General features: G+C 43.8%; 2 protein-coding genes and 1 pseudogene across 4 annotated transcripts in view; 2 read left to right on the top strand and 1 right to left on the bottom strand.

The window, feature by feature from the left end:
- ANKRD6 (ankyrin repeat domain 6) overlaps positions 1–4,738 on the bottom strand; it is a 202,799-nt gene extending 198,061 nt beyond the window's left edge. For all 3 annotated transcript variants that reach the window (XM_025384541.1, XM_025384542.1, XM_025384543.1), the window contains exon 1: positions 4,540–4,738. The gene's annotated coding sequence lies outside the window, so the exon portion shown is untranslated. The remainder of the gene's footprint in view (positions 1–4,539) is intronic.
- Positions 4,739–8,642: 3,904 nt separating this feature from the next.
- On the top strand, positions 8,643–15,266 carry LOC112622625 (annotated as a pseudogene).
- A 9,885-nt stretch (positions 15,267–25,151) lies between these two features.
- On the top strand, positions 25,152–70,824 carry RRAGD (Ras related GTP binding D). The gene is made up of 7 exons (XM_025384126.1): positions 25,152–25,786; positions 46,307–46,602; positions 53,983–54,182; positions 54,992–55,106; positions 56,540–56,682; positions 62,976–63,124; positions 67,630–70,824. Exons 1-7 carry the CDS (start codon positions 25,639–25,641, stop codon positions 67,779–67,781), a joined length of 1,203 nt encoding a protein of 400 aa, XP_025239911.1. The 5' UTR covers positions 25,152–25,638; the 3' UTR covers positions 67,782–70,824.
- The last annotated feature ends 790 nt before the right edge of the window (positions 70,825–71,614 follow it).

The following is a 71,614-nucleotide window of genomic DNA, read 5'->3' as shown; positions in this document are numbered from 1 at the left end:
CCTCCCCCAAGGCAGAATGTACTGGACTTCAGTCATTCAGTACCATCTTCATGAGTTTTTCCAAAGCTGTGTACCTCATGTATTATCATTTACTTCATATTTTTCTGGACCCTAACGAGGGCAGAGAGAGATGTGGCAGTTGTGAGACTTCAGTTTCACATCTGCCCTATACAGAACTCCAAGATGTTCATTCTAGGCCTTCCTGTGGCTCTTGAGGAATTGGTCCTGGACTTTTCAGGATCCAGATGAATATCTGGGGGCTCTGAGGAAAAAGAACTGGTCAGGCTTATCTGAGGTCTGAGCAGAAAGAAAGCCTCTTGTAACTGGTGGGGGAAAGATATAAGAGAGAACTGAAACGGGATAAGACATCCAAATAAAGGGGCCTTTTATGGGGTGGGTGTGGGTAGGGCTCTGTAAATATTTCCTTATAGTGCTTACTAACCTTTTTTGACTTAGGAAACCATTTGAGAATCTGATGAAAGCTATGGAACTTCTTCCCCCTCAAACATACATAAGAGCATTCACTTAAATACTTATACATAATTTCGGGAGATCTTAGAGTATCCGTAGCCCACCACTGAACCCCAGGTTAAGAATTCTTGTTTTAGTGGGAAATTTAATAGCTGATCCTCAGGTTTATAAAGGAAACCACTAGTAAATAATGCAGACACTTCCCTATAAAAAAGAGAGAACATAGCTATTTCTTCCATCTCTTCCCCCTTGACGGGATGAGGAAGAGCTGGGAAACAGAGGTAATGTCACCCCTAAGTTTTTCTCTGCTGCTGTCCCTAACCTCAGTGCCTTGGTACAGTCCCACAGTGGGGCACTATCAACAGAACTTGTTTTTAAAAAACCTTTAAAAACTTTATTTTGAAATAATATTAATCTCACATAGAAGTTGCAAAAATAGTACATGAATTCCCTATTCTGTCCTCCCCCTAGCCCCTGGTAACCACCATGGAACTACTTTCTGTTTCCATGTGTATGACTACTCTAGGCACCCAATATAAGCGGAATCATATAATATTGTCCCTTCTGTGACTAACTTATTTCACCTAGCATAATGTTTTCAAAGTTTACTATTTTGGACCCCCTGACTGGGTGTTTTGCAACTATAGCAAATTCAAACGGGCAATGCAGAAAATTCTAAAATTTCCATGGAAAACAGTATACCGAACATGTCTGGACATTGCTGAACCTACTAACTGGAGGTAGTTTGCAGTTTCAACAGCAGATCATGTTACATTCCTATCCATGACAATACATCTTTGCAAAGCTGGGTTTTCTGTGGTTGCTGTGATAAAAGCCAAATGCAGCGGAAATATTAATGTGAAACAGGAAATGAGAGTGGCAGTGTCCAACACGATCCCAAGGTTTGAGAAGTAGTACAGGCATACACATCCGGTTAGTAATTGTGACTTTAAAAGACATAAAATATTTTTTTCTCTCAGTTTATATATGTTATTTTTTCAAACAACTTCTAAGTAAATACTCAGTTGTCTGAACCTAACTACTAACTACTGAAGCCTAAGGGAATTATGAAAAAATTACTAATTACTGAAGCCTAGGGGAATTGTGAAAAAATTACTCAGACACTAAGGGCTCCATGAAACCAAGTTTCGGAATCTTTGCCTTAACCAAGAAGTAATAGAATAGTGTAAGATTCACCAAGGAAAGCCATGTGACCTTGAAGAAATAACTTAAAGACCGTAACACAAACATACCAACCAGGAAAAGAGGAATTTGGGTTGTTAAAACCATTTTTAAAGGTCACTCTTAGCTTAATCCTTCAAATCCCACACAATGCCTTCTGGATAATTTGCATTTTAAAAAAACTTCTAAAACACATGCACCCAAATTACTGTTTTCCCACTTCTTAGGGACTCAAGCAAAGCTTTTAAAATTACAGCCTCCAAGCTATGTTGGAAGAGACTGGGTCTCCCCTACACAGACAGAACACACCTTCGGGATCCGTGCCAGGGAGACAGGAGAAACCTGGAAAAAGACAGAGACTCAAAGATCCCCCTACTTTAAGACTTTCGGCTTTTTTGTGGTTTCTATCTTACCCTCAATAGCCTGCTTTTAAGTTCAATAATAATGCTCGTTGAGAAAAAAGAAAAAAAAAAAGAACGATCCAGGTTATTGTGGAAATGCTTGTTGGGAAACTTCCTTTCCTCAGGGTTTTTCATATAAGCAAGGGAAAAAATTAACACAACATCCAGAATAGTGGTTCCCTGGGTGGGAGGTGAGAAGTGAGTGGATGGCCATGGAGAGGGGTACTCAGGGGCTCCAGGGGCCTGGGGATGTTCTAGTTCTTCAGCCGGGTGACACATACTTCAGTGTGATCTATTGTTATTCTTTACATTGCACTCTAAGGTTTATACTGTCTGAGTGTATGATGTATTTCACAGTGGCAGCACCAGTATCTCTATACAAGAAAGAGGCCTTGGGAGTTGGAAGTGTGCCTTGTCTGTAAGCTGAGTTGGATCGCAGGCAGTCTGCTTTTACACAGAGCATATGCTTATCTGGAAAGGCTTTGGGGAGACTGATGAGTTTAAGTGGGAGACTAAGATTAATTTTCGGTGCCACCATGAAAAAACAAGGAGTTAACAAATTCGCATTTAAAAAAATTACCATTGGTAGGCCCGGCGCGGTGGCTCAAGCCTGTAATCCCAGCACTTTGGGAGGCCGAGACGGGCGGATCACGAGGTCAGGAGATCGAGACCATCCTGGCTAACACAGTGAAACCCCGTCTCTACTAAAAATACAAAAACTTAGCCGGGCGAGGTGGCAGGCGCCTGTAGTCCCAGCTACTCGGGAGGCTGAGGCAGGAGAATGGCGTGAACCCGGGAGGCAGAGCTTGCAGTGAGCTGAGATCCAGCCACTGCACTCCAGCCTGGGTGACAGAGCGAGACTCCGTCTCAAAAAAAAAAAAAAATTACCATTGGTTTATACCTCCCAACACTGCGACTAGTTGTTTTCTGGTCTCTTTAATTCCTCTTCATCCCTCTTCTACCCTTCCCCCATCTCCAGTATGACCTAGAGGGCAGAAAATGCTCCCCAGCTTTAATTTGTATCCCTAATTTTTAAAAGATTTTTTGTTACCATATGCTAAACAAATACTAAAGATGACAAAGTGTAACACGCATCGGTATAGACACACCTATCACACTCAAGAACAAGGCTGCAGACCAGTATGGTGGCTCACACCTGTAATCCCAACACTTTGGGAGGCTGAGACAGGAGGAGTTCGAGACCAGCTTGGACAACACAGTGAGACTCTGTCTCTAGTAAAATAAAAAAATTCAAAATTAGCCAGGTGTGGTAGTCCCAGGCTGAGGTGGGAGGATCGCTTGAGCTAAGGAGTTCAAAGCTTACAGCCTGGGCAACAGAGGGAAACTGTCTCAAAACAACAACAAAAACCCTGCCAAGGTTGCTATTGGTGTTTTGCGGATGAGAAATCCCCAATCAGTACACCATGGATGGGACCACCTTGGACCCAGTTGTGTTTGTCTTCATTGCCCAAGTTCTTTCCACTTACACTGGCCTAACAGAACCTAAGCATGAATGAATTCAACATCCAACAGGTTTGCAAAACAAGGTGTCCAACACACAAGAGTACAATGCCAAGCACTTCATTCGCATCACTTCACTGCATGAACACAATACTACGAGGTTATGTACGATACCTGCAGTTTAGAGTTCTAAAAACTGAGGTTTAAAGTAGTGGGTTTTCCAAAGTCACACACCTAACAAGTGGTGGAATCAGAACTCCATCTCACGGGCCCAAAGTGGCTCTTTACTACCACGTGACCCATCTCATGCTACCTCGCGGGGGAAACATTCTTGACCAGCTTTGAGGCATTCGAGTCCCTCTCGGGTCACAAACAATGCTGCATTTCCCCTCCTGTCCCCGAGATCTACCGGAAGCAACACACTTAAATGCCCAAGATAAGCTCGGGTGAGCTGATGTCTGGACCCAAACCAGACAGCACGCCGGCTCCCTGGACCCCGGGAGATGCCACTTGCTGAGGCTTCGCCAATGGGGCTCCTAAGGAGTATCGGTCCCTCTCCTCCTGCGCCTGCACCCCAGTGCGGTCGTCCAGGGCGGGGAGGGACGGGGTCACTTGGAGGCGGCCGCAGGCCCGGGACCCACCCTCCTCCGCGCCGCAGACCGCGGGGTACTCGGACCCCCGCCCCCACCGCCCTCCCTTCAAACTGCAAGCGAGCAGGAGAACAGGGGACGAGCCCCAGAAGAAAGTTCTCCACCTCCCTCGCCCGAAGTTCCATATTCCAGTGAGGCAACTGAGGCCAGGAGAAGAAGGAGGCGCCCCGGGGGGTAACCCCTCGCGCTGGGCGTTTTTGGAGGCCGCAGACCAGGGGGCGAGACGCAGTGTCCGGGTCTCCCCCGCGGGCAGTCGGCGATCCTGGGGTGCCGAAGGAGCAGCGCCCCCTTCCCCCGACAGCGTCCTCCCCGACCTCAGTCGCCCACCCCGGTGTAAGCGGGGGTCCCAGAGAGCCGGCGAGGTCGCCTGGTACCTTTCTCTCCGGCGCCGGACGTCCGCGCCGCAGGGACCGAGGCCGGCGACAGGGTGGGGGCGAGGGGCGACGACGGGGACGGGCTCCCGCTGACTCCGGCGGCCCCAGGGCCTCGGCGCCGCCTAGCGCCGTGCCTCCAGCCGCCCGCGCGCCAGGCAGCGCTCTCGGCTCCTGCGGGTTACCTGTGGCCGAGCCCGCCGCGCCCGCCGCCGCAGGGCCCTCCACCCAGTCCCGCCGGCCCCGCCCCGCCCCGCCGGCGGCTCCTACGCCGGGGCCGCAGCGCCCCCCAGCGGCGAGTCGGGGCACGGCAGGGACCCTCGCGAGAGAGAGGGGGTACCCCGGAGGCCCTGGGGCTGGCCCTGGTCTGCAGCCCGCTCCTGGCTGGGGCCGCCGCCGTTTGAAGGGTGGGAGGAGGGGGGGCCTACAGTAGGGTAAGGTTTTCCGCTTGGGGGTTGCCAGGAAGTGTATTGGAAGGTGAGGAGAATTAGCAGGAGGAACCTCCCACCTTCACTCATTTCGTGGCCAAGTGGATATTTCAGTATAACCATAGCTCACTTAACTGGGGCTGCTCAGTGCAAACTGAACAACAATGATGAATGACCCAGATTTTTTGGGGTAGCTGGAGAGGGGAAAGGAAGCCTTTATTTCTAACAGCTTGACTATAAGTAGCTTGTTGGAATCATCCCATATGGAAACGGCAAAAGCATTGAGCGAGCCTGACCCCCATATTCATATCACACTTTACATACCATTATCTCAGTCTGGTTTTGTCTATTGTCATTCACAGTCACTTCTTCAGTACCTAGAAGAGCTCCCTGAACGCAGGAAGCATTCCATAAGCTACTGTTGAAAACATGTACAGATGGATGGGATCTCATTCCACTCTTTGAAGAAGCATGGACAGATATCTGCTCTCCAAAGGCGGAGAGATGGAAGAGGAGTCAGGCAGCACCCTAAAATGGACTATCGATCGTGCCTGAGGCTTTGGGACAAGCTTATCATGAATCTGACTTTTCTTTTTTTTTCTTTCTTTCTTTATTATAATTTTTTATTTTGAAACGAAATCTCGCTTTGTCACCCAGGCTGGAGTGCAGTGGCGCGATTTCGGCTCACTGCAACCTCCACCTCCCAAGTTCAAGCAATTCTCCTGCCTCAGCCTCCTGAATAGCTGGGATTACAGGTGCCCACCACCACCCCTGGCTAATTTTTGTATTTTTAATAGAGACGGGGTTTCACCATGTTGTTCAGGCTGGTCTCGAACTCCTGACCTCGTGATCCTCCCGCCTCGGCCTCCCAAAGTGCTGGGATTACAGATGTGAGCCACTGTGCCCAGCCCTTCTTCAGATTTGTGCCCCATTCCTGTTGCTCTCCACCTGGAGCTGATAGAAGAATACATTTCCTTTCTCTGCTGGCTTGTAGCTCCAGTTTCCTCTCCAGGCAGTTTACTAATGAGTTCCCAGATAACCCCCAAAGTCAAGGTTTGTACACATGACCTTTCTCTTTTTTTTTTTTTTTTTTTTTTTTTTTTTTGAGATAGAGTTTTGCTCTTATTGCCCAGGCTAGAGTGTAGTGGTGAAATCTCGGCTCACTGACACCTCCACCTTCTGGTTTCAAGCGATTCTCCTTCCTCAGCCTCCCAAGTAGCTGGGGTTACAGGCGCCCGCCACCATGCCCAGCTAATTTTTTTTTTGTATTTTTACAATACATCTGTATTTGTACAGATGGGGTTTCACCATGTTGGTCAGGCTGATCTAGAACTGCTGACCTCGTGGTCCACCTGCCCTCAGCATCCCAAAGTGCTGGGATTACAGGCATGAGCCACCGCACCTGTCCACATGACCTTTCAGTGTGATAATTTCTCTCTTGTACTTTTCCACATTGAGTTTTCCTAGCTAGTCCCTTGAATAAACTTCCAAAGATGCAAATGTTCAGTTTCCCTGAAAGACTTTTAAAACATCACCGTAAAGTCACACTGAGACGGGATTTTAAGTTATATTTGTGGGCAGTCACAGCAATGACCCTGAAAGAAACAGAAAGCCCAAGCCAGCCTGCAAGACATGTGAGTGCTCCTGGGAACTGACTGGTCTGCTTTTGTTCCCAGACTTTGATTAATGGGGATTCCTGGCAGGAGGCCTCATGAGAGCCAAAGCAGGCAGTGGCTGAGCTGCCTGTAGATCTTGCTTGCTCATCTCCAAGTAGGCAGACAGTTTTGGGCAACCAATGAAGAAGACTCCTAAATCTCCCTCTTTATGAGAAAGGCTTCCAGGTTGCAGCTCTGTTCTTGCCCCTACGTTCAGCTCAATCACAGCCAGCCTCTTATATCCACCCTAGCACACCCTCCTTCTGCCTTGTGAGAAAGAAGTTTGCTCTGCAAATGATCATTTTCACTGCTTTGTGATAACATAATCTGCTCCTATTTTCAACAACATCTCTTTAATGAGCTGACTTCATTAGCTATCTTTCCTGTTGTTAGCTTCAGTGCAGCCTGTGAACATTCTTAAATATTTCTCCTGATGCATGTGTGTAAGAATGTTTTTTAGGATATAAACCTAGAAGTGGAATCATCGGGTCTTAAGGTATGTGCATGTTCAAACTTACTAGGTAATGTTAAACTGTCTAAACTGGTCGTTTTCTAAAATTGTTTTCTAAAGTGGTCATATCAATTTTCATTTCCAACACCTGTATATGAAAGTCATCCATGTCCCACAATCTTTGCCAGCACTTCTTTTCATCTAAATGATATCTCATAATAGTTGTAGTTTGTATTTCCCCAATTACCAGTATAGCTGAGCATCTTTAATGTTTAATAGCTAGTCCTGTTTCCTCTTTTGTTAATTGATGGTGTCTTCTGCCCTGTTTCATGTGTTTTGAGAAGTCCTTTCTGACTCCAAAGATATAAAAATATTCTCCCATATTTTCTTTCAAGTGTTACAATTTTGCCTTTCATGTGTAAGTCCACATTCCATCTGAAATTCATTTCTCCTTTCATTTGCAATGCCAGACTCTCTTGCAATGGATTTTTATACACATATAGGTTTGTTTTCAGTCCTCTATTTTGTTCCATTTGCCAATCACTCTGCTAGCATCATACTGTCTGAAATCTGTGGTTTTCTTTCTTTCTTTCTTTCTTTCTTTCTTTCTTTCTTTCTTTCTTTCTTCCTTCCTTCCTTCCTTCCTTCCTTCCTTCCTTCCTTCTTTTCTTTTCTTTCTTTTCTTTCTCTTTCTTTCTTTATTTCTTTCTTTCTTTTTTCTTTCTTTCTTTCTTTCTTTCTTTCTTTCTTTCTTTCTTTCTTTCTTTCTTTCTTTCTTTTCTCTTTCTTTCTTTCTCTCTCTCTCTCTTTTGTTTTTGTTGACAGAGTCTCGCTCTGTTGCCCACACAGAGCGTATAGTGACACGATCTTGGCTCACTGCAACCTCTTCTGCGTTCAAGCAATTCTCCTGCCTCAGCCTCCTGAGTAGCTGGGATTACAGGTGCACACCACCATGCCCAGCTAATTTTTTTTGTTTTGTATTTTTTAATAGAGACAGGGTTTCACCATGTTGACCAGGCTGGTCTTGAACTCCTGACCTCAAGTGATCCACCCACCTTGGCCTCCCAAAGTGCTGGGATTACAGGTGTGAGCCACCACACCTGGCCTGTGATTTTATTTCAAGTGTTGATTTCCAAATATACAAGTCCTACCCTGACTTATTTCTCTTTTTTATTTATAAAGATCTCAAGTATTCTTAGCTCTTTGCTCCTCCATAGACATTTTCTAATTCATTTGTTATGATAAACTCGAGATTTTAATTTGAAATCTCAGTAAACATATGTGGTGGATTGCATTGTTTATTCACAATTATTCGTACCCTTCCCATCTTTGCCATGCTTTTTTATAGGTGGGGTAACCCAGTCTGCTCCATTAGTTTTGGGCTTGTGTTGACTTGCTTTGGCCTACACCACACTGGAACAGAAGCTTAAAATATGTTGTATGCTTTAGTGCTTCCCCTACCTCCCTTGAACTTCTGCCATTTGTCATGAGAATATCATGCCCCAAAGAGTGGCTGCACCTTCAGTGGGGATCCCAGAATGAAAAGACAAATGGAATTGTGCAGAGTCCAATATGGCCACAAAAAATCTGCAGCCTTCATGTAATGGGAGCAAGAATGTTTCCTACTACTGCTATTTGGAAAAAATTGGCATCTTTATGATATTGAGTCATTGGTACAATGTGTGTGTGTATGTGTGTGTCTGTGTGTAGCTCTGTGCAATTTTATCACATATGTAGTTTCATATTACCACCATTCTATCAAAATACAGAACTATGCCATCACCACAAAGAATCATCCTCATGCTACTTAATTATAGTCACACCCAACCCCCTCTCCGCCACCATCCCTAATCTCTGACAATCACTAATCTGTTCTCCATCTCTTTAATTTTGTCATTTTAAGAATGTTACGTAGGCCAGGCACAGTGGCTCATGCCTGTAATCCCAGCACTTTGGGAGGCCAAGGCGGCCGGATCACTTGAGGTCAGGAGTTCGAGACCAGCCTGGCCCAAACAGCAAAACTCCATCTCTACCAAAAGTAACAAAAATTAGCTGGGCATGGTGGTGTGCCTGTAGTCCCAGCTACTCAAGAGGCTGAGGCAGAAGAATTGCTTGAACCCAGGAGGCAGAGGTAGCAGTGAGCCGAGATCATACCACTGCACTCCAGCCTAGGCAACAGAGCAAGATTCCATCTCAAAAAAATCCAGAATATTATGTAAATGAAATAATACAGTATGTGACCTTTTGAGGCTGCCTTTTTCTTCACTCAGCATAATGCCCTTGAGATTCATCCAAGTTGTTGTGTGTGTCAACTGTTGATTCTTTCCATTGCCGAGTAGTATTCCTCAGTGTGGATATACCACAGTTTGTTTAGCCATTCACCCATTGAACAGCATCTGGGTTTGGGTTATTATGAATAAAGCTGCTATGAACATTTGTATACTTGTTTTTATGTGGACATAGTTTTCACTTTTCTGAGATAAGTAACCAGAAGGGCAATTGCTGGGTCATTTTGTAGTCGCATGTTTAGTGTATAAGAAACTGCCAAACTGTTTTCCAGGGTGGTTATACCATTTTACACTTCCCACCACCAATGTGTGAGATATCTGAGTTTTCTGTATCATTGTCAGCATTTGGTGTTGTCACTATTTTTAAATTTCAGTCATTTTGGTAGTTATGTGGTGGTATCTCACTGTGGTCTTAATAATCTGCATTTCTGGGCAGGGGGTGGTGGCTCATGCCTGTGATTCCAACACTTCAGGAGGCTGAGGAGGGATGATTGCTTGAGGTTAGGGGCTCAAGACCAACCTGAGCAACATAGTGAGACCCTGTCTCTACAAAAAAAAATTTTTTTTTTTTTGAGACAGAGTCTCACTCTGTCGCCCAGGCTGGAGTGCAGTGGCCAGATCTCGGCTCACTGCAAGCTCTGCCTCCCGGGTTTACGCCATTCTCCTGCCTCAGCCTCCCGAGTAGCTGGGACTACAGGCGCCCGCCACCTCACCCGGCTAGTTTTTTGTATTTTTTAGTAGAGGCGGGGTTTCACCGGGTTAGCCAGGATGGTCTCGATCTCCTGACCTCGTGATCCGCCCGTTTCGGCCTCCCAAAGTGCTGGGATTACAGGCTTGAGCCACCGCGCCCGGCCTCTACAAAAAAAAAAAAAAAAAAAAAAATTTAATAGCAGGGCATAGTGGCACAAGCCTGTAGTCCTAGCTAATCAGCAGGCTGAGACAGGAGGATTGCTTGAGCCCAGAAATTCAGGGCAGCAGTGAGCTATGACTATACTCTAGCCTGGGTGACAGAGTGAGACCCTTCTCTAATAATAATAATAATAATAATAATAATAATAATAATAACAGCAACAACAATAATTTGCATTCCTTAATGTAATGGTGTTGAATATCTTCTCGTGTCTCATTATTTGACATTACTATATCCTTGTCAGTGAAATATTTTTTCCTATTTTCTAATTGAATTTTTTTCCCCTAAGTTTTGAGAATTCGTTATACTTTTTAGATACGAGGCTTCTGTCAGATATTTGGTTAGCGAATATTCCACCCTAGTCCATAGCTTGTCTTTGCATCCTCTTAACAGAGTCTTTGCAGAAAAAAGTTTTTTAATCTTGACAAAGTCCAATTTATCAATTTTTTATCTTATGAATAAAATAAAATAAATGGCACAGTTCTAGTGTCACAATTCTTTTGTTTCATTTTCCAATCTTACGCAGTCAAGGACATTGTGGAATAGGAGTGGTGATAGTGGTCATCACTCTCTGTTCCTAACTTCAAGCTTCTGATTTTCTAATCTGTCTTCCTTCCTCATTTTCAGTTCCTAAGGTAAAGGGACTATAGTTATCAGTTACATTGTGTTTGGCTACAAGAGTGTGCTTGCCTAGAGTGGCTTCAACAACAAAAACATGTAGGCTGGGCAGGGTGGTTCACACCTGTAATCCCAGCACTTTGGGAAGCTAAGGTGGAAGGACTGCTTGAGCCCAGGAGTTTGAGACCAGCTTGGGCAACATAGGGAGACCCCATCACTACAAAAAATAAAAAAAATTAGTCAGGTGTGGTGGTGTGCACCTGTGGTCCCAGCCACTCAGGAGGCTGAGGTAGGAGGATCGCTTGAGCTCAGGAGGTCAAGAATGCAGTCAGCCATGATTGTGTCACTGCACTCCAGCCTGGGTGACAGAGTGAGACCCTGTCTCAAAAAAAAGTAGTAATTTATATGATAAACATATGTGGCCTTGGGCTCTTTCTGTCATTCTACTGTACCACCCTCAGTTTTGGCTTTTGTCTTTGATGACATCCAGGCAAGAAAGGTTGCAGGCTTTCCCACTGTATTCATTTCAGCTGGGGAACAACTTCTTATCAGATGCCCCCGAGACATATATCCTTTCACATGTCATTGGTTACCACTGGATGACAAAGATAGGGGAGTGGTTACCATAATTACCATAGACTAACCATGATTCAACTTCTGGGTCTAGGGTTCCTTCCCTGAATGTGCTGACACCCAACATTTAAAGTTACGAAACTAGGCAGGGCACAGTGGCTTACGCCTGTAATCCCACCACTTTGGGAGCCCAAGGCGGGTGGATCACCTGAGGTCAGGAGTTAGAGGCCAGCCTGGCCACTCTGGTGAAACCCCATCTCTACTAAAAACAGAAAAATTAGCTGGGCGTGGTGGCGGGTGCCTGTAATCCCAGCTATTCAGGAGGCTGAGGCAGGAGAATCACTTGAACCTGGGAGGTGGAGGTTGCAGTGAACCGAGATCATGCCATTGCACTCCAGCCTGGGTGACAGAGCAAGACTCCATCTCAAAAGTAAATAAATAAATAAATAAAGTTACCAAACTAAGGATGAAGGGGGTGAGAGGGAGGAACTGGTTATGCTGCCAACAATATCTACCCAACATCTATTTGATTTTGTGTTCCCTGTGCCTGACAACGGCAGATATATTTGGAGGTTTCTGTTCGGCTTACACCACTTTATTAGGAACCACCTCTCCATCCCTGAGGGTAGACCTCTGCAGCCACACAGCGGCATCTCCAGCCATAGTGGAGGGGAACATCAATTCAGTCATCAACACATATTTATTGGGACTTGACCACCATCAAGCTATTTATGTTTATATTTATATTATATGTTTATGCTGCACATAAAATACAATGTAAGTGGTATACACTAGAATTATATTTCATCCATATTATAGCTACTGTGCTATGCACTGAGAATAGAATGGTGGACAAAAGAAGATGGTCCCACAGTCTAGTGGTGAATACAGTCCTCATTAAAATCTTAAATTGCAATTGAGATAAATGCTCTAGAGGACTAGTACATAGTGATATATAGTGCACGATTAGGGGATTAGGCCAGGAGTGAAACACTGGCTCAAACTCAGACAATCAGATTTTCTTGCCTGGGAATTAAAGATAATAATAGCTAACACTTACATAGTGATTATTGTCTAATACGGTTTGGCTTTGTGTCCCCACCCAAATCTCATTTTGAATTGTACTCCCATAATTCCCAGGTGTTGTGGGAGGGGCCCAGTGGGAGATAATTGAATCATGGGGATGGTTTCCCCGTACTGTTCTCCTGGTAGTGAATAAGTCTCACAAGATCTGATAGTTTTATCAGGGGTTTCCGCTTTTGCGTCTTCCTCATTCTCTCTTTGCCTGCTGCCATCCGTGTAAGACAGGACTTGCTCCTCCCTGCCTTTCACCGTGATTGTGAGGCTTCCCCAGCCAAGTGGAACTGTAAGTCCAATTAAACCTCTTTCTTTTGTAAAATTGCCCAGTCTCAGGTATGTCTTTATCAGCAGCATGGAAACAGAGTAATACATGGTCCTAAATTATTTTATACAGTTTAATGGATTTAATTCCTTCCCACAACCCTACTGAGGTATATTACATTATCACTAGTTTAGAGATGAGTAAATTGAGGCACAGAGAGGTTAAGTAACTTGCTATAGGTCACACAGCTACTTAGGATGGAACTAGGATTTAAACCCAGGTAGCCTGGTTCCAGAGGATGGGCCCACTATCACTGGGACCAGGAAGGTGGGGTAGCTGTCTCCTGCCCTCTGGTGGGAAAAGCAGAGAAAGCCAGTTTTCATGCAGAGAGAAGAACAAAGGAAAAAGTGCAGAGAGAAGTAAAAGCAAGGTTCCCCCTCCAGTGTTTTTTGAGACAGGGTCTTACTCTCTGTCACCTAGGCTAGAATGCAGTGGTGCCATCGTAGCTTACTGCAGCCTCAAACTCCTGGGCTTACGTGGTTCTTCTGTCTCTGCCTCCCAAGTAGCTGGGACTACAGGCACATGCCACTATGTCTAGGTAATTTTATTCTTTATTTTTGGTAGAGATGGAGTCTTACTTTGTTGCTCAGGCTGAACTCCTGACTTCAAGTGATCCTCTTGCCTTGGCCTCACAAAGTGCTGGGATTATAGGGATGAGCCACTGCACCCAGCCATGGTCACTTTCTTGAGGAGTCTTAATTGTCTCCTGTAATATCCAGAGACACCTTTACCAGGATCCTCTGAATATGATGACTCCTGAATTTCATCACCAAGTGTATGATCAAGCTTCATCCATCCTTTCTTCCCTCCACTCATAAAGGATATCTATTGTGTCAGTTGCTGCAAAGTTTACAGCACCCCACCCACATGGCTTAAGCTGAACTTCCCAACTAGTTTGCCACCATCACTTGTGTGCCATAAATGGCTTATAGGTATGGTCAAGTTTTTGATCCCCTCAGCCTTTAGGGCAGCTAGCAAAGGCCTGAGGGTGACTAAAGTGTTTGGGCCAGTCACCTCTGGCTGTAAGTAGCCTGTCCATTTACACACCAGTGCACCATACAAATAGTATCTTTCTTTCTTCTTTTCTTGTAAGAGATGGGGTCTTATTCTGTTGCTCAGGCTGAAATGCAGTGGTGCGATCATAGCTCACTGTAGCCTCGAACTCCTGTGCTCAAGCGATCCTCCTGCCTAAGCCAATTTTTAAATTTCTTTGTAGAAATGGGAGTTTTGCTATATTGCCCAGGTTGGTCTTGAACTCCTGGCTTCAAGCAGTCCTCCCACCTCAGTCTTCCAAAGTGCTGGAATTATAGGAGTGAGCCACCGCTTAGGCCCAAGTAGTATCATTTTCTATGTGTGCCATTACCAGACAAGGTGGGGAAGCACTAGCTTAAGGAATAGACTTATAATTTTCTCCTGAAATAAGAAGTGTGGGCTCTTTCTGCTGCCATCTTTATATTCCCTGCACAGATCTGGCATTTAATCTGACAGTGAATCAGTGTCAGAACTCAAGGAACAGTGAATCTGACAGTGAATCAGTATCAGAACTCAAGGAACAAAATTCCACACAACAAGCCCAGGTGGCAGCAGCAGCCGCATTCGATGAAGAACCAGTCAAGAAAACAAAACACAGTTGGAGTGAAGGGTAGGTACATGGCCAGGCACGGTGGCTCACATCTGTAATCCCAGCACTTTGGGAGGCTGAGGCAGATGGATCACTTGAGGTCAGGAGTTCGAGACCAACCTGGGCAACATGGTGAAATCCCATCTCTAGTCTCTATTGAAAATACAAAAATTAGCTGAGTATGGTGGCGCATGCCTGTAATCCCAGCTACTCAGGAGGCTGAGGCAGGAGAATCACTTGAACCCAGGAGGCAGAGGTTGCAGTGAGCTGAGATTGCGCCACTGCACTCCAGCCTGGGAGACAGAGAGAAACTCCATCTCAAAAGACAGAAAGAAAGAAAAGAACAGAAGTCACAGAAGGCTATGGCTACATCCAAACTGGGTCTGTGAAAGGCTACAAGGGACTACGAGGGTTACTAGAGTCGCTATCCTGAAATCTAAGAATATCCTCTTTGTTATCACAAAACCAGATGTCTACAAGAGCCTAGCTTCAAACACCTACACAGTTGATGGGGGGAAACTAAGATCAAAGATTTATCTCAACAAGCACAGCTAAGAGCTGCTGAGAAGTTCAAAGTTCAAGGTGAAATTGTCTCAAACATTCAAGAAAACATACAGACTTAACTGTACAAGAGGAGAGGGAAGAGGAGGAGTTTGAGGAGACAGGTATGAAACTTAAGGATATAGGATTGGTCTTGTCACAAGCAAATGTGTGAGCAAAGGCAGTCCGAGTCCTGAAGCACAACAGTGCTGATATTGTAAATGCTATCATGGAATTAATGTAATCTGAAGATGAGGACTTTTTGTGTGTGTTTCAAAAGAGTAACTGCAGCTTGGTTTGAAATTTGTGCTGTTAGGCCGGGCGCGGTGGCTCAAGCCTGTAATCCCAGCACTTTGGGAGGCCGAGGCGGGTGGATCACGAGGTCAGAAGATCGAGACCATCCTGGCTAACACGGTGAAACCCCGTCTCTACTAAAAATACAAAAAACTAGCCGGGCGTGGTGGCGGGCGCCTGTAGTCCCAGCTACTCGGAGGCTGAGGCGGGAGAATGGCGTGAACCCGGGAGGCGGAGCTTGCAGTGAGCCGAGATCGCGCCACTGCACTCCAGCCTGGGCGACACGGCGAGACTCCGTCTCAAAAAAAAAAAAAAAAAAAAGAAATTTGTGCTGTTTGTATTATTAATAAAGTTATGGCTCTTCTCGTTGGGTGAAAAAAAAAAAGAAGTTTGCGGTAGGCATTCCCAGTTAGAGTGCACCTGCTCGGCAAGGTCATCTGGAGCTTTCCTCTCTTTACACTGCTATTCCCATCATGGACTTTTATCTTCAACCTCAGGGTTGCATGGTCATTTCATGGTTACAAAATGGCCTCCCCACCTCCAAGTACCATGTTCTTACAAATGGGGTTCAAATTGGGAAATGGTGGTATCAGGGGACTCTTCTGATTCGTCAGCCTCTTTTATCAGGAAGCAAACTCTTTCCTAGAAGTTCCCCAGCAGGATTCCTCCTTACAGCAGGAAGAACAGATGTGAAAGAGTCTTGGAAAGTATCTGATTTTCCCTTCTCCAATTTGGAAAGTGGGCTTGAAGAAGGTTTGGGAATGGCTTGGAGGTAGCTGACTGACAGTGCCTGCTATTTTTGTTAGGTAATGTAAAACAGTATGTGTAAGTGACAGTTCTGAGACTTCATTCTAGTGAATTTTTAATCAAGTTGTTTCTCTTGGAGTATCTGCTTACTTATATCATTGAATATATGTTGATGTAACTCTCCCATCCAAAGCAGGGGTTGCCAAGTCCAAACCAATCTACAGACATGTGGAGCATTTAATACCTCTGTACTGCTGACTCTGTTGTCAACAGACAGCTTTCTGCTCTCATGTGATAGCACTATTTATATCAGAAGCTTGTCCTTAAAAGTCCATATGAATAAAAAGTTAAATTTGTTTTTTAGAGACAGGATCTTGGTATGTTGCCCACGCTGGCCTTGCAGTCCTGAGCTTAAGTGATCCTTCGACCTCAGGCGCCTAAGTAGCTGGGACTTACAGAAACCTGCCACTGAACCCGGATGAAAGTTAATTTTTATTTATTTATTTATTTATTTATTTATTTATTTATTTATTTTGTTGTTGTTGTTGAGACAGAGTCTCACTCTGCTGCCCAGGCTGGAGTACAGTGGTACGATCTTGGCTTACTGCAACCTCCTTCCCCTGAGTTCAAGCGATTCTCTTGCCTCAGCCTCCCAAGTAACTGGGATTACAGGCACCTGCTACTGCGCCTGGCTAATTTTTTTGTATTTTTAGTAGAGATGGGGTTTCACCATCTTGGCCAGGCTGGTCTTAAAGTCTTGACCTCATGATCCACATGCCTCAGCCTCCCAAAGTGCTGTGATTACAGGTGTGAGCCACCATGCCCGGCCAATTTATTTTTATTTTATTTAATTATTTATTTAATTTTTGAGATGGAGTCTTGCTCTGTCACCCAGGCCTGAGTGCGATGGCACAATCTCGGCATACTGCAACTTCTGCCTCCCGGGTTCAAGTGATTCTCCTGCCTCAACCTCCTGAGTAGCTCGGATTACAGGCACGGCGCCACCATGCCCGGCTAATTTTTGTATTTTTAGTAGAGACTAGAGATGGGGTTTCACCATGTTGGCCAGGCTGGTCTTGAATTTCTGACCTCAAGTGATCCACCCTGCTTTGGCCTTCCAAAGTCCTTGGATTACAGGCGTGAGCCACTGCACCCTGCCTAAAAGTTAATTTTTAATAAAAGTTCCTATGTAGCAATTCCATCTCACTAGGTTGAGACATTTTTTTTGGATAATCACAAAAGTCATCTTTAGTTCATTCATGGCTTGTAGTCAGAAAACTTCATTTATTTACTTCAAAGACAACATGATAGATATCTAAGAAATGGCCAAAATTGCAGGATTAAGAGAGATTGCTCTGTAGCAATACACAGTACCTAGGATGTTAGAAATCTAGGACCCTGATTCACTTCTCACCTCCCAATTCTGTTCCTATCTGGGTCTTACTTATTTTGATAGACAGCATTACCTTACATCTGGTTGCTCAAACCAAATATTTGGGAGCAGTCCTTTCCCCGACCACCCACATTAAATCTGTCAATACATCTTATCTGTTCCACCTCCAAAATTTATCTCAAGTTTATTGACTTCTCTCCCTTTCCATTGTTCTCACTCATTTCTCTCTTACAACTCCAGTGGCCTACCTGTTATTTCTGCTTCCACCTGTAAGTCCCCTACAATCCATTTTTCCCATATCAGCCAGAATATGTTCATCAGTTCATCAGTTATCTACCACTGCAGAACAAATGACCTCAAATCTTCCTTTTTTTTTTTTTTTTTTTTTTTAGACAGAGTCTCTCTGTCGCTCAGGCTGGAGTGCAATGGTGTGATCTCGGCTCACTGTAACTTCTACCCCTCAGGCTCAAATGATTCTCGTGCCTCAGCCTCCCAAGTAGTTGGGACTACAGATGCGCGCCACCATGCCCAGGTAGTTTATCTGTATTTTTAGTAGAGATGGGATTTTACCATGGTGGCCAGGCTGATCTTGAACTCCTGGCAAGTGATCCGCCCACCTCGGCCTCACAAAGTGCTAGGATGTGAGCTACTCTGTCCAGCCCACCCCAAATCTTTTTTTTTTTTTTTTGAGATGGAGTTTCACTCTTGTCACCCAGGCTGTAATGCAGTGGCACGATTTCAGCTCACTGCAACCTCCACCTCCTGGGTTCAAGTGATTCTCCTGCCTCAGCCTCCTGAGTAGCTGGGACAAGAGGTGCCAGCCACCATGGCTGGCTAATTTTTGTACTTTTAGTAGAGACAGGGTTTCACCATTTGGCCAGGCTAGTCTTGAACTCCTGACCTCAGGTGATCTGCCCACCTCGGCCTCCCAAAGTGTTGGGATTACAGGCGTGAGCCACTGCGCCCGGCCACTTAATAATCAAAACAGAAAAACAAGAAACAGTCATTTTATTTGCTCACAATTATATGGGTTAGCTGAGCAGGGCAAGTTCAACTGGAATAGGAAGGCTGTGTTGCATGTAGTGTGGGTTGGACTTTCTCACATGACTGAAGTTTGGGCTGGAGAACCCAAGGTGGTGTCACTCACATGTCTAGCCCCTCAGCAGGGATGGCTGGAACGCTGGGGCCTCGTGCTCTGGCATCCTCCAGGACCTCACTATCCATGGGGACTCTCCAGCAGGCTGGTCCAGTATTCTTTCCATATGGCTCAAGGCTCCAAGAAAGCAGCAAGTCCTCTTACAGTCCATTCTCAGAAGTTGCACTATGTCCCTGTCACTTCTACCACATTCTGTTGGTTAAAGCAAGTCACAGGGCCTGCCCAGATTCAGGAGAAGTGGAAACAGAGGGAGAAATGGCAAAGGCCCATTTGCAAAAAGGCATGTGAGGTGAGATGGATGGTTGCGGCCACCTTGGAAACAATCTAACAGAGTGAGCTTGTATTTATTTATGTTTTTAATTTTATTTCTTATTTTTTGAAACAAGGTCTTGCCTTGTTGCCCATACTGGAATGCAGTGGCACTACTGTAGCTCACCGTAACCTCAAACTCCTGGGCTCACGTGATCTTCCCACCTTAGCCTCCTGAGTAGCTGGGACTACAGGCTTACACCACCATGCCCAGCTAATTTTTAATTTTTTTTTTTTTATGGTGGCAGGGTCTTGCTCTGCTGCCCAGGCTGGTCTTGACCTCCTGGCCTCAAGTGATCTTCCTGCCTCTGCTCCCCAAAGTGTTGGGGCTATAGGCATGAGCCACCATACCTGGCCCAGAGTGAGCTTTAAGAAAAGTATACAACACATTTCACCCACCTCCCTCCCTCCCTCCTTCCCTTTCTCTCCTTCCTTCCTTCCTTCCTTCCTTCCTTCCTTCCTTCCTTCCTTCCTTCCTTCCTTCCTTCCTTCCTTCCTTCTTTCTTTCCTTCCTTCCTTTTTTTTTGGGGGGGTCTTGCTCTGTCACCCAGGCTGGAGTGCTGTGGCACAATTTCAGCTCACTCTGGCCTCGACCTTTTGGCTCAAGTAATCCTCCCACCTCAGCCTCCTGAGTAGCTAGGATTACAGTTGCATGCCACCATGCCTGGCTAATTTTTTCTATTTTTTGGTAAAGACAAGGTGTCCTGTGTTGCCCAGATTGGTCAAGAACTCTTGGGCTCAAAAAGATTATGCTGTCTTGGTCCCCCTAAGTGCTAGTATTACAGATGTAAGCCACTGCGCCTAGCCACCTCCCTTCTTAAACTTCTTCAGTGCTTTCAGTGGCACTTAGAATACAATCCAAACTCCCTATCCTGGCTGAAAAAACTGCCTGTCCCTTGTGCCTGCCATCCTCCTGCTCTTTCATTACATTGGCCCTTTTTTTCCTCCAACACCAAACCCTGCCCCTTCTTGGTTTTTTCAGTTGCTGAAAACAGCAGTTCCTCGGAAACACTCTTCATCCTGACTTTCATTTTGCTCTCTCCTTCTCCTGGTCAGCTAAAATGTCACATTTTTAGAGAGGTCTTCTCTGGCTACTCCATCAAAATCAGCCTCCTTCCCTCACCCTCAGCTACTCTTTCACCTCCCTCTGTTTTTTTCCTTCAAACCACAGATCTGAAAATTCCTTCAAAGCACAGATCTGAAAATTCCATCTTCTTCATTTTCTTTCTTTAAAAGATGTTCATCAACTGTTAAAGTGACAAAGTTATAAAATATAATCTCTGTAATGGTTATGAGTATGTCTGCACATTTAAAGACCAAGTGTTTCCCTCTAGAGAGAACTGGGGGGCTGTAGGTCAAGAGAGAGAGAAACTAGCTTTTCGTTGGATATTCTTTTGTGTTGTTGGACGATTTTACCATGTGCATGTTTTTTAAATTGTAAAACATTTTAATAAGATCTCTTTCATGAGGGATTGCCTCTCAAAAATTATTCAATAATTTTTAATGATTTCATTAGATCATCAAACGTCTTAGGTGAACTGGAGGCTGTGAGCTGCCCACTTTAGAAATTTGTTTGGCTTCCCTGGGTTAGAATGAGTCCAGCAGGATTCTGTAGAAGGCTCTTTCCTTTGCTTGCTTCAAGAGAGGATGAATAGCTTTAAATACATATTTAAAAAGAAAGCGTGAAAAGCTTTCAACATGTGAATCCCAGGAACCAGGCACAATGCCATGAGATGCCTCAAAATACCCTAAGATGCAGGATGCAGGCTGTATTTAATTGCTTGCCCTATTCAGAACTGCAATTACTCTGCCTACATTGTACAGGTTTCTTTTAAATAGCTCTCATATTCCTTGTCATCACAAGACAGCTAACTGGTAACAGCAAAATAATTCGCTGAAATTAGGAAACAAACTTCTTGCCTTTAAAATTCAAATTTTCAAGCCAAAGTACACTTGGATTTTACACATTGGCTTAGCATACAGTATAGAAATAACATAAAACAGAAAGGGTACTAAATCACTTGCCATTTGTCTTCCTAGTAAAAGGAATGATGACAATCCACAATTGTATTATAACAAGAAGTTTTCGTTCTTTCGTTGGTTAGGAAGTTTTCCAGTTTTTTTTTTCCCCCCTTTCCTCTCAGTGTATCCTGCAAATTAAATCTGGCTGAGGCAACAGATCCATTTTTTGAGTGTCTATATGAGCTTTGCTTCTTAGGAGATTGGGAGCAGCTCATCACTTCCCTTCTACCCTTTTCAGTTCAATGGCTTTATGTAGAGTGTAGCCTTAGGCCATTAAATAGGACTAAGGCAGGGGTGTCCAATCTTTTGACTTCCCTGGGCCACATTGGAAGAAGAAGAAGAGTTCATTGTCTTGAGCCACATATAAAATATACTAACACTAATGACAGTTGATGAGCTAAAAAAAAATAGTAAAAACATCTCATAATGTTTTAAGAAAATTTATGGATTTGTGTTGGGCTGCTTTCAAAGCCATCGTGGGCCACGGGGTGTATAAGATTGGACTAAGGTTTCATGTCAGGCTGAGTTCCAAAGTAGTTCCTCCATCCATTCTGTGCAGTACCTTGGGTGACTTGTTTAACTTGTATTTTCTTATCTATAAAGTAGAGGGGATGATATCACATTCTTAAAGGGAATATTTTAAAGTTCATATTATCTTGGAACAGTGCCTCCTCATTTGTAGAAAATCTCAGTAAATGTTAGCTAGCTAAATTTTAATGGGTAATAGACAAAGCTCTTCTTTCATGATGCTAAAAATGCCTAAAAGTTAAGAGTTTTTTTTGTTTGTTTGTTTTTTTATTTTTAGAAGGAAAAGTTAGTTTAAATAAAATAAGCATTTAGTCATCGTGATATTGTAGTCTCTTCAGATCTCAGGCAGTCTTGGACAGATGAAGGCCTAAGACTTATGCTCTTTTTGCATGTCAGCTCATTCCTACTTGCTGTCTTATAGCTAACACTTCATATTTACCCACACTGTGGCATTTCTCAAGGTTTGGAGCAAGTAGAAAACTTGGCTGCTATTTCTTCCTGAAGTTTCTCTTAGAAATAGGCTAGATCTGTGTGAAGAACCATATACTATCTTCCTCTCTTCTTCCCACCCTTCTTTTCTTCTTCCCTTCCTCCCTCCCTTCCTTCCTTCTCTCCTTCTTTTCTTTCTCCCCTCTCTCTTTCTTTCCATAAGCATTTATTAAGCACCTGTCAAGTATAAGGCATGGTTACATGCTTGCCATGGTTACATACAACAGCAAGAACCATGGGTAGCCCAGAGACAAATCCTCACATTCTTCGGAGCACTCTCCCGGGGAGACATCCCTAGACATAGGCTGAGCTCCAGTCCAGAGCGGCCAAGGCAGCAGCCAATGCGCTGAGCAGATCCCACGCTGAGTGTCTTAAAGGCTTTCAGGGTTCTTGTAGTTTTTTTTCAGTTTTTATTTAAATTCAGAAAGATTCTACACACATGATTTTTTAAATTCAAGAACTTCTATTTCTAGGATATTTTCAACATATCTCTTCTTTGAAAGCTGACAGTACTGAAATGATGTCAGCAAAAGAAAAAAGCAATCAAAGCTTTTCCTGTTCTGTTCAACTATACATTTCTGAAATGGTAGTAAATTAGAATATCTTAAATCTGTATGTGACTCTTTTATCTAGCTTGGGGTAGAATATAATTGAGGATTTGACTTCTACTGATTTTTTTGTGGGATTTTATTCTATTCTTAAGAATGGTCCAGGCCGGGTGTGGTGGCTCATGCCTGTAATCCCAGCACTTTGGGAGGTCGAGGTGGGTGAATCACCTGAGGTCAGGAGTTCGAGACCAGCCTGGCTAACACGGTGAAACCCTGTCTCTACTAAAAATACAAAAATTAGTTGTGGTGGTGCATGCCTGTAGTCCCAGCTACTTGGGAGGCTGAGGCAGGAAAATCGCTTGAACCCGGGAGGCAGGGGTTGTAGTGAGCTGAGATCGTGCCACTGTACTCCATCCAGGGTGTTAGAGTGAGACTCTATGTTAAAAGAAAGAAAGAAAAAAAAAAAAGAATGGTCCAATTCTTAAGTATCTTGGAGTGTGCCACAATCTACTGTTTCCTTCTAAGATCTCTCTTCTTGGGGAAGTTAGAGGATCATCAGACATTTCTGTCCTTTCTGGTCCATAGGCACAGTGGGGCTGTTGGATTATGACCTGCCCTTTCCTGATCCCTTGGGTCCATGGGGCATACACACTTGGCAACCTGCCCAGGAATGCCCTATACATCTGAGTCTGGGTTGACCTTGGACAGTCTTCTAGGATCTCCTAAATTGTTATTTGCAGTTTGAATCAGGCCAGTTCAAAGGCCTCTTGAGGCTGGTGGGCTAGCTATAGGATAGCTGAAAGTCCTCAGCCACACTCTGGGAGGCCCTCCTCCCTGAGGTTTCCTTTGATGGAAGGGATGAAAATAGGCTAGGAAAATTACTCCTAGGAAATGAGCTTTGTAAGTACCTGAGATTTTTTTCCCCTCATTTAATCTTCCTAATAATCCTTACAGGGAGTGATATTCTATTGATAAACAATCAAGTTCAGAAGGGCTTAAGTAACTTGCCTCTGATGGGAGTAAGTAGTGCCTGCTTGTGTTGGTGATGCTCCTTGCACCTCACCCCACCCTGGGACCCACTCCCTGCCCTCCCTAACCAACCTCTGTCCTGGACTAGGTTCCAGTCTCCCTTGCCTTCTGGCTACCAGATGGGTTTGGCCAATGGGAGACACAGGAGAGTGGAGGGAGGATGGATGGAGAGAGAGAGAGAGGTCAGGGTATTTCTTTGCTCTCTGCTTGATGTGAGGCAATGCTGGCAGCAGCAGCTTCCTCATCAGTTACAGCTCCTGTTTTGCGGCCCCTCTCCAGGACTATAGCTCCCTTCCTTCACTCCTGTAAATTTAGGGGTGGCATTTTCTTCCCACTATTGCTAATACCCGCATTGATTCCCTGAACTCTGTCTACACCCCTGTAAATTGTTCCTTCACTTGAAGGCTTCAGTTTGCACGTACCATCTATTTAATCCTGGGAAGGACCTTAACTGATACAGTCATACCAAATTATAGTGGCTGCCTCCCTTGGAAAATCTCAGGACCTTTCCAATTAGAAGCAGCCACCTTCTGGAAAGTGTCTGCATCCACTTTCTACACTCAGAAATTTAAAAAATCCAGGACATGAGCCATGATTTGGTAGACTGCGAGCTCTTTCAGGGCAGGAACACGGCCCTGAGCATTCTTGGACCCCCTACTTAGCCCAGCCCCAGGCATATAGGAGGTGGTTAATAAATGTTTCGTATGGAGGTTAGCACCCTTGGGCCCCCGAAAGTCTCCTGCCCGAGCTTCTTCCCGCCGGTTCTGCACTGCTCCACCGGCTGAGCTGCTGGCACCTGTAGGAGCTGGATCATCATGCTGACCAGCCGGTTTTTTCTTATTGTACTCCACAGAAGGAAGTTCATCCACGTGATTTTTTGCAGTACCCAGAAAGGGTGGGTACAGTGTGTTCCGTGGTGAAAAGCTTGTGAAGGAGGAATGCAGGTTTTAGAGTCTCACTCCACGTTGCTGCTATTCCTATTTGAGAATTGCCCCCCCACCACCGCCACTCCCCTACTCCCACAAAAGCCTTGAAATATTTTATTTATGTGGGATTACAGTCTATGCAACAATGAGACATGAGGAGGTGGCCATGAATAGCCCCTGAGTGTGTTATACACTGAGACCTTTTCCAAAAGGCTGCAGAGGAATTATTTAGTCTAAGCAGCCAGGAGTCATGTGATTTCTTCAGAAACATTTACATCTGGGTAGGCCTGCTTTTTGAATATTCTTGGTGGGAAGCACTTTGAACCATAAAGGCACACTAAAAGACAATTGCTATGGAGACTGCGCCTCCACTATGCATTTATCTGAGTTCTCCGCCTGGGGCTCTTGAGCGTCCACAAGGTGTCCTGGGCACGCTGCTCTGGGGTGGGGGATCTGGGCGCGCCACAGTGTTGGGAGGCCACCCACTTGGGACCCTAGCTCGGGACTGTAAGCAGGAGGCATCCGCCCACGGTATGGGCTCTGCGGATGTGTGTGCGTGTGGGAGTGGGACGACGGGGGGACATTCAGGGTGTGCGGCGCCCCCTCCCCCGCCTGTGCGGGGACCACGTGAAGAAGCGGCGCGTGGGGGCCCCTGGCGCGCAGCCGCGGTGGGTGACGGCGCGGCGTCTCGGGGGCCCCGTGTACTGGGCGTGTGTCTGCGTGTGAGTGTCTGGGAGGGTGCAGGGGCCCCGCGCCTCCCTGCTCTCCTCGTGCGTGTGCGTGTGTGTCCTCGGCCCAGCGCCCCGCCGAGTGGTGCCCGCGGCCGGGCGGGCGCGCGCCCGTGCGGGGTGTGTATGTGAGTGTGTGACAGTGTGTGTCAGGTGACTCGGGTCACGCAGTCTCTCTCTCTCTCTCCTCGGGGAGGAACTGCCGCGCTCCGGCTGACTCCTCCGCCGGCAGGCGGGGCGGGGGAGGGGGCTTCGGGCGCGCTGGGAACCGCGGGACCCGGACCTGGGCGCCGCCCGCTGGGGGACGCGCGGCCCCCGCTTCCGCCGGCCCCCGCCGAGCTCTAGACAAACCTCCGCTTCAGAAATAGGCTGCGGACGGCCGGCTAGGAGGCTTGGCCCCCACCCCGGGACCCCCGCCGTCCCCGGGCCGGCCGGCCGGTGGGCGCGATGAGCCAGGTGCTGGGGAAGCCGCAGCCGCAGGACGAGGACGACGCGGAGGAGGAGGAGGAGGAGGATGAGCTGGTGGGGCTAGCGGACTACGGAGACGGGCCCGACTCCTCGGACGCGGATCCGGACAGCGGCACAGAGGAGGGAGGTGAGCGCCCGGCCCCCGCGTCCTCGGCTCGCGCCCCTTTCCTCCTCTTGGCATCTTCCCGCCCCCAGCCCGGCAGTGCGCTGGTCACCGACTTGGAGGGGGTCCAGGGGAGCGGAGTTGAGGGGTTGGGGTGGGGAGGGACGCCAGAAGCATGACCTCGAGCTGCCAAATAAGGGAGCGCGGTGCTGGTGGCGGAGGGGCAACCAGGATCGGTGGAAAAGGGGAAGGAGGGAGGAAGCGTCTGGGCCGGAGGAGCGCGCGCTTCTGCCCCTTTCAGAGTCGGTGCCTCCCGCGCCCCTCACCCCAAGTTCTCCGCAGCGTCTGGCGGTTGGGGAGGGGAGGGGACCACGGGCGCGTCCTGGGACCTCTCTCCCTTAACGGTGCTGTTGAAGCCAGGGTCAGATGTCGTGGCTAAAAAAAGGCAGCCGGCGGCAGCGTGACTGGCAGGGTCGTCGGCAGCTGCGGGTGTCAGTCTCGCCCCGCGTCGCCGCAGGAGGGGTCCACCCAGGTGTTGGCTGGGGAGACCCGCGGGGCGGCGGGGGGATGCTCGCCAAGCTGTTCTGGGAGTCGCCGAGTGGCCGCAGGTTTCCCGGGATCCACGCAAACACCGTTGTCAGGACACCTTATCTGCTCTCGGTATCACCACCTGGACATGGCAGTGCCTGCCCGGGAGGGAGCGCGCGGCGGGGGAATTCTTTGCCATTGAAGCAAACTCTTTTTCCTGTTCTAGAAGCGGGTTTTAGCAATCGTTCAGCTTGTGGGGGCTTCCTGCGTTTTCTTAAGGTCTAAGGAAGTTGAGAGCCTTTTGGTATTCCAGAAAGGTTAAACTTTTTTTAGTTTCCCTCAGAAGTGAGCAAAAGTTCCTTTATTGTAAGGTCACTTGGAAAGGTCAATAGAAAGCGGCTGTTAAACATGATGTTATTCTTAGTGAAACTTGTATGCATCCAAGAGAAGGAACTAACTTTAATGTTTCACACTGAAGAAATCGTGTGAGAGATACAAGTACCTTTGTGACTATTGATTTTTAAAGAACTTTTATTGAGAATTCACTGAATTTATTTTAAATTCTCTATACAAAGCTTTTCTCACGAGGGTAGTTTCAGTATTCTACATCTGGCAGGCACGACTTTCAATGAATCAGAAAGGAAATAAAGTTAACTATGCCTTGCACCTGGTAGATGAGAAAGCAGCCTTCCCACTATGAAAACACTTTTTCATAGTGTTTTCTCTCTTGGATGATTTGTGCTGATTCCTCATTTGCTTAAACTGATGTGTGCACCTTTGTGCTTTCTGTCTTGTGCACTCCCGGTAATTGGTCTTACCGTTGAGCACCAGGCCACATTTTTGTAGATAAAGCCTTTCAGCCCTTTTATTGGAGTCTCTAGAGCTACCTTCCGTAATTAAATTGTTCAGTCGCCTCATTATTATTCAAATTCCGTTGTTAGCTCCTCCCAGATTCTTAGAAGACTCCAGAGAGATGCAGAATAGGGATGTATTAGCAAGGTATTTGAAATGGTGGACACAGTAGGGTGTGTGTGGGATTCTCTTTTTTAAAAAAGAAAAACAGTGGGGGGTGGAGGGGCCATATCCAGGAGGGAAAGCCCTGTAATTTGATACTGTCCTGAGGCCTGGAGGGTCCAGAAAAAGTACTGGACCCCTCGTTTATTCTGCAGTTCTTTAAGTGGGCACTTTTAAAATTTGATTTGGGGACTTGAAATTGAAGTGAAATTAAAGCCCTGCTTGAGGGACGGGATTCCTGGAACAAAGGGCTTTCCCAGAGCCCAGACTTCCAGGCTCCTTAGCTGTTAACCTAAAGGCAAACTTGCCTGTAACTGATTTTTGGTGACTTGCATAATAAAATCCTTCTGAATGAGCTCTTGGGATCAGCTTGGGATCTTGCTATAAAAGGATTAAATGTATTTATATTGTGAGAAAAGCAACATGTTTGCTCGGCAAACTTTGCTTAAGCCTGGTTTCTGTCCACCTGGGCCTGCTGTGGATAGGTGGTCTGCTCAGATTTCCTCCATTATATTTTGACCTCTGTTCTTTCCAGATTTTCCTGGCTTTGACTTTCGGGTTTAGGCCTTGATTCAGAATCTCTGTCAGAACATTTGCTCTCTAGTGGCAGACAGGCTCCTCAGTCAGCAATTCCAGCGAGGACTGTTCCTGATGGCTGTCAGGGCAGCTGATATGGTCTGGGGAGTGAGGTTTGGGAGGGGGAGGTTGGGATTTGTGACTTCCCTTCCTGTGCGCTTCAAAAGGCTGATTCATGTGTTGCATTATAATCTTGTTTTATTTTTGGTAAAATTTACATTTACCGGTGAAACCCCATCTCTACAAAAAAAACAAAAACAAAAACAAACAAACAAACAAAATTAGCCGGCCGTGGTGGTGCGCGTCTGTAATCCCAGCTACTCAGGAGGCTGAGGCAGGTGAATTGCTTGAACCTGGCAGGCGGAGGTTGCAGTGAGCCGAGATTGCGCCATTGCACTCCAGCCTGGGCAACAAAGCAAGACTCCATCTCAAAAAAAAAAAAAAAAATTTACATTTACCTACTCTCAAACTTAAGAAGTAGAATGTAGGAAAAAAAAAGGACCTATCTGAGAAAAGATATACTTTGAACCACTAGCAAAGCATTTCTGTAATGGACCCCTCTCCCCTTTCCCCTTCCTAGCTTGGTTTAGTGCCTGCACTTAGTGGAGACCTGGGGCTTTTCCCACTAAGTTCAGAAATCTACCCTGGCAGGTGGGAGGCTGAGGGTGGGATGTGGGACCAACTAGTCTTGCCAGTTAAGTTGCAAAGCAATTTATCAGGAGCTGTGCAAGAGAAGCAGACTGAAGGTGGCTATGTAAAGCAGTTTTCATTTCCCTCAGTCTGTGGGACTTATAAAGGAACCTCTGATCTTATTTTTAAACCGAGTGCGCCTTGTAAGTTTTACCACATTGTACTAAGTTTGAAAACATAGGGCAACTAAGGTGAGACTTAAATTGCACTTCTCTGGCTTCCACTCCATATTTTATTCATGAATAACAAAAGTGTTCTCAGGCACATTAGTTCTGTTAGGGCAGATTTGGGCACCTCTCAACCTTGCTTTCATGGTAGTTAATTACAGGTGAGGTGAGTCTCACCTTCAATCCCCACACTCCAGATAAAACTCCCAGAGGGGAGGCAATGGTTAGGCCGTTAAAAACAATTGCACCAAAAATAATGATTATTTTTAGATTCATGGACTTTAAATCTTTTAATAAATCACTGTGCTTTAAAAACTGTAATAACAAGGAAAGCAATTACAAGATCATATTTAATCAGAAAGTAAAATTGTTTTCCCCCCAAAACCCCTCCCATTTTTTAGGAGAAACTTGGCTTAACGTAGCTGTTCACCCACAGTCCGGTGAAGTTCAGTCTTTGTCTTCATAGCAGCCTGTGCACACCGTTAGGGTCTGAAGAAGTGACTGTGTGTAGGTTTCTGGAGGCATGAAAGATCCACGGTCTTCCTTCCTGAAGGATGTAGATGGGGTGAATCCAGCAATTCATATATATTAATCATTGGTCCATTAATGTCAGCTTTTTGTGGGGAAGGGACTGGGTCTCTCTATGTTGCCTACGCTGGTCTCGGACTTGTGGGCTCAAGCAATCCTCCTGCTTCAGCCTCCCAAGTAGCTAGGATTATAGGCATGCATGACTGCATGGCTTTTTCCTAAAATATTTAAAGATTATTAGTGACTTCACCTTTTCATTGTTCCTTGGAAGTAGAGATAATGGTTATACTGATACTGAAATCATGGCTCAGAGATACCAGGGGACTTTTCTACTGCCCTATCATGGGCTAGAAGTGAGCGAAGTTTAGAAGAGGATCAAGTGTGTTGAAATGTAAGCCCCTTTTCTTCTAATTCTGCCTTATCGGAAAAGAGCTGGGTTGACTACAGCTTTGGACACAGCTTGTCTCTTGGATTTGCTTCTGGCCCTGGAAATACAGAAGAGTTGGAACAGATGAAACTATGGAATAGTTTAACATGATGTGATCAAAGTTAAACTTTAGGTAAATACTTGTTTGAATGCCTGTATTTAGAGAGTATCTTTTTATATCAGACGTTTTATAAACCTGTGTCAGTGATTCAGGGCATCAGAGAATACTAACTCTCTACTTTTATTAGCGATCTCTTCCATTTTAATACTAGATAGAGGGTAGTCTAATGGAAACAGGAGGCATAAACAAACAACAAGTTCTGGATAAGAGCTGATGGCTTTGGGTTTGAGAGATCATCTTTTGTCTTTCAAAGATAACCGAGTCTGCCCCAAGTTCACCACCCGTGTTATTCAATCCTCCCCCAGCCCATAGCAAATGCTGGTGACAGTTTCACTTTTAGCATAGCCACTTCGTTCCTGCTCATTTTCTTCTTTCTTTCCTTCTTTTGAGATGGAGCCTCACTCTGTTGCCCACACTGGAGTGCAGTAGCGCGATCTCAGCTCACTGCAACCTGTACCTTCTGGGTACATGTGATTCTCCTGCCTCAGCCTCCCCAATAGGTAGGATTGATTACAGGTGCCCACCACAACACCCAGCTAATTTTTGTATTTTTAGTAGAAATGAGGTTTCACCATCTTGGCCAGGCTGGTCTTGAACTCCTGACCTCAAGTGATCTGCCTGCCTTGGCCTCCCAAAGTGCTGGGATTACAGGCATGAGCCACCGCACCAGGCCTCTTCTTTCTTTCTTCTCTACCTCCTTTATTCTTTTGGTATTCTTTTATTTTTTAAAAAAATTTTTTTTCTCCCTCCTGTGCCGTAGCCTTAGAGCTCTCTTGTAATGGCCTTTCCTAGTTCTGCTGTGACACTCAAAAGACAAAAAGATTTTTCACTTCTGGGCTACAGGGTCCAGGGTGCTTGCTGGCCGACCTTCTCCTCTTGTGGTCCTCCGAGAAAGACTTCGGCTCCGTTTCTCAGTGTGTAAATAGAGGACTGCATAAAGCCAACCTTAGTGCACTCTCAAAGTGATGGTTAAAAAGTTTGTAAGAAGGCACATTAGTAAATCAGAACATATTAGTGAAACGGGAAAAGTTCCCTTGTCCCCCTCGCAGGGTGTGTGATGGGGGTCTGGCGTGATTCTTCAGTGCTCCGCTCCTCAAACCTCTAGGGGAGCACACAGATGGGCAGGCTATGGGGTTCCAACCCCACGGCAGTGTCTAGGGGTGGATGTTTACAGCTCCTGAAGCCCCAGTGGGCATGTGTTACAGGGTGCTCTTTTAGTTTTGCTGTCTATGGGCTTGTGTTAACCAGCTCAGTCAGACCCTCTACCTTGTCACAAGGACAGAGTGCTTTCTGTATCCTGGGTTTTTGCCGTGGAGTACCGGAAGAATCGGATCACACCTGGGCTTGGAGAATGAGTGCAAGACTTTATTTAGTAGAAGTAGCTCTCAGCATATGGGGGGAGCTAGAAGAGAGATGGTTTTCCCCTGGAGTCAGGCACCTGTTTTCTGACTACTCTGGCCAACCTGGTGTGCTTCCAACGTCCTCTCGACGTCTAGTGGCTTGAATCTTCTTCCACCCATCCGCCCCTCTTGATTTCCAGCCGCTTGTGTGTTCCTCCGCTGATGTGCTCCTCTCGATGTCCAGCTGCTTCTGTGTCTGCCTTGCTAGGCTCTTGGGTTTTTATAGGCACAGGACAGGGATGTGGCAGGCCAGGGTGGTCTTGCAACATTTGGGCTGGAAATGCCTGACCTCACCTAGGCCTGTGGGGGTGCAGCCCTAGCCAGGGACCACGCCCTCCTCTCTACCTGGCACTTCCCTTCTCCCTTCCAAATCATTTAAAGGGACCACACCCTTCCCTTCCCAGCACTCCCCTTATCATTAGGACTGCTACTGAATACATATGTTAAGGAAATATTCATATGTGGTATTTATCATGTTTTTAAGTTATCTGCCAGTGTGATTTGAGAGGATTTCATAAAGATTTAGTTTTCATGCATAAATAAAAGAATCACCTTCAAAAATCTTTATGCCTTTGAAAAATATGTGTTCTGTTTGCATTTAATTTTCCCTGCTAAGTAGTTAATCAAATGGACGGTGAATCTTCATGATTTTTGCATAGCTCTTGTTAGTAGTAGTATTATTATTCATATGATTCATTCTCACTTGGGTTAGAATTTGTTATTGAACTCCTGGGTCTTGAATGTGTAAGTAGTTCCATTGATCAACATAAGCTCCAGAAATTTAAAGGAGCCACAGAGAAAGTTGCAAATAGAAACACACCAGAGGCCTCTTCCTAAAACCGTAAGCACATAGAGGCTTAAGCCTTTGTTGATCCCACAGAATACTAATAGCGAAGAAATTCTAATTTTCCCTTAAGGTTGAATGAGCCTCTTACTATAGTCACATTCCACTGAAGACCCTCTTGTTGCCTAGGCTTGGAGTGGGAAAAAAGGAAGGGGAGTGAGTGTGTGTGTTTCTGTGCCTGTGTATGTGTCCTTGTGTGCCTGTGTGCGTGTCCATGTGTATGCTGATAGAGGAGGAAATGAAGGCTCATGGGCAAGGGGACATGTATGGGGTCACATAGCTAGTAGATGGAGAGCTGGGACTTGAACCCTAGTCTGACACTAATACCGTGCTTTTTCAGCCATTCCACTTGCCATCACTTCGCCACTATGTTATCTTAATTCTTGCATTAAATAGTTTATTTTCGCCGGGCGCGGTGGCTCAAGCCTGTAATCCCAGCACTTTGGGAGGCTGAGACGGGCGGATCACAAGGTCAGGAGATCGAGACTATCCTGGCTAACACGGTGAAACCCCGTCTCTACTAAAAAATACAAAAAACTGGGCCGGGCGCGGTGGCTCAAGCCTGTAATCCCAGCACTTTGGGAGGCCGAGATGGGCGGATCACGAGGTGAGGAGATCGAGACCATCCTGGCTAACACGGTGAAACCCCGTCTCTACTAAAAATACAAAAAACTAGCCGGGCGAGGTGGCAGGCGCCTGTAGTCCCAGCTACTCGGGAGGCTGAGGCAGGAGAATGGCGTGAACCCGGGAGGCGGAGCTTGCAGTGAGCTGAGATCCGGCCACTGTACTCCAGCCTGGGCGGCAGAGCAAGACTCCGTCTCAAAAAAAGTTGATAGAAAAAAGACAAAAAACTAGCCGAGCGAGGTGGCGGGCGCCTGTAGTCCCAGCTACTCCGGAGGCTGAGGCAGGAGAATGGCGGGAACCCGGGAGGCGGAGCTTGCAGTGAGCTGAGATCCGGCTACTGCACTCCAGCCTGGGCGACAGAGCCAGACTCAGTCTCAAAAAAAAAAAAAAAAAAAAAAGTTTATTTTCCTGTTTTGAGCCTGTTCAAAGATGTTACCTCTCAGAGAACTCTCCTTAATTATAATAGTTCTCAATTGTATAATGCACTAGAATTTGTGAAGTGCGTTTCATATGATCTCTCATTCTTCCTGGAGAGACCCTTGAGCTTAGGATGGCAGGGCCAACCTTAAGAGCTGTGTAAGGAGGTGAACACTGGCTTTCAATTCCCATTTTCCTGATTTCTGGTTTCTTCTTTGTTGTAAGCATTCCTCACCCTCAGATCAGTCAGGTGGGGTCCCCAGGCAGCCCTGTTGTACTCAAAGCACTAATCCATCTTTTTCTCCCTTCTTTTTCTATTTACTAAGGCCTGTTGGTTTTTGACAGGGCTCTGCTGGTTACTGGATAATTCCGGATTAAGTGATTAGCCTTCAGGTATTAAAGATTGATATGGCCCAATTTGATGACCCCTCCCCATAGTGCTGTTCCTTGGGTGATTGAATTTCCTGGGGTCTACAGCAGTCCAGTTTGAAGGCTGGGATCTTTGGGCAATCTGGGTATTGATAGCACCGAGTGTAGGAGATATGAGGTCTGTTTGGTGTCCCTGACCACAGTAAATAAACCTTCACCTAGGCATAAAGCTGATCCTCTTGATACCCAGTTCCAAGTGCTGATCTGGGCCAAAGTCAGACATGAAGTTTCTTTTTAAAGCTTCAGTTAATTTAGCCTCAAATTCTGCTCAGTCACTTTCACGTAATCATCTCAACAAACATCTATTGAGTGTTTGCTGTGGGTAAGCACTGCGGCCTCAGTTTGTTTTAACAACAATTTTAATTTTGTTAAGTTCCAAACTGCAAAATCATGTGTTCATATTTTTCTGTACTTTGTGTTACACAGGCTATTGGGCCCAAATGTTAGACTAATAGGAATACAGCCCCCTTTGGAATATAATATTAAAATTTTATAGAAAGGCAGAAGTTGCTTACCAATACCTAATACCCCTTCAAATGGCAACTGTTTTTTATTCTTCAAGTATGTGTGTAATAACCCATATGGGAAAAATGGCAAAAGGCCACATTGATGTTTTCTGAATATAGATAATAAAGATTTAAATCAAGAAGTTGTCTGGCGCAGTGGCTGATGCCTGTAATCCCGACACTTTGGGATGCCAAGGTGGGAGGATTGCTTGAGCCCAGGTGTTCAAGACCAACCTGGGCAACATGGCGAGACCCTGCTTCTAACTACCGCCCCCCCCGAAAAAAATTAAAAAATTAAAAAATTAGCCAGGTGTGGTGGAGGTGGTGTGTCCTTGCTACTTGGGAGGCTGAGGCAGGAGGATCACTTGAGCTCAGGAGTTTCAGGCTGCAGTGAGCTGTGATTGAGCCACTCACTGAATTGTAGCCTGAGTGACAGAGTGAGACCCTCTCTCGCAAAAAAAGAAAAAAAGAAAAAGAAAAAGAAAACCAATCAGGAAGTCTGTTATCATCCATGGCCATACACACACACACACACACACACACAGAGCTATATATATAATATATATATCCCCAGGTAAAGACCACTTTGTTGCCTTATAATATTCCACAGACATAAAGGTTCTCAATGCCTGGATGTTCCCTAAGTACCTTTGAATTGGTACTTTATGTCTTCACAGTTTTTTAAAATGTCATTATGGTAAAAGCACCTAACATGAGATCTGCCTTAAGTTTTTAAGCATACAATATGCTATTGTAGGTACCCTGTTGTATATCAGATCTCTAGAGCTTACTCAGCCTGCTTGACTGAAACATCATGGCCATCGATGAGTACCTGCATGGGAGGCGTCATTGACATTTGTAAAGGATGAGTGTTACCACCTTGAGACATGACACTGTGTGCTATGTAGGCAGTCAGTAAATGGCAACCGCTGGTTGATGAGAGGTTGGAGTGGGTTAATTTTTGAGCTGTGGCCAAGGCTAAAACTCCTCAAATAATGCCCTCACTTTCACCCAACGAGGTCGGGGGAAAAGGACCATCAGGCATAGGCTAGCTCAGCAGCCTCCATTCCCTGCTTCAAGCCTGTCACATTCTTACCTCCCTTCTGAGGCCCTGGGTCCTTTCCCAACGTAAGCTGCAGACCAGCAAGCCCCTCAGACTCAACAAGTTCAAATACTTTTTCAGCTCCGTCCCCCTAACCTTCTTGGTGAATGGGCTGCCAGGTCAGGAACCCAGGGCTTCTGTCTCTTTTGTCCCCCATGCCTAATGTGACACGGATTTGAGCTCACAAGTCCATTTCTTCTGCCTGTTTCCACAGCCTGTGCCTTAGTTCTTTGTCATTCATGTTCTAGAACAACCTCCTAATTCCATCCTGGCTCCCGCAAGGGAGTGTTTCTGGAGTGAACTTAATGAAATGTAAATCACATTAATCTCCCCTTAAAATCCTTAGTGATTTCCAGGCCGGGCTTGGTGGCTCACACCTGTAATCCCAGCACTTTGGGAGGCGGAGGCTGGCGGATCATGAGGTCAGGAGTTCAAGACCACCCTGGCCAACATGGTGAAACCTCATCTCCACTAAAAATACAAAAATTAGCCAGGCGTGCTGGTGTGTGCCTGTAATCCCAGCTACTCGAGAGGCTGAGGCAGGAGAATTGCTTGAACCTGGGAGGTGGAGGTTGCAGTGAGCTGAGATTACGCCACTGCACTCTAGCCTGGGCGACAGAGCAAGACTCTGTCCCCCCACTCCCCCCTAAAAAATTCTGAGGATTTCCTCAATGCTTTAGGGTAAAATCCAAACATCCCAGCATCACACTCCTGAGCTAGCCAGTCACCTCTCCATCAACCAATTTCTTCAAAGATATGTATTGAACTCATGCCATGTGCTACCTTGTATTTTGCCTGTGCATATGTGAGAGAGACAAACAAAAAACAAGTAAACAAACAGGAAGACAAACGTACTAAAGATGGACTATTAATAGTAATAAGGACTATTAAAAAGGCACAGGGTTATGGCCCAGGAAGTGATAGTGCCTGATTTAGCAGTGGGGGTGACATTGCAGCTGGGCTGAACTGGAGAAGGAACTCTTTTAGGTGGGGGGAAGAGCAAGGTGAGACCCTGAGGTGAGGAACCTTCTGGAAGGCCAGTGTTGCTGGAGGAGAGGGAACAAGTGGAGAAGATGAACCAGGCATGGGTGAGGGGGAGAAGAAGGCATTTGGATTTTATTCTAAATGCTGTGGGGGGCCGGGCAAGGTGGTTCACACCTGTTATCCCAGCACTTTGGGAGGCTGGGGCAGATGGATTACCCGAGGTCAGGAGTTCGAGACCAGCCTGGTTAACATGGTGAAACCCTGTCTACTAAAAATATAAAAATTAGCTGAGTGTGGTGTCAGGCGCCTGTAATCCTAGCTACTCGGAAGACTGAGGCAGGAGAATCGCTTGAACCCAGGAGGCAGAGGTTGCAGTGAGCTGAGATCATGCCACAGCACTCTAGCCTGGGCAATAGAGCAAGACTCTGTCTCAAAAAAAAAAAAAAAAAAAAAATGCTGCGGGGAAGCCCCTGGACAGTGTTGCCTCATCTTGCCTTCAGACTGCATTCCCTAACCTCCAGTTTCCTGAACTTGCAAATCTCTTCCTGGAACAACCTTTCCCTCATTCATCTGGTCCATGCCTCCTCTTCTTTAAGACTCAGATACTACTCCTCCAGGGAGCCTCTCTCAGTGCCTAGAACACCTAGCTGGCTGTGCATGGTAATTGCCAGTTTCTCATGTCTGTATTCCCCTCTGATTGCTGGGAGATGAATCGTTTTTCTTTTTTTTTTTTTTTTTTTGAGACGGAGTCTCGCACTGTCACCCAGGCTGGAGTGCAGTGGCCGGATCTCAGCTCACTGCAAGCTCCGCCTCCCGGGTTCAGGCCATTCTCCTGCCTCCGCCTCCCGAGTAGCTGGGACTACAGGCGTCCGCCACCCCGGCCGGCTAGTTTTTTGTATTTTTTAGTAGAGACGGGGTTTCACCGTGTTAACCAGGATGGTCTCGATCTCCTGACCTCGTGATCCGCCCGTCTCGGCCTCCCAAAGTGCTGGGATTACAGGTTTGAGCCACCGTGCCCGGCCTGAATCGTTTTTCTTTGTATCTGCAGCCCTGCCTCACGCTTGGCCAGTGTTCAGGGAACCTTCCTGAAATGAGAACAAACTGCCCTCTTGTACATTTCATCTCACTACAGCAACTTCCTGGGTAGGTTGAAGGGGAGCCCTCCCATAGCAGATTTTTAAAGACTTGTCCCCTGATTGCTCCTTTCAGTGGGGCTGTCATCTTTCATTCTCTTTTGCCTGCCTAGAAGCCTGAGACGGAGCTTAATGCTTAGGGAGGTGTCGGTGGAGAAAGCCCAGCCTTCTGCAGGAGGCTGAGAGGCTGAGGTGCCTCCCTTACTGGCATAAGCTCTCTGCCTCTACCACGCCTATTGTAGAGTGAGACCCTTTGGGGAACTCAGAGCTGTACTGTAGGGAATTTTTTTTTTTTTTTAAGTGCCTGTAGTTGAACCCTGGATCCTCAGATTAACGCTTTACTGGGGCTAAGCTACCCGGGCTCTATGAGAAGATACTTGAGGAGAGGGTGGGAGGAGATTAGAGGGAAGATTTTTGTCAGCAGTCCATTTCTGACATGTAAGAAACCTTTCCTGATGTAAAGTTGTGGCCTACAACATTTTTTACCCTGGCCCACAGTAAAAAACATTTATACTCTGAACGAGTACCCACATACATGTAAATAAACCCAAGAAAGTTTCACTAAGCCGTATTTTTACTCTTTTTTTTTTTTTTTTTTTTTTTTTTTTTTTTTGAGACGGAGTCTCGCTCTGTCCCCCGGGCTGGAGTGCAGTGGCCGGACCTCAGCTCACTGCAAGCTCCGCCTCCTGGGTTCACGCCATTCTCCTGCCTCAGCCTCCCGAGTAGCTGGGACTACAGGCGCCCACCTCTGCGCCCGGCTAATTTTTTGTATTTTTTTTTTTAGTAGAGACGGGGTTTCACCGTGTTAGCCAGGATGGTCTCGATCTCCTGACCTCGTGATCCACCCGTCTCGGCCTCCCAAAGTGCTGGGATTACAGGCTTGAGCCACCGCGCCCGGCCTATTTTTACTCTTATGCTATACTATGTGCTCCAATATTTTCTAGATTTTTTCTTTTTTAATGTCTTTGTCGTTGTTTAATGCTGTTGCTGTTTAATCCCCACAAATTGATTTTATGAAGATTAATGTGTTCTGACTTAAGGTTTGGAAATCACAGATATAAAATATTTGAAGAGCAGCTGGAATGAAGCCATTTTGTAGAACACCTCAAGGAGAAGGTCCCCTGTAAATTTTAATTCATGAGACAGGCAAATTAGACTACAGTTTAGTATTAAATGTTACAGACAGAAAGATGGTGGTGAAGGTTCTGGGTGAGCACTCAGATGACCAGTCATATGATCTTAGGCAGGTTCCTTCCCCGAGATTCCTCAGGGGTAGAACAGACTTATGCTCCCTCACTGGGCCAGTGAAGTTTGTAGAAATGTCCAGCCCAGACCGGGAACAGTGGCTCATGCCTGTAATCCCAGCACTTTGGGAGGCTGAAGTGGGAGGATCACTTGAGCCTAGGACTTCCAGACCTGCCTGGGCAACATAGGGAGACTTTGTCTCTACAAAAAGAAAAAAAAAAAGCTGGGCATGGTGGTACAGAGTGCAATGGCATTATCACAGCTTACTGCAGCCTTGACTTCTGGGCTCAGGTGATCCTCCCACCTCAGCCTCCTGAGTAACTGGACTATAGGCACGAGCCACTACAACCTGCTAATTAAAAAATATATATATATTTTTAGTAGATAGAGGGTTTTGCCATGTTGCCTAGGCTGCTCTCGAACTCCTGGGTTCAAGAAATTTGCCCTCCTTGGCCTCTCAAAGTGCTGGGATTATAGGCGTGAGCCATTGTACCCAGCCTACACAGCGTATTTCCATACACCCTAGCTGAATGTAATAAAATGCATCTGTTCGGAACCAGGGAGTCCCTGCAAAGTTGATGGTGTTCTTGCTGATCCAGGCCACCCTTTCTCAGCTGTTTAATGGTTGGTGGCCCGTGCTTGAATTTGGCAGGCAGGGAAAAGGAAATACTTCCAGCTGTATGTGTTGTTGCAGCCGTATGTGTATTTAGTTCCCCAGCGTTTCTGTGTATGTAAACATGCATGCATACTCCTTCCCCGCTTCACAGTGGTGTCTGTCACTTCGCCACCCTCCCAGGAGGAGGAGATTCAACTTCTACAGGTCATCAGCGTGGATGATCATACCACATAGAGACTTACAGACCGTGCTGGAGAAACATTAAAATCTACGCCCATATCTAGCTGTATAAATTGGGAAGAAAGGCATTTATAAACACTTGAATATTTTTGCACTTGCACATAATTTAACGAGGAGTTTTGCTTGCATTAATTGGGTGCAGTGTTGCACAGCAGAAAGAGAATGCATAGACCGTGAGTGGGCCAGTCCTCAGTTTGAATGTTACTTGACCTTTCTAAGCCTGTAAACTTTAAGTCATAAGATATGCAAATTAAAGTAGAGTTTAGTATTTAATGTGACAAATAGAGAACTGATTGGTGGTAAAGGCTCTGATTGGTGGTGAAGGCTCTGGTGGTGAGAGCTCTCGGTGAACACTCCACCAAAACCAGAATTTCTTCACCTGTGAAATGGAGATAATAGTATCTGTTCTTGAAGGAGCATGAATGGGATGAAGCATGTAGAATGCCTAAAGTAGTGGCTGGCACATTGTAGGCACCTTCATACATGATAGCCATGAGTTCTCATTGCATGCATATTTTCCTGTTCCATGCAAGGCATTGTGCCTTTGCTCACATTTGGACTTCCCTCTTCTGGAGGACCTCCTGCCCGCTCTTTCTCTCAACCCCATCCAAATTCTGCAGTACTTTAAATCTGCATTCGTAATCTGTGTGATCCAGTGGGTCTCTCCCTTGGCCCACAAGTATTTCCCTCTACTTTGCATTGATTAAACACTTGCTGTTTGGGAGGTGATAGCAGAGCAACTATAACTGTTAAGGTTTCTGTTCTTATCTCTGAGGTTACATTTTTTAAATAACAACTGTAACTGTCAATTACAACAATTAATTGACATAAAATAACACATATTTGATACGTTTTCACATATGTATGCACCTGTGAAACCATCAGCACAATGAAGATAAAGAACACATCCATCACTTCCAAACATTTTCCCATACCTCTTCCTCTCTCTGACCTTTCCTTACTGCCTACTGCCTCTTCCATTTCTTTTTTTCTTTTTTAATTTTTGAGATGGAGTTTTGCTCTTGTCACCAATCTCAGCTCACTGCAACTTCCGCCTCCCGGGTTCAAGTGATTCTCCTGCCTCAGCCCCCCAAGTAGCTGTGATTACAGGCACCCACCACCATGCCAAGCTAATTTTTATATATTTAGTAGAGACAGGGTTTCGCCATGTGGGCCAGGCTAGTCTTGAACTCCTGACCTCAGGTGATCCACCCACCTTGACCTCCCACAGTGCTCGAATTACAGGTATAAGCCACTGTGCCCGGCCCTGCCTCTTCCATTTCTTAGGTAACCACTGATATGCTATTTGCCACTGTGGATTAGATTAGTTTACATTTTTAAAAAGAAATTTATGAAAGAGGAGTAATGGTTTCTTTCATTTGGCATAATTAGAGATTCATCCAGGTTATGTGTATCAATAGTTTATTTTTTTTATTGCTGAGATGCACCACAATTTGTGTATCTAGTCACCTGCTGATGGACATTTGGGTTGTTTCCAGTTTTTGACTATTACAGATAAAGTTATTATGAATCTTTGTGTACATGTTTTATATGGACAAAAACTTTCATTTCCCTTAGGTAAAAACTCAGCAGTGGAATGGAAGGGATAATAAGATAGGTGTGTGTTCAACTTCTTAAGAAACCACCAAACTGCTTTCCAAAACAGTATCATTTTACGTTTCTACCAGCAGTGCATGAGAGTTCTGGTACCTCCACATCCTTGCCAACACTTGTTACTCTGTGTCTTCCTAATTTTAGCCATGTTAGTGGGTATGTAATAGTATCTCATTATAGTTTTGATTTACATTTTATAGTGATTAATGATGTATTGAGTATCTTTTCCTGTGCTTTTTTACCTTCCATAAATCTTCTTGGGCAAGTTGTCTCTTCAAATCTTTTGCTTGTTTCACTTTTAAAATTGGGTCAGCCGGGTGTGGTGGGTCATGCCTATAATCCCAGCACGTTGGGAGGCCAAGGTGGGTGGATCACTTGAAGTCAGGAGTTCGAGACCAACCTGGCCAACATGGTGAAACCCCGTCTCTACTGAAAATACAAAATTAGCCGGGCATGGTGGTGCGTGCCTGTAATCCCAGCTACTTGGGAGGCTGAGGCAGGAGAATCACTTGAATCCGGAGGTGGAGGTTGCAGTGAGCCAAGATCGTGCCACTGCACTCCAGCCTAGGTGACAGAGCGAGACTCTGTCTCAAAAAAACAAACAACAAACAACAAAAAAAAATTAGGTCATTGGTTGGGTGCAGCGGCTCACGCCTGTAATCCCAGCACTTTGGGAGGCTGAGGTGGATGGGTTGCTCGAGCCCAGGAGTTCAAGACCAGTCTGGGCGACATGGCGAAACCCCGTCTCTACAAAAAATTAGCTCAGTGTGATGGGGCGTGCCTGTAGTCCCAGCTCCTCTGGAGGCTGAGGCAGGAGGATCGCTTGAGCCTGAGAGGTGGAGGTTGCAGTGAGCTCTGATTGAGCCACTGCACTCCAGCCTGGGCAACAGAGTAAGACTGTCTCAGTAAATAAATAAATAAATAAAATAAAATTGGGTCATTTGTTTTCTTATTAATGAGTTTTGAGAGTTCTTCATATATTCTGCATACAAGTCCCTTCCCAGATACATGATTTGCAGATACTTTCTTCTCCTCTGTCTTGTCTTTATTACTTAACAATGTCATTTGATGTTTTTCTTTTACTTGATTATTACTTTTTGAGAATTGCTGCTCTCTTTTAAGTCCCAACAGATTCTTCATTTTTGGATTTGTTGTGCTTTTCTTTCTTTTTATTTTATTTTTTTAGTTTTCATGGGTATTGAAGTTTTATTTTAATAAAATCCAGTTTACCAATTTTTGGGGGAGGGTGTCATATCTAAGAAAATTTTCCCTAATGGAAAGTCATAAATATTTTATCCCAGAAGTTTCATAGTTTTAGGTCTTAGACAGTTAGGCCAACCAATTTTGAGTTGATGTGAGTTGAAATTTTTTTTTTTTTTTTTTTGGCATATGGATGTACAGTTGGTCCATCAGTCGTTTTGTGAAAATGACTGTCCTTTCTTCATGGAAGTGGCTTTACCTATTGGTGAAAAATCAGTTGTCTGTGTGTGTGGGGGTTTATTTCCCTGTCTGTTCCAGTGATCTATTTGTCTGTCTTTACACCAACACTCATAGTTTGGACTGAATTTCTAAGTTTCTCTAAGATGGGAACCATGTTTTACATATCTTTTTGTCTAACCAACATTTACCAAGCAACTACTTTGGGCCCATTAACCCACATATTTATTGTAAGCATAAAACAAACTCTAAGAGCACAGCTGAAAGAGAAAATGTGGAGTTGAGATCACAATTTAAGGAGTATTTTATGTTTTGAAACATTTGTGTTTGGCAAATAAAGTGAAAGGGAATATGAAAGGTTTTCAGTGAACTTGTGCCTCTTTGGAATTAAACTTAAAGGTCCAAGCTTTGCAAATTAAAACATAAAACAGTGTGTCAGTTGTTGTCTCTTTTTACTTTGTAAATTTTGTTTTATTTACTTATTTTCATTGACAGATTATAGTTCTATAGATTTAAGTTGTTATTTCTTTTCCCTTCTTTCTGTTTTTTAGAGTTGGGGGTCTTACTATTACACAGGCTGATCTCAAACCCCTGGGCTGAAGCAATCCTTCTGCCTCAGCCTCCCAAGTAGCTGGGACCACAGGCATGTGTCACCATGTCCAACAAATTATTGTTTCTTTCTTTCTTTTGGAAACAGGGTCTTAACTGTTGCCCAGGCTGGAGTGCAGTGGCACAATCATGGCTCACTGCAGCCTCAATCTCTTGAGCTCAAGGGATCCTCCCACCTCAGCCTTCCGAGTAGCTGTGACTACAGATGCCCACCACCATGTCCGGCTAATTTTTAAATTTTTTGTAGAGACAGGGTCTCTTTGTGTTGACCAGGCTGGTCTCAAACTCTTGGGCTCAAGCGATCCTCCCACCTCAGCCTCCCAAAGTGCTGGGATTACAAGTGTGCACCACCAGGCCTGGCCGCCTTCCCATTTCAGTGTCCCTCATGACTCCCTAGACATTAAAAATTGTGTTTCTTTCCTTTTCAAAACCAATTTTAATTGTATATGTGAATATATTTCATTTTTAAAATTAAAACCAAATTCCCTTTCATGATCCCCCTAAATTCTCCTTCTACCTACACTTTGCCATTTGCTGTGTATCCTTCTGGATTGTTTCAAAATGCATTTTGGTACATATTTATATTTGAAATGGTTATCCTTAAATTAAAAAAAAAATACTTAACTATGCTATTCTAGCAGCAACCATAACATTCTTTGACTTACCTCTCTTTTACCATTCATTGTTTTCCATTGCTGATTATATTGTATGGCATTTTGGGTGTATTTTTCTTTCAGGAGTTACATCCTTGAGTAATTCTTTCAAAGGGATTAAGTGGGCAATAAACTTTCTGAGTCCCTGAATATCTGAAAATGTCTTTATTTCACTGTCACATTTGAAAAATGATATGATTGGTATATTAATGAGTTCACAGATTTTTTTTCCTTTTGTCTTTTTAAGATCTATTCTGTTGTCTTCTCATATCTGTGTTGTTGATAAGCATCTGATGTCTTTCTAGTTCTTTCATAGGTAATTGTTTCCCCCTTCTAAGGATTTTATTATTATCTTTGCTTTTTAATTTTTTTTCACTTCTCTTTTTGTTCCTATAGATATCCTTGATATTTTGAAGTTACACTATGATTTTTTTTTTAAGTGTGGGCTTGTTTTTGTTTAAGTTTCTCCATTTTATTTTGTGAGTTTGTTCATTTTGAGTTTTATCTTTTGTTAATATAGGAAAGGATTATCTATTATTTAGTCAAATGTTGCTTACTCCTCATATTCTGCATTCTCTCCTTTTGGAACTTCTTTGGTAGAATAATGGTTCTTCTGAATCTTATTCCTGATGCCACTTTAACTTTGATTTCATACTTTCCAGGGCTCTAATCTTTTGTACTGCATCTTGAGAGACTTTGACTAGCCAGTCCACTATTTCCGTCTTCATCTGTGTTTATTCTGCTTTTTAATGCATACATTTTTATTGCCAAGATCTATATACCCCTTTTTCATGACTGCACTTCCTCTGAAACTGTCTGATAACTGCTCTTCCTCTGAAACTGTCTGTTCTTGTTTCATGAATGCCATATTTTCTCATATCTCTGAGTATTTGAAGTATACTTAGCTTGACAGTTTGCTCTGATTCCGTCATTAACTCTGCTTCTTCAGGTGTACATTCTTCCATTTGTTGAGTCTATATTGTCTTCCATGATCTTGGCATTACTCGAATGTTTGATGTTCAAGGAAATGTTGGAGGGAAGATGGTACTGTGTCCACCTCTGATAGTGCTCTATTCCACACATTGTAGTGAGAGGTAGGGGAGGTGAGAGGACTTTTAGGGCGGTAGTGGGGATACTTCCTTGTCCTTCTGGGCATCACTAGCACTGGGGGCACTGACTTCCTTCTCATGCCCAACCTCCTCCATTTACTGCCTCAACCTCCTTGGCTCAAGACTCGACCTCCTGGGCTCAAGGGATCGGCAGTGGCATTAGATTCTCATAGGAGTGCAAACCCTGTTGTGAACTGCACATGTGAGGGATCTAGGTTGCATGCTCCTTGTGAGAATCCAATGCCTGATGATCTGTCGTCGTCTCCCATCACCCCCACATGGGACTGTCTAGTTGCAGGAAAACAAGTTCGGGGCTCCCATTGATTCTACATTATGGTGACTTGAGAGTTATTTCATTATATAGGACAATGCAATAATAATAGAAATAAAGTACATAATAAATGTAACCTGCTTGAATCATCCTGAAACCACCCCGCCACCCCCACTGGTCCCTGGAAAAATTGTTTTCCATGAAACTGGTCCCAGGTGCCAAAAAGGCTGGGGACTGCTGTTCTGTGTCTGTGCTGTCCCGTATGTTAGCCACTTGCTGGATATGGCTGTTGAGTACTAGCCATGATGAAACTGAGGAAACCCCAAATTTTTATTGTGATAAAATATATATCACATCATAACATTTACAGTTTTAACCATTTTTGGTGGTGAGGGGCACATAACAATGTGAATGTTACGCACCCCTCACCACCATCTATCTCCAGAATGTTCTTATATTCCCCCACCTGAAGCTACATACCCATTAAACATAGAACTCCCCATTCCTCTTTTCCCCCAGCCCTGAAAACATTCTGTGTCTATGAACTTGGCTTCTCTAGAAACCTCATAGGAGGAGAATTTGAATTGCTAATTTTAATCAATTTTAATTTAAATAGCTGTATTAGGCTAGTAGCTACCTTACTGGATGGGGGCCCCCGAACCAGGGTGGGCCTGAGAGATGTCTGCCTCTCACAGACTTTGCATCGGCTGTGTAACACAGTCCACACCTGCGACATCTAGTCTAAGGCCCACTTTCCAGGCCTCCGTGGCTTGGGAGAGTACTAGCCAGAGGAGGGTGACTGAGAGAGGCATAACTCACGTCACCAAGCATCTCTTTAGTGATGACTTCTCAGAGAACAGTATGGCTCCTGAATGCTCAGACCTGGATTCTTTCCACAGACAGTCTGCTCCGGGAAATAAATCTCTCTTCGCGCTGCTGAGTCCCTGCTTGTGATGTGGCATTATGTTGGTGTCTGGCCCCTGGGACGGTGTGAGAAGTGGCGAGACTGCATTGTTGAGTGTTTTGCACTTAGCAAAAGCTGTCCCTTTTGCCTGGTGGGAAGTATAGACCAGTGGTTAAGTGTTCAGGCTCTGAAGTCAGCAAGACTTGGGGTTTAAGTGGAGGGATGCCGTTAGCACTCTCTTTGGAAGAGTGGCATCATCTGTGAATCATAAATCACATTTGAGGTGGAAGTGAAACTCCTCTAATTAACCGCTGTGAAAGCGTCTCACCTTCATTCTCATTTTGTGGTTTCTCCAGTTCTGGACTTCAGCGACCCCTTCAGCACTGAGGTGAAGCCGAGAATCCTGCTCATGGGCCTGAGGAGAAGCGGCAAGTCATCTATTCAGAAAGTTGTCTTTCACAAAATGTCTCCCAACGAAACACTGTTCTTGGAGAGCACTAACAAGATATGCCGGGAAGATGTTTCCAACAGCTCCTTTGTCAATTTTCAGATTTGGGACTTCCCAGGACAGATTGACTTTTTTGACCCTACGTTTGACTATGAGATGATCTTCCGGGGAACAGGAGCACTGATATTTGTCATTGACTCACAGGTAAAGCTCAGAGTCTCAGGGGTATGATGGCCTGGCCGGTCCCCTCCACCCCATGCCATGTTTTTGGTTTGGTTTTTAAACTCTGGAATAGACCTTTCTACCAAACGAGTGTTTTTTGGTCAGGGCTCTCAGACTTTTTCAAAGATAAAACGCTCCATCCGTGACCAACAATCAACCCATTGAGCATTAGGTAACAATTGACACTTCAGCAAATCATAGACCTAGGAAACCTCACTGATGGAGGGGCCCATTCAGGCCAAATATGTCATCCCCACTCTGGTACCCTTGGTCAACATCTACAAAAGATCACAGGTTCTCTGCAACAAAAACATGTATATCAATTTACATTTTCAACTGCTTATTATTTCCTATGAAGATAAAGTTCTAGGGGTGAACATTTTTCTTCTGAAACAAATTATTATTATTATTATTATTATTATTATTATTATTATTTTGAGATAGAGTCTCACTCTGTCACCAGGCTGGAGTGCAGTGGTGTGATATCTCAGCTCACTGCAACCTCTGCCTCCTGGGTTCAAGCAATTCTCGTGACTCAGCCTCCCGAGTAGCTGGGATTACAGGTGCGTGCCACCACACCCAGCTAATTTTTGTATTTTTAGTAGAGACGGGGTTTCACTGTGTTGTCCAGGCTGGTCTTGAACTCCTGGCCTCATGATCCACCCGCCTCGGCCTCCCAAAGTGCTGGGATTACAGCCGTGAGCCACTGAGCCCGACCCTGAAATAAATTATTATAATTATTGCTTAAGACAATATAATTATATTATGTATTTTATAGATGATTATTAAATATAAAAAGTAAAATTTGAGATAAATATCCCTCTTAAGAAGATGGATGTTTGATATTTTTTCCACTTCATGTATCCATGGTTGAATAAGACAATATTTGGCATCAGTTCTATTTTTGTTTTTTGTTTATATAGTTATAAGCACTGAGAAACTTTGTTCACGTAAGTAAGTAGGTGGATATGAGGTGAGTTTTATTCTAGCATTCGTCTAGCTATTCAGATTCCTTCCAAGTTATATCACCTAAATCACCCAGTTTTCTATTGTGAAAAATTACTTTTAGTAGTTTATCAACAGGCTTCCGGAGTAGGTTCTCCTTTCACTTTTTTGGAAGCAAAGAATTGGGAACCCGTTCCCTATGCTTTGAAGAGCCCCATTCCCAGTCGCGAGTCATCCCTGTAGCAGGTTCTTTTCCAGTATTCCTCATTGGCTCCTTGGCACCCTGGGTTTTTTATATCCTGGGGCTTTTCTGCTGGAGTTGGTGTAAAGGGGAGGCAAAGGGAGACAGTAGGACCACAGGTGCGTGTCAGGCAGATACATTTTAGGAAGGGGATGTGCAGCAGGATGGGGCATTGGTACTTTCCAAACTATCCATGTCTGGGCTCTTAGAAAATGCCCATGACCCGTGGCCTAGCCTGAAGGCTCCCCAAGGGCTCCCTTTTGCAGCTGGGGGGAAATAAATGGCATCAGCCTTTCTCTGCATGCACTGAACCAACTCTGAGGTTCAGGTTGTACCCTTTCCCTGGAACTGTGGACCCACAGTGAGACAGGTTGGCCAGCTGCGGGTGTGCATTGCCCCACTAGGCACACCCGGCCCTTCTAGGAGCACCAGAGCTGTTAGGGCTGAAGTGTTACAAAGATTATTCCTGATAATACTATTTTGAGCCCATGCTCGAGAACCATCCTCTGAATAGACTCCCCATGCCTGAGAGGATCGTAAGTTCATTCAGCAACTAGGTGCCTGTTTAATAGTAATAACAAAATTTTCAACTAAGCCTCTCAGTTCCAAGTGGCTGCATTTGTGTACGTGTATGGTTGTGGGAGCATGGCCAATGGTTAGAGGGGTTCTTTCTTTCCTTTTTGGTAGGGGTGTGGCGGAGGGAGACTTCAAATCCAATGCCTGATCTTTGATCAGCAGTTTCCTCTCTTCCCATGGGTCTACCCAGAAACACGTGTGTTACCTGCACCACATCCAGGGCCTGCTGTCAGCAGCTGCTTTTCTGACTGTCCCACTTGTACCGACCTGTTTTCTGGCCCATCTGTGGTCTTGGCAGTATCCCCTGCCTTACTGTCTCAGGTCTGCCAGCACCATAAATTAGGGAGCTTGGAGCTCGAGGGGAGTGGATGGGGTGTGTGCATGCTGCTGTAGGGAAGGGGAGGCTCTAGGAATGTCATGCTTATCTCTCTCTTCTAAGCTCCATTTTTCTCCCTAAGTCATGCAGCAGCTGTTTCTGTAGTTGTTGAACTGGGTAGCTGTAGTAGGCCTACCCATGGGTGAGTAGATTTCCAACCAGATGACTCATCATTACAAGACAATGGGTTAGTAAGTACTTGCTTAACTACCATGTTGTGCTTACATAGCAATTTGCATTTATGGGAATTTAAATGTACAGTGTCATCTCTTTTAGGTGTTTCTAATATGGTTATAATATGGGTAAAATAGGTACATCTATTTTTAAATTGAAGGCAGACCTTCAATTTAGGTTGGTAAATGTGTTTTTTATTTTAATTGTGTTTCTTTAGTTTTTGTTTTTTTTTTTTTTCTTCCGCAGACGAGGTCTCACTATGTTGCCCAGGCTGGAGCACAGTGGTTATTCACAAGTGTGATTATAACCCACTACAGCCTCAAACTCCTGGGCTCCAGTGATCCTCCTATTTCACCTCCCAGGTAGCTGGGACTACAGATGCATGCTACTATGCTTGGCTCTTCTCTTGGGTGTTTTTTGTGGGGCAGAGAAAGATATAGGAATGTTTGAGAAGTTCATTTTTTAAGGTTATACTTTTTTTTTTTTTTTTGAGACGGAGTCTTGCTCTGTTGCCCAGGCTGGAGTGCAGTGGCGTAATCTCAGCTCACTGCAAGCTCTGCCTCCCGGGTTCTTGCCATTTTCCTGCCTCAGCCTCCAGATTAGCTGGGACTACAGGCACCTGCCACCATGCGTGGCCAATTTTTTGATTTTTAGTAGAGATGAGGATTCACCGTGTTAGCCAGAATGGTCTCAATCTCCTGACCTTGTGATCCACCCACCTCAGCTTCCCAAAGTGTTGGGATTACAGGTGTGAGCCACTGCGCCTGGCCTAAAGTTATACTTTTTAAAAAGAGGAGGCTGGGCACAGTGGCTCATGTCTATAATCCGAACACTTTGGGAGGCCAAGGTGGGAGAACCACTTAGGCCCAGAAGTTTGAGGCTGCAGTGAGCTATGATTGTGCCACAGCACTCCAGCCTGGGTGACAGAGCAAGACCCTGTCTCAGAAAGAGAAAAAAAAACACACATAAAAATAAAGAGTAGGAAAAGTATTGTTGAATGCTGTAATTTATTTAAAATAAGGAATAATCAAATAAGCAGTTTCAAAACCTAGTATACTTTTCTGTTGGAAGCAGTGTGTAAAAATCATGTTTGCAGGAACTTTTATTGGATGTGATTAGAAGCACTGACAGGAAAATCAAAACTTTAGGGAAGTGTCTCCACAGCACTTGAGTGTCCTTTCCTTTCTTTCTTTCTTTCTTTCTTTTTTTTTTGGATGAAGTCTCACTCTGTCGCCAGGCTGGAGTGCAGTGGCACGATCTCGGCTCACTGCAACCTCCGCTAACTAGGTTCAAGTGATTCTCCTGCCTCAGCCTCCTGAGTAGCCACCATACCCAGCTAAGTTTTATATTTTTAGTAGAGACAGGGTTTCACAGTGTTGGCCAGGATGGTCTCATTCTCTTCACCTTATGATCCACCTGCCCAGCCTCCCAAAGTGCTGGGATTACAGGCATGAGCCACCACACCCAGCCCCTTTCCTTTATTTCTAAGCAGTGCTATTTTGGTCTCACACCTCATATTTTTATTTTTTTGTTCATGAATTCCTTACAGTCACAGGATTGCCAGATAAATATATCCCCAAGGAGAAAATGTGTCCTCAGAGAATGTCATGAAATAAAAAAGAATGAAAGCAAGAGTGGTTCCCGTGATCTGTGGTGACACCCCAGCCCTGCTCCCCAGCCTGCAGAATGCACCATATCTCCTGAAGCCCTCGCACATGTGCCTGTGGATCCAAAAGAGAGTTTCTTCTTGACCTGTGCTGGTGTTTGTGACCTGCCCATAATCCCCAGATCTAATTTCAGAGTAGAAACTGTGCAGTGTATTTCACATCAATGTTTATTTGTCATAGAAAGTAATAAACAATGGGAAAAATCACCTGCAATCCCTCTGTTCTAACCAACCAAGTGTTTTCTTCTTTTTAGTCCTTGTAGCTACATGCTTCTTTATCAGTTAGTTGGTAATGAGACCATTTTATATGCTTGGCAGGGAGGTTAGAGTAGCAATTTCCAATCTTTGGAGATGTGATGCTCTCTTGACATTGGGTAGTTTTGCTCACAGACATGTTCCCTTAACTCCCGTCCTCAGTTAAAGACAGCAGTAACACTTTTCTTGAGGTGTAATTTACATGCAATAAAATGCACTCATTTTAAGCGTACAGTTCCACAGGTTTGACAAATGTGTACACCATGTAACCACCTCTCCTTCAAGATATAGAATATTTCCACCACCCCAAAGCTTCCCTTGTGCCCTTTCTCAGGTGGTGCCCTGAAACGCTGAGCCCCAGGCAACCACTGAAGTGCTGTCACTTTAGTTTGCTTTTTCTAGAATTTCATCTATGTGGAACCATACAGTAATACCTTTAGTTTTTAATGCTTAATCTGGTGACCCAGCATCCGACATTTGCTTTTCATTTTATTTAATTTTTTTTTTTTTTTTTTTTTTGAGACAGAGTCTTGCTCTGTTGCCCAGGAGGGAGTGCAGTGGCTCGATCTTGGCTGACGGCAACCTCTGCCTCCCAGGTTTAAGCAATTATCCTGCCTCAGTCTCCTGAGTAGCTGGGATTATAGGCATGCGCCACCACGCCCGGCTAATTTTAGTATTTTTTTTAGTAGAGACGGGGTTTTACCATGTTGGTCAGGCTGGTCTGGAACTCCTGACCTTGTGATCTGCCTGCCTCGGCCTCCCAAACTGCTGGGATTACAGGCGTGAGCCACCATGCCCGGCCTCATTTTATTTAATTTTTACAGACGGGCTGTCACTCTGTTACCTAGGATGGAATGCAGTGGCATGATCATAGGATCATAGCTCATTGTAAACTCAAATTCCTGGGCTCAAGGAATTCTCCTGCCTCAGCCTCCGAGTAGCTGGGACTACAGGTGCGCACCACCAAGCCTAGTTAAATATATATATATACACATATATACACACACACACACATATACACACACACACATATATATATACACACACACATACATACATACACTTTTTTTTTTTTTTTAATAGAGCTAGGGGTCTCACTGTGTTGTCCAGGCTGGTCTTGAACTCAAGCAGTCCTCTCCAGTAGGTGGGATTACAGGCGCAAGCCACTGCTCCTGGCTTTTGTCTTTTATTCTAAACAACTCTGTAGAGTGTGACGGATGGGAAGGACTCCATTTGCGTTTTTCCCTCTTCATAGTTTCCTATTTGTATAATTAATATTTGATTTACTTAGAGACTAGGGATACATTTTTATTGATGTTTGAAGCATAGAAAAATGCCAGAAAACACCCCTAATTATATTGGCTTTCTGTTTTCTTACTTTCTTAAAAGTAAGTTGTATTGGAACGCCGTAAGTGCAGGGGGTGAGGTGCGGTGGGGGAAGGCATTTAGATTCTGTCCTACAGATCTCTTTCCTTTTTTTTTTTTTTTTTTTTTTTTTGCTATGAAAACAAGACCTGTTCGCACCCTTCAAATTGGCGATAAATAAGAGATCTGACACCACCAATTGTTGGTGAGGGTCTGAAGCATCAGATGCTGTTTACACACTTCCAGGTACGGTCAAGGCACTCCTACCTATGACCCGACAAGTCACCCTTCAGAGTAAGCTACATGTACATGAGACTGTACACATATCATTGTAATCACATATACATGGAAATATTTACAATGTCCATCAGCAGGCAAATATATGATAAATTATAGATCATCCATAAAAGGAAGTTTTATAGAGCCATTAAAAGGAACTAATGTACTGTAGTTATGTACTACATAACATTCAATGTGGGTGAATCTCACTGACAGTGTTGAATGAAAAAGGCAAACTATAATATACACACAACTTAATATTTCTTTCCATTTTTAAACAATGTAAATGAATTCTGTGTGTTTGGGGATATATATGTCTGTATTAATGTATACATGAGTGAGAATAAATACTAAACTTGGGATAGTGGTTGTCTCTAGAGGATGAGGGGGTAGGGGGATAGCATGGGTTGGGAGGATGAGGAGAAACACAGAGGGCTTTGGTGTAAATGTTTCATTTCTTAAACAGAGATGAATACACAGGTGTTCATTTTATAGGCATGGGAAGAAGAAAAAAGTTAGTATTGTTTGGGGCAATTACTCTAGACCATGGCAAACATCTTACGCTTTGTAGACTGTACTGTCTCTGAGGAGTTTCTCTAGAGGAAACTTAACTCTGCCACTGTAGCACAAAAGCAGCCTTAGATAATATGAAAGCAGTTGAGCACGTTCCAATACAACTTACTTTTAAGAAACAGGCACAGGGCCTGCAGACTGTGGTCTGCTGACTTCTGCACTGAACCAGTGGTTCTTAAAATTGCTCCCCACCTCCTTCCCCATCTGCCCAGTGGCCTGTATCATGCCTCTATCTCTAATTGTTCATCACAGTTCACAAGAGACTGGAAAAGTTAGGATGAACAGTATTCTGGGGAAGGTCTTATGTGGAGTTGGGTCCGTTTCTCTTCCTGAAACCACAACTCTGAATTTTTTTTTTTTTTTTTTTTTTTTTTTTTTGAGACCGAGTCTCAGTCTGTCATCCAGGCTGGAGTGCAGTGGTGTGATCTCGGCACACTGCAATCTCTGCCTCCCGGGTTCAAGCGATTCTCCTGCCTCAGCCTCCCGAGTAACTGGTACTACAGGCACCCGCCACCACGCCCGGCTAATTTTTTTGTTTTTTTTAGTAGAGAAGGGGTTTCACCGTGTTAGCCAGGATGGTCTTGATCTCCTGACCTCATGATCTGGCCGCCTGGGCCTCCCAAAGTTCTGGGAGCGTGAACCACCGTACCCTGCCAACTCTGATCTTTATGACTGTCATCAACCTCAGTCATAACTGCCTAAATCAGCTGCATTTTTTTAAGCATTTCTTTTTCCTCTTTTTGTTAACAGAACTTAAGTTTTCACACTGTAATTCTAAGAAGCCAGCTTGTTGAGGGGAACCGTTGCAACATATTTCAGGGGTTCGCAGCCACATAGTTTCCAGGTGAACAGTGTGGGGGAGGGTCAGGAAGCAAAGTGGCCTTCTCTCACAGGCGTTGCCTTTGGTCCTAGGACGATTACATGGAAGCCCTGGCCAGGCTCCACCTCACGGTGACCAGGGCCTACAAAGTGAATACCGACATCAACTTCGAGGTGTTTATTCATAAAGTGGATGGTCTGTCAGATGACCACAAAATTGAAACCCAAAGAGATATTCACCAGCGGGCAAACGATGACCTTGCAGATGCTGGATTAGAAAAAATTCACCTCAGGTGAGAACAGAAACCCCTTAAGGATCCCAATAAAGGATGAAAGAAAGCCAGTTTGCGGTTCGGAGTCACCATGATTGGCTTGGCATGGGCAGTAATTTACCTTCTTTACCCTGTTTCACGCTGTAGACGGGTAGGATTGGGGAAAACGAGCTTTGCATGTGCTAATGCTAATCTTTAGTGAAAGCAGTGTTTTTTTGTTTTTTAACAAATGGTCAAAGCTAAGGTTCTCCCCTCACATGAAAAACACATTATAGAAAACCCATGAATATAATTCTAGTAGTTAGTTGATGCTAAAGTTTACAGTTCTCGATAAAGATATTATCTGTAATTATAAGTAAAGGAGTAGTCTGAAAACAATCCAAATAGGAATCTTCACAAAGGAAAACAATGTCTCTGTCATTTTTTGTGAGGTAGTACATGCATCATTCATTTTGTAAATTGGGAAATGGAAAAAAAATTTGCTTCAATATCAAGAATAGAAGTTACTAATGGGACAACCTAAGAGGCTTGTGTAAAGATGATCTGGCATGGATTGTCCTGCAGAATATCAGGAAGCTGGGATGGACACAGATTGCTGCGGTTTTAAGCTTGCCAGTCGGCAGATGAGAATAGGCACAGCTCGGGCTTTTTGGGAGGTGGGGAGGAATGGCTTGCTTTTTGCCGAGGTCACTGTAAACTCTGAGGAGGGCTGGACTTTATGTGTTAGGACTATAGATACAGAAGGCAGATGACCGGTGTATTGACATAGCCTAAGCAGCCTGTTCCTCATTCAAAGGGAAAACATGATGAAATACCGTTTCCTCTTTCAGCTTTTATCTGACAAGCATATATGATCATTCAATATTTGAAGCTTTTAGCAAAGTGGTTCAGAAACTGATTCCACAACTCCCAACTCTGGAGAATTTGCTGAACATCTTTATCTCAGTAAGTAAATAATATGCTCCTGTTTGAGTCACTTGTAGAATTTGAAAATAGCATTGCAAGAGTGAAAAAGATCTTATTTCCAACTGCTCCTATAGCATTTCAAGGTCATTTGAGTGTTAAAGATTACTCCTACGTGTTGTATTAGGTCCTTTAAAATTTAACTCCCGGCCCAGCTTGGTGGCTCACGCCCCACTTTGGGAGGTTGAGGCGGTACGATGGCTTGAGGCCAGGAGTTTAGGACCAGCCTAAGTAACATAGTGAGATCCTGTCTCTACAAAAAAAAAAAAAAAAAAGTAAAAACTAGCCAGGTGTGATAGCACATGCCTGTAGTCCCAGCTACTTGGAAGGCTGTGGTGGAAGGAGTACTTGAGCCCAGGTGTTTGAGGCTGAAGTGAGCCATGATGATGCCACTGCACTCCAGCCTGGGCATCAGAGCGAGAACTTGTCTCTAAAAATAAAAAAATAAAAAAATAAAAATAAAATGTACTCAAATGCATTCCTGCACTTCAATGGTATAACTGGAGTGCTTATTCAAGTTATAGGCAATCATTCAATATTAATAGAGCCCCACCAGAGGTAGGGTATGTAAAGCTTGGTTTTATTGGTAAGACGCAGACGGTTGAATAGCTTTTTATAAGTTTAACACGCTGTGAATGATGTGCTGAATGAACCCTACACACTACCAGCTCCAGGTAGGCTCTGCTGAGTTGAATGGAGGCAGACCTGTTGGTTGTACTCACGTTTACTCTATCACTACACAATTTTGAGTGTGTTTGTTTAGTGTTTCTAAGCTTATTTTGAAATTTACAGTCAGTAAAAGTATTTTTACTTGGCCTTTTCCTAACTGCAGGTATACATCTCTGTTAGGAAATATTGCCCAATTTGATTACCTAAAATAAATAATTTGTGATAATTCAAACTCTTTTATTTCTTTTCTTTTTTTTGGGATAGAGTTTCGCTCTTGTCGCCCAGGCTGGAGTGCAGGGGCGCCATCTTGGCTCACTGCAACCTCCGCCTCCCGGGTTCAAGTAATACTCTTGCCTCAGCCTCCCAAGTAGCTAGGATTACAGGCATGCACCACCATGCCTGGCTAATTTTGTATTTTTAGGAGAAACAGGTTTCTCCCTGTTGGTCAGGCTGGTTTCAAACTCCTGACCTCAGGTGATCTGCCTGCCTCGGCCTCCAAAAGTGCTGGGATTACAGGCGTGAGCCACCGCGCCCAGCCTCTACTTTTTATTCTTATGCAAGTCCAGTATAAAGAAGTTTATGACAGTGAAGTTTAAATTGTAATAAAATGGTACAATTTAAATTTTTGTAACTTGAGTTTTGCTCATTTGTATTTTACATTGAGAATGGCATTCAATTTTGTGTAGTTATGACATGGTCTGAAGTTGGCTGTTGCTTTAAGGCAGCATTTTTTTTTTTTATTTCAGAATTCTGGAATTGAAAAGGCATTTCTGTTTGATGTGGTCAGTAAAATTTATATTGCAACTGATAGTACTCCAGTGGATATGCAAACCTATGAGCTCTGCTGTGATATGATAGATGTGGTTATTGACATCTCTTGTATTTATGGGTAAGTACAACATTCTTTAAGGCCACAATCAAGCCATCCTTCCTTCATGACCTTTCAGGCATTTTGCATTTACATTTACTTACTTGAGTTTAACATTTTTGTCTTAAATGACTGAAATCTATATATAAATATACCATTTAGCATGCAATAATAACAGTTGTTGAGCAAATGCCAGGCATTATGCTAATAATCTTATTGCATGCTTTGTATTATTTATTTTATTTTTTTAGCAATAAGGTGTCCCTGTGTTGTCCAGGATAGATCACTCCTGGGCTCAAATGATCCCCCCACCTCAACCTCTCGAGTAGCTGGGATTATAGGTATGAGCCACTGTGCCCAGGTTATCATTTAATTCTCAACTATTCTATGTGGCAAGAATTACATTTGACCCTTGAACAACACAGGGGTTGGGGTACCAACCCTTTGAACAGTCAAAAAGCCGCGTATATTTCCCCCCCGACAAATTTAGCTATTAATACTAATAGTCTACTGTTGACTGGAAGCCTTACTGATAACATGAATCGTTGATTAACATACATTTTGTATATTATGTATTATGTACTGTATTCTTAACAATAAAGTGAGCTACAGAGAAGAAAATCAAGAAAAGTATAAGGAAGAATATATTTACTATTTATTAAATGAAAGTGAGTCATCATAAAGGTCTTCATCCTCATTGTCTTCACATTGAGTAGGCTGAGGAGGAGGAAGAGAAGGGGTTGATGTTGCTGTCTTAGGAGTGGCAGAAGCTGAAGTAATTCCACGGATAAGTGGATTTAGGAAGTTCACATCAGTGTTGTTTAAGGTCAACTGTACTGTATTCACTTTACAGATGAAAAAACTGAGATTCAGAGTGGTTACATTTCCTACCCTTGCTCACACTATCAGTAAGGACTGGAAATAGAATTTGAATTCAGATCTGATTCCTGATCCTCTGCTGAAAAAAATTTGTTAACTTATCATTCTTAGAAAACAGAACTTTCGGCCGGGCGCGGTGGCTCAAGGCTGTAATCCCAGCACTTTGGGAGGCTGAGACGGGTGGATCACGAGGTCAGGAGATCGAGACCATCCTGGCTAACACGGTGAAACCCCGTCTCTACTAAAAAATACAAAAAACTAGCCGGGCGAGGTGGTGGGCGCCTGTAGTCCCAGCTACTCGGGAGGCTGAGGCAGGAGAATGGCGTGAACCCGGGAGGCGGAGCTTGTAGTGAGCTGAGATCCGGCCACTGCACTCCAGCCTGGGCAACAGAGCCAGACTCCGTCTCAAAAAAAAAAAAAGAAAACAGAAACTTTCTATACACTTAATATAAATTAACAAGGAGTGGGGGAAACTGATTATGTTACCTGATGTAGAAACAATTCTACATAATTATAAATGTGCTGAACAGGTGGTGTACAGACTGAGTGGGTGTGAACTAGTTGTTCATCTTATTAAGATGTTAAGGTGTTGCTATCTGTATTGTATCTGACATCCTCATCTAATTGATGAGGTAAAACTTCTGCTCATCTTCCTCTTTACTCACTTCCCGTGACCTGCCTTACACAGCTTGACACTCTGCCTCTTTCGTCAGCTTTTGTGAGAGTCTAGTCTCCATTTCTCTCTTCCACTACTTAAAAATCCTTTGCCCACTCAGCTCAGATTCTCTCTGTTAACTGTTACACACACACACACACACACACATACGGAAAAGGATACTTACAGGATTGTAGTGAGGATGAACTATCATTAGGCTCATAACGTGCCTTCACCTGGTAGACCCTGGATAAATGTAGCTGCCATAATTTATTATTACTGTTATTATTAAATGCTGACATCTGGCTTTAGAAATAGACCTTATTGCCCAAGATTACTGCCCTGAAGCATTCTATTATTTTTAAACCGTTTAAGTGGATGACCTTGAAATAGTCATGGAAGATGAATGCACCCTGATTACAGTGCAGACTGCCATGGTAATCAAGTACAATGAACAACACAATTAATCTGGCACATGCTTAACAATGTGCATGATCATTATTGTGCCATATGGTCATTAGATGTAAGTGGTAAGTTGTTCATGTAAATGATGTTAATCAGAGTTACTTTTACCCAGCTAAAACAAACATGGGTAGGGAGGGGTTAGAAGGAGGCAGCCTGGCTTTGCTGTCAGATTGGTTTTTCTGTGGTAGAGTACAGTTTTCTGAGAACCCACAGGATTCAGTAAGAACCAGTCTGGGTCACAGACGGTTTGTGGGCTCTGGGGTTTCCTCAGATTGTTTGCTAGAGCAGCAATAAGCCAGTCCTGTTAACCAGCAGGAGGCAGGGTTGTGTGCAGAGCCTGGGGCCCTCTTAGGCAATGAGGAAGCAGGTGGTCTTGTAACTGGAGGCCTTGCTGCCCCTCCCTAGCTGCCCAGTGGAGACCAGCAGGCCCTAGAATCAGGTGACCTGGTGCCTCAGGAATTTCTCAGCTGAGGCTGTGCCCCAGCTGGCAGCTCTGTGCTCGCGCATGCACACACACGCGCGCACGCACACACACACACACACACACGCACACACACGCACACATACGCACACATTTTAAAATATGTTCTATCTTCATGCGTTTTCATTGCTTATAGATGAAAAACTTGAGTAGTAAAACAGTTTTTGCAATTGCAGACCTCATCAATATCTACTTGTAATTTTTGGTGGAGTTTTTGTTTTTCTAATTTGTTTAACGTTTACCTTTTTCTGATTGTAAAAGTAATGCATGCTCATTGCAGAAAATACATAAAAGTCTAACGAATAAAATTAAAGTAGCCCATAATCTCACCACCTAGAGACAGTCAGTGTTTACATTATTTGTTCTTATTTCCATGCGTAATTTTTAGGATAATGAGATCACATTGTATGTAAAATTTCATATCCTTTTTTCATTTAACATTATCACCTAAGAATTTTCCTGTATTATTAAATGCTGCTAATAAACACAGTGTTTAATATCTATATAGTATTGTATTTACTTGGAAATTTTAAATGCCATTTTCTTCATTGGATAAAACATGTTAAATGTTTCAGTTTCTTGTTCTCAGAACATTACTTACAAGCAAGAGAGATTGAGCCTTAAAATATAGTAGCTAAAAGCAGTGCAATGGAAGTTAACGAATTTTGTTAAAGCATCTTTAACATTTAAAAAAAAAAAAAAAAAGAACTTCCACAATTTACTTTTTTTTTTTTTTTTTTTGAGATGGAGTTTCACTCTTGTTGCCCAAGCTGTAGTGCAATGGCGTGATCTCGGCTCACTGCAACCTCCGCCTTCTGGGTTCAAGCAATTCTCCCTCAGCCTCCCAAGTAGCTGAGATTACAGACATGCACCACCACGCCCAGCTAATTTTGTATTTTTAGTAGAGACAGAGTTTCTCCATGTGGGTCAGGCTGTTCTCGAACTCCCGACCTCAGGTGATCGCCTCAGCCTCCCAAAGTGCTGGGATTACAGGCATGAGCCACCACACCCAGCCTCACAATTTACTTTTAAGTGGCCATGTATATGGCAGTTTAAAATACTCTCAAAACTAAAAACCTACATTTCCTAAAAATATTCTTGTGCAATTCAGGCTTTTCATTAAATCTGGCTTGATACTCTACCCCCTTGTGTATTTACAGGATTAAAGCGTTAACTTTAAAATTAGCCATATCTAGGTTTGAGGTCCTGGCTTTACCCCTATCATCAACTTTGACCAAGTTATCTTATTTTCCTCTAGCCTCAGTTTCTTTAGAAACTTAGAGGATTCTAGGCTGGGCGCAGTGGCTCACGCCTGTAATCCCAGCACTTTGGGAGGCCAAGGCAGGAGGATCACAAGGTGAGGAGATCGAGACCATCCTGGTGAACACAGTGAAACCCTGTCTCTACTAAAAATACAAAAAAATTAGCTGGGTGTGGTGGCGGGCGCCTGTAGTCCCAGGTACTCAGGAGGCTGAAGCAGGAGAATGGTGTGAACCCGGGAGGCGGAGTTTGCAGTGAGCTGAGATCATGCCACTGCACTCCAGCCTGGGCAATAGAGCGAGACTCTGTCTCAACAACAACAAAAAAAAGAAAGAAACTTAGAGGATTCTTATAGCAGACAGAGGATAATGCATTTTGAGAACTAAGACTGGTTCATATCACATAGTAAATATTTAATAAGTGCTAGCTCTTAGTGAATGTGATAAGGTTTAACACAATTCCAATTAAGTCAAATTTCTGGTCAGTTATTCATAAATTTGGGGAGTAAAAATAAATCAGAAAATTTACATACAGTTTTAGGTAAGGGGGAAAAGGTTTAGGGAAGTGTCCTTTGCCTGTGAGGAAAGGATTCATAACTCTTTTATTACACAGGTATCTTCAGAAGGTGCAGTTTCAGTCATTAAAGCTGTAATAGTGTGTATTTTATGTTCTCAGCATTATGTGTAGTGCTATGTATGCATTATTTCATTTAATCTTCATTAGAAAACTTTGAAATAATTACTGTTAGTGTACATATGAGGAAATTGAGGCTCAAAGAAGTTATTCGACTTGTCCAAGCTCACATAGCTAGCAAATAAAAGAATTGAGATTCAAACTCAAGTCATTTGTGTTTACAGATCACACTTTTTCTTAAATAGACCTATATATCTTCTTTTTTTTTTTTTGAGACGGAGTCCTGCTCTGTCACCCAGGCTGGAGTGCAATGGTGGGATCTCGGCTATGTCTGCCTCCTGGGTTCAAGCGATTCTTCTGCCTCAGCCTCCCGAGTAGCTGGGACTGCAGGTGTGCGCCACCATGTGGTGCCTGGCTAATTCTTGTATTTTTAGTAGAGACGGGGTTTCACCCATATTGGCCAGGCCGGTCTTGAACTCCTGACCTTGTGATCTACCTGCCTCCCAAGTGTTAGGATTACAGGTGTGAGCCACTGTGCCTGGCCAAATAGACCTATATATCTTATTTAACTCTTTATTTTGAAAAAACGTTCAAACCTACAGAAAATATACAAGAGTAGTAAAATGAACTCCTGTACAACTCTTCACTAGGATTCATCAGTTTTTACCAATTTGCCATATTTGCTACATCTCTCTTTTTCTAATACATATTGTGTATCCATTTCTTTTCGGTAAACCATTTGAGAGTAAGTTGAACCAGTTCACAGTTCAGCAAATTTAGCATGGCTACATTATTATCTAATATATAGGCCGGGCGCGTGGCTCAAGCCTGTAATCCCAGAACTTTGGGAGGTCGAGACGGGCGGATCACGAGGTCAGGAGATCGAGACCATCCTGGCTAACATGGTGAAACCCTGTCTCTACTAAAAAAAAATACAAAAAACTAGCCGGGCGAGGTGGCGGGCGCCTGTAGTCCCAGCTACTCCGGAGGCTGAGGCAGGAGAATGGCGTAAACCCGGGAGCGGAGCTTGCAGTGAGCTGAGATCAGGCCACTGCACTCCAGCCCGGGTGACAGAGCAAGACTCCGTCTCAAAAATAAATAAATAAATAACCGGCCGGGCGCGGTGGCTCAAGCCTGTAATCCCAGCACTTTGGGAGGCCGAGACGGGCGGATCACGAGGTCAGGAGATCGAGACCATCCTGGCTAACACGGTGAAACCCTGTCTCTACTAAAAAAATACAAAAAACTAGCCGGGCGAGGTGGCGGGCGCCTGTAGTCCCAGCTACTCAGGAGGCTGAGGCAGGAGAATGGCGTAAACCCGGGAGGCGGAGCTTGCAGTGAGCTGAGATTCGGCCACTGCACTCCAGCCTGGGCAACAGAGCGAGACTCCGTCTCAAAAAAAAAAAAATTAAAAAAAAAAAATAAAAAAATAAATAATAATAATAATATATAGACCATATTCAGATTTTCCCAGTGGTCCCAATTCTATCTTTTATAGCAGTTTTTCCCAATTCAGGATCCAGTCTAGCACTTGGCTTTCAGGTCTCTTTAGACTCCTTGAATTTGGAACATATCTTCAGCCTTTCTTAGTCTTTCATCAGACCGTGCTTTTAACAGCCCGGCTATTCTAGATGAGAAAACAAGAAGCCCTTGGCCACGGAGGTGGGGAGAGCTAACCTCATCCTTCAACTGGCTTCTTCAGGTGCCTAGAGAGTGGCCCAGCTGCTGCAGATAGCCACTCATTGTCAGTAGGAAGTGACTGTTGAGGACTGTGTATGTTTCTGTGCCCGTGTGTTTCTGAGATCTTTTGCTGAAAGGCACTGCAAGTGTAAACAACTTACAATTATCACTTTTTGTGGCTTAAAGCCAGTCTCTGTCACTGGCTTAGTTTCTAGTTCTTTCTCAATGGTCACATATGTTTTGGTTTCTGTCCCCATTTAGTCTCAAAGAAGATGGAGCAGGAACCCCCTATGACAAGGAATCCACAGCCATCATAAAGCTTAATAATACAACCGTGCTTTATTTAAAAGAGGTGACAAAGTTCCTGGCTCTCGTTTGCTTTGTCAGAGAGGAAAGCTTTGAAAGAAAAGGTAACTTTTTGGTGTGATTTAAACGAAGCATTAAAAGAAGCATCAGACTGCTACTGCATGTATTGTTTGTTGAATGTGGGACAACAGCATGCCCCTCGAAACTTCCAGATGCCAGTCACAGGCCCCCTTGGCTGGGAGGCCAGAGCTGGGCGGGCTCCTGCCCACAGTGTCAGCTTCTGGGCCAGTGAACTGGCCTGCCCTCTAGTGGTGCATCTGCGATTGCAGCGAGGTGGAAGTGGAACCCCATGATCCTCCCAGGGGCCTTGGCATCTCTGCTAGGGGTAAGCTAGCTGGGGCATTGTTGCCAGGCAGTGAATGAAGTCTTTTACCAGGGAGCAGACTCCCAGCCTATATTGAGGGTGGAGGTCTCCACTTTGGTCCACACCTCTAGAAGGTCTTAGGTAACCGTGTGATCTTTTGTTCTTCCCGCGTAAAGGAGGGGACAACAGGTGGTTTGACTTCTGTTCAGCCTCAAAATACTTCTTAAATCTTCAGAACACAGGGATGGCATCATGATTCCGAAAAGGGAAGACCATGAATATACTTAACTACACCGAATATTTTTTTAGGATCAAATTCAGTTTTATTTTGAAACAAAAGCAATTAAACTAATTTCCCCCTTCTATAATATCTAAACAAAAGTTACTAACAAAAGTCCCTAGCTCACTGATGTGGCTAGGGACTTTTGTTAATAACAGGGTATGGTTTACTAATTTGTTGGGTTAAAAAAAAAATCTCCAACAAATAATTAGTTACATATCCTGAATATGTAATAGGAACATATCCTGAAATAGCCTTTTTCTCCTATATTATAAGCAATATAAATCCATTAAATTGAAAATGCTTTGAAAATTTAGGAAAGTATATAGAATAAAACCACGTATTTCACCATCTAGAGCTAAACCCATGTTAAATTTCTGGAATTTTGTTTCTTCCTTTCTCTCTTTTTTTTTGAGACAGGATCTCGCTCTGTTACTTAGGCTGGAGTGCAGTGGCACAGTCACGGCTTTCTGCAGCTTCGACCACCTGGGCCCAGGTGATCCTCCCACCTCATCCTCCCATGTAGCTAGGACCACAGGCACATGTCAACACACCTGGAATTTTTTTTTTTTTTTTTTTTTTGTAGAGATTGAGGTCTCACCATAATTCTCACCTAGGCTGGTCTCAAACTCCTCGGCTCAAGGGATCCTCCCACCTCGACATCCCAAAGTGCTGGGATTAAAGGAGTGAGCCACCACGTCCGGCTCTCTTCCTCTCTTATTTCCTCTCCCTCCTACCCTCGCTCCTTTTCTCCCTTCCTTCATTCCTTTTTTTCCTTCCTTCCAACAAAACTGGGGCCATATTGTCTAATATAGTTTTATATTCTACTATAGTTTTATATGTATTTCACTTATATATGTAATGACATTTTCCTAATTCATTGGCTATGAAAACATAATTTCGATTGTTTCTTTTTATCAGAAAAGTAATAGATTCTTTTAGAAAATTTAGAAATATTTAGCAAAAAAACAATAATTATCAGTGTTTCTCATTCAGGTAACATTTCCTATATACTTTTCCAGTCCTTTCTTGCATATGCATTTTCTAAAAGAACTATGATAGATTGCATGATGAATTCTACTTTATAACCTTCACTTAAATTATTACAGACATGTTTCCAATTCACTGTCTTTTTTTAACCACATCTTTTTTTTTTTTTTTTTTTGAGATGGAGTCTCGCTCTGTCCCCCAGGCTGGAGTGCAGTGATTCGATCTTGGCTCACTGCAAGCTCCGCCTCCCGGGTTCATGCCATTGTCCTGCCTCAGCCTCCTGAGTAGCTGGGACTACAGGCGCCCGCCACCACGCCCGGCTAATTTTTTGTATTTTTAGTAGAGACGGGGTTTCACCATGGTCTCAATCTCCTGACCTTGTGATCCGCCCGCCTCGGCCTCCCAAAGTGCTGGGATTACAGGCGTGAGCCACCGCGCCCGGCTTAACCACATCATTTTAATGATTGTATTAGATTCGTCTATTTTCAGACATCTATATTGTTTCTAGATTTTGATGTGATAAATAATACCATTATGACCTCCTTTGCACTAAATATTTATGTGCATCTTTGGTTGTTTCCTAAGGAAAAATTTCAAGTGGAATTACTTAGATCAAAAGGGTAGGCCCATTTTGGGGGCTTCTAATGCGTGTCACCAAAATGTTCTTCAGAAAGATTTTCCGGTTTTATGCTGCAAAGAGATTATGAATACTTATTTTGCTGTGTTCTTATCAATATTGGGTATTAGTATTTTTAAAAGTTGCTAATTGAAAGCTGGTATATTATGTGAATTTACATTTTCTTGCTGCTTAGTGATGTCCTGTATTTTTCCTGTTTGTACCATGACTGACCAAATTGCTTTTTGTGTCCTTTGGCCTCAAAACTTTAAATTAAATGGTGTTCATCTTTTACTCCTTATTTTCATCTTGCTAGAAACAGGAACAGATTATATAATAGATCATGGAATTTTAAAGATAGACAGGAATACACCTTGTTTCACCCTCTCATTTCACAGATGATTTTACTCAGGCCTAGAAAATATAAATGACTTTCTCTCAATATCACACCACCACTTTATGGCAGTCAGGGCTATAGGTTGCTGGCCTCAAGTGATCCTCCCTGCTCGGCCTCCCAAAGTACTGTGCTGTGCCTGGCCTCCTGGTGTGCTTGGTGCCTGGGTATTTTACTGTGCAGCGAGGGTTGAGAACTGAACCAGAGAAGGATGTGGGGCCTTATGAACTGTAGGTGGGGTGAAGAGAGTGTTTATTTTGTTTATGTCTCTGTTCACGTATTTTCAAAAGCTTTTCATGAGGGTTGAAATAGCAAACACTGTTTATGGATGTTTACTGTCTTTAAAAAGTCTCAGTTGTGAACTTTTACTTCTTAAAACTCCAAACACAGCAAGATTACTGTTACATTTTAAAATGTGCAAAGATATGTTAAGGTTTGTCAAGAACAATAGGGGCGGGTGCCAGTGGTTCATGCCTGTAATGCCCGCACTTTGGGAGGCCAAAGTGGAAGGATTGCTTGAGCCTAGGGGTTCAAGACCAGCCTGGGCACCATAGTGAGACCTCATCTCTAGAAAAAGTTAAAATATGAGGTGGAAGCATTGCTTGAGCCCAGGAGGTTGAGACTGCACTGAGCTGTGACCGAGCCTTGCACTCCCACCTGGGTGACAGAGTGAGACCCTGCCTCAAAAATAAGAACAATAGGATATGTCTGAAATTTCCCAAGTTGAGTATTTCATTGTACCCTTCTCATTGAGCCAAGTTCTTTTAGCTAAGCTTTTTAGGACACTTTGTTGCACATAAAAGCAGAGAATCTTGAGGCTCTCACATCTCATATTCCAATTGCCATTTAAAAATCGTTCATTTGCTCCCTTGTTTTTATTACTTTTCCCGTTGCTTGTGTCAGTGGTCTTTCCTTGAGGAAATTGACTGCTGGTTTTACTGCACTAGTGGTTCCCTATCTCTGCAGAAGCAGCAGAGGGCACTACTCAGAGGTTTTCCTGCTCCTGGAAACCGAGATGGTGCCCTCCTCTTGCAGTTAGTTGTATAACTAGTTTGAAGAATGTAATCCTTGGCTGGAATCCTAATTCTTCCTTTGGACGGGGCTCTAGAAGCATCCCCTGATAGATAGAAGTAATTGTTGGGCTAGTTATTTTAATAAATTTAAAGATAGTAAATAGAACTGACCACCTTATCCTAATTGGTGTAAACATAACGTTGCTCTCAGGACTTACAAATTACTAGTAATGATGAAAAATGCACTCCTCAAGACTTTGGATTATCTTTTATTCTATTTTTTGTGTCACTGATATATTTCTGAAAACACAAGAAGATTCTCTCCTACTATTTCTCCACTTAAAATACTTAGTACTGAAAAGCTGAGTGTCATTGGTTGTTGCATTTCTGCTGGAGTTGGTGAGATGACTGTTAACACTCTGAAATTAGGGGCTTCGCTTTCCCTCGGGCTTATGAGAATGGTTTAAATATAATAGATACTCAGTAAATATTGATTGATACACAGCTTTGGGTTTCCAAGTCAGGGTCTGCCTCTACTCAGAGTCAGTCTAATAATGCCCTTTGGGGAGACACATTTTTCATTACAGATTTCTCTTAATTGTAAGAAATCTTTAATTATGAAAGGTTAAAAAAAAAAGTTCAGTTCAGTGGTTCTTTAAATCTTTTAGGGTCCTAGGAACCTTTGAAAACATGGTCTATGCTCTGGAACCTTGCCTCAGGAAAAAACCTTGCCTCAGGAAAAAACCTTTCCTTCACAAGACTTTGCCTATAATTCCTAAAGGTTTATAGCAATTTCTGAAAGCCACCTGCAGACATCCCAGGGAAATCTGTGGTCCTTACGCTAAGACCATCCTCTACTGCCCCCTACTGGCTTGTCCTGGCCATGGGTCCCATGAAAAGATGGAGATTATTTCTACGTGACATTTATAAGTATTTTTGTTCTCTTCTCCAGGGCTAATTGACTATAATTTTCATTGCTTCCGGAAGGCCATTCATGAAGTTTTTGAGGTGAGAATGAAAGTAGTAAAATCCCGAAAGGTTCAGAATCGGCTGCAGAAGAAAAAGGGAGCCACCCCTAATGGGGCCCCTAGAGTGCTGCTGTAGGTGAGGTTTCAGGAACGCCTTTTGAAACCAGACCTTATCCATGAGACTGCTGCGCCATGTTGCACTAAAGGAAGAGGAAGAAGGAGATTGGGACACATACCGTGGATTTGTTGTTTAAAAAAAAAAATTCCTGCAACCCTCTTGATCTTGTCTTTTATAAATAAAGTAAGCACTTTGAAGCAAAAAACTTGTATATTAACAGTGATGTGAAATCCATTGTCCTTTCATTACACAAATGTAAACTTTTATGGTCTGTATTCAAAAAAATCCCATTGTAAGAACTGCCAGGAACTGTACATATTTTGCACTTTTTCATGTTTCTCATTGAATTGAACTTTGATAAAACAACTTTTCTAAGCTTTTTTTCTGTACTTGGTGTCAAGGACATGCATACTGTAGTCCACATCTATATGGCAATCAGAAATTAATCAAAAAGTGATGCATTGGTAATGACTTTTTGTAAATTTGGAAATCTTTGCTACCAGTTGTTGAGAAAAATCATTTTTCAGTGGAGCTGGAACAGATTGGAGCTACAAGCTCCAGGAGCAATAAGAACTGTCCCCTATTCATAGTGGGTGTAAACAGTTTTGTGGAATAATGTTAGCACCAGACTTACCTAAAACTTTCTATAGTGGTGGCTGTGCTTCCCTGCTCGACGGTTTTTATGAAGTTCTTTACCTCAACACACATCTCTATAATCACTTTGTACAGAGAGGTTATTTCTTTTTGTTGCATTACTATTCTTTTGAAACTTTGGGACCAGATTTCCAAAATGGTGCCGATCACTGGAGAGAAGTAAGAATGTCACTGAATTGCAGGGTTTCTGGAGGCTTTTCTGTACCTGCCACCCAGGGCTAAAGTAACATCAGAGGCCCAAACTTGTCCCAAAAGTATGTGATGGGCAACTGCAGACTAAAAAACATACATACAATTCTGGACTTTCGGCTCTGTGCGATGGTCTGGTGTGCTGCATTTAAAATGCTTATTCAGGACGCAGTTCTTTATTGCTCCATGACCATAGTGAATAGAACAAATCGCAGATCCCCACCATGGAGTTCCATCCTGTCAGTCACTTCTGTCACCGCCACGTCTCCTTCTCACTGGTGATAACGTGCCTCGTGTACTCCACTTGTTCTCACCTTATGAATGAGCCCAGCTCAGCCTGCCACCAGCATGCTCTGCAAGGCTGAAGAGTCATCCTGAAAACCCCTGAAAGTCAATGGGAAAAGGATGGCTGGAGAGACATTACAATTAGCTGTGTAATTGTTTCTGTGAAATTCTTTCACTTACGTTTACTTTAGACTAACAGGAAATTAAGAGTCCTAAATCTACACCTATGCTAAATCATTCCAAGTAGATGATGATTTTATGTGCATCTCCAGGGTTAGCACCCTAAGGCATGCTTATGGGGAATTAGAAAATGAGATTTTTTTTTTTTTTTAAAGCAGAGCCTCCTAAGAACATCAAAGTTGGTCCTAGCAAAATATATAAAGTCCCTAAAGCAACTTATACTTGAAACTTTTTTTTTTTTGAGGGGGCCTCATTCTGTTGCTTGTGCTGGAGTGCATTGGTACAATCATAGCTCACTGTTACCTCTTGGGCTCAAGGGATCCTTTCATCTCAGCCTCCCTAGTAGCTGGAACTACAGGTGTGCACCATCACGCCCGGCTAATTCTTAAATTTTGTTTTTGTAGAGACAGGATCTCACTGTGTTGCCCAAGATGGTCTCAAACTCCTGGCCCCAAGCAATCCTCCTGCCTTGGCCTCCCCGAATGCTGAGATTACAGGCCTGAGCTACTGCGCCCAGCCTAAACTTTCCCACTTCTCTCTGTGGCTTCTTTCCAACCTCTCTCCTTCCTCTCCCCAAGTCCTGTTTCTTTGAAGCTGGTAACTGAATTTAAGATGATATCTGATTGGGGTTTAAGGTTTGAGCCTCCCAAGTGTCTGTGCATTTTGAAAGGAGACTTCTAAAAATAATTAAGGTGACCTAACTCCTTTCCTCATGATTCCTACTCTGAAACCTGGATGGTTAGGAGCCCAGGGCTCCCTAATCTCCAGAGCTATATCCTGTTGGACCTTTGCCAACAGACCTGGCACTTATGGGCTATTGTTGTAAATCTAATTCTCTAATATTTTTTACATGTTGTTTCACTTTGAATAAGCAAATGAAGAATCAGTTTTCTAATATGACTTTATTCTCAAGCTAGAGACACTAGCCTATTTGGTAAATCACACACTACTTAGGTATATTTATTACTATAACCAGGTGGAGCTTCCATGTTTAAGCTGGGTATATGATGGGTTTTTGTTAAAATGTGCCTTAAAAAGCCTATTACTTCAAGAGCAAATGATTCTTTGGGGGAAAGGCAAAAATAATTCTATGACATAGGGCCCAAGTTCATGGTAGTAAGTGCACTCTTTGATTAATCACACGCTAATATAGATTACTGCCTCTAACTTTGTAAGTGTGGCAATGACTTCCTAATTAAAGAAAGATGCAGGAGTTATTTCTAAGCGTTCAGTTTTTCAAATATGTGTTATTGGAAATGTCTTCAAGTCATTTGGCATTGTATTTTTGATATGGGAGGCAGCTTATTGCAATGTGTATGGCCATGTTTCATTCTCAAATTTAATTCTATAAATACGAAGCCTAAATACATGGCTACAGCAACTGCACTGGAACAGTTTTGCTTGGTTTTAGGGATTGAGAACTTGCCTTGCAGGTTTCCTTCCTCAAAAGCAGGGGCAGTCCTTTGCCTTTTGAGTCAATTAGAACTTTTACATAGAAGTGAGACTGTGAATTATTTTGGTTATTTTCAGTGATTAGATTAGTGTGAACGACCAGGGTGGAATGTTTTTGAAGGAATATAAAGCAAAAACCGGTTGACATTCACAAACTGTTCTTTTGTGAACATATATTGGACCCTGAAATATGACTAAAATCATAGCAATATTGTTACATACGGGTTATATGCCAACTCTGAAATATACTCTGGAAAAACAGCCGAATTGTCTTGGTTATTAAAGTATGGTATGCATTCAACTTGTACAGACTGGATGTAATTTGTAATCAGGTATAGCTCATGTTTTACTTTAAGCAGTACATCACTTATAACTATTGTTAAGCCATGGCTTTCAGGAATGTTAACTGCCAGTTTAAAAGCATGTGTCCTGGGTTCATGCTTTGGTAAAGCTCTCATTTCAAGTGTATTCATAACCAAGCTTTCTGGGAGCAGAATGGTCTCTTTGGTGACAAGGAAGTACAGCCTTTCCTGTTTCTGAGGTTGCTTACCATACATGTATGTCACTGTTTCATTGGCCCTGTTACATCCATTTGGTAAAATTTATTTGTCCTGATTAACCAGCTCTCCTTTTATAGAAATGATGATAAATCTCACTACTTTAATTTATGGTTTTATTTTTAAACTCTCTTACATCTCCACATTTTTGATGGGTACATGCCAGTTAGGGCTGTAGAACTGTTACTTTAGTAAACTTCAGATACTAATTCTTGCTGCTGTGGCCCTAATCCCCTAGTCATATGGAAATCCTTTTCCTAACAGTTTACCTTATCATTCTTAACTTTGCTTAGTAAGATTCCATCCTACAATGACCTTTTTCAGATCCCCTAGGAGTTCTCAGAGAGGGGCTAGCATTAGATGTTATATCTCAAATATGAAATCCTGTTTCTGATTGGAAAACCTGATCTGAAATAATTATTTCCAAGATTTTACATCAGTAGTGATGTTGAGCTTAAGAGAAAGAAAATTTTGTCTTCAACAGAAGTATTTAGTAGTACTACATACTGATTGAGTACACAGTATGCCCCAGGC

The sequence above is a fragment of the Theropithecus gelada genome, chromosome 4 (genome assembly GCF_003255815.1).
Source record: "Theropithecus gelada isolate Dixy chromosome 4, Tgel_1.0, whole genome shotgun sequence".
Taxonomy (NCBI): domain Eukaryota; kingdom Metazoa; phylum Chordata; class Mammalia; order Primates; family Cercopithecidae; genus Theropithecus; species Theropithecus gelada.
Note: the sequence above shows the minus strand (reverse complement) of the source record. Positions and strands in the feature narration are given on the sequence as shown.

Bases quoted from the DNA above. Each gene is read 5' to 3' on its own strand.
- RRAGD (XM_025384126.1), top strand. From the start codon at position 25,639: ATGAGCCAGGTGCTGGGGAAGCCGCAGCCGCAGGACGAGGACGACGCG. The intron at 54,183-54,991 runs GTGAGAACAGAA...TTCCTCTTTCAG, and splicing joins TTAGAAAAAATTCACCTCAG to CTTTTATCTGACAAGCATAT. The intron at 55,107-56,539 runs GTAAGTAAATAA...TTTTTATTTCAG, and splicing joins TGCTGAACATCTTTATCTCA to AATTCTGGAATTGAAAAGGC.